We start from the raw sequence: 56,488 nt of genomic DNA on the forward strand, positions 1-56,488 counted from the left end.
ATTATTTCTAATAAGAGAATATTTATTTATAAGTTTCAAAATTAAATGCGATCTAAAAATGAGTCTTTTTCTGGTAATTGTTTTTTCACAAAATAATGCTAAAGAGTTTTTTTTAATATATAATTAGACTGATTGTATTTGCATGAAATTGAGCTTATACTCCTCCTATCCTAAATATAAGACCCTTATACTAGGGTAGTATAAGGGTCTTATATTTAGGACCGGATAAGTATACTATATATGTCCATTGTTAAGACACGCATGCATGCATTTTATATCCGGAGATAATCTATGGTTATGTTGCTATTTTAACTTGCCCCGTGCAAGCCTTTAAAAAAAAAAATTCCCATTTTTCGTGCGAATCTTTAGCGTAGAAAGGGGGGGGGGGGGAGAACCAATAATTTAAGTAACACATTACTACCACTTAACACGGTAATTTTACATTTTAACGCCCTCACGATGGCGGATTCATTGTACGTCTGATTAAATGTCATTTCAACCTGCGAAGATCAGAACATGTCAGGTGTCAATCAATGTAGATTGATCCCTAACAATGGACAATTCCAGCTCACCCTCAATCCTTTCATCATCAACACCCGAGTCACCAACAAACTATAGTCTACAGAAACATCACACTTTACAGTTCTTTTTTTTTTAGTTAAACATCACAACTTTTTACATTACATATGTTAATTACGATAACCATACATTGAAACAGCCAAAATTTCAGGGGGAACCGCAACTCAAATTAATTTTAAACAAATACCTTAAAAAAACAAAAAAAAAACTCATTTAAAATAATTTATAAATAACTTTTTAATCATAATTTACGGAATACGAAACAAATATGTAAAAGTAATTTTATCTTAATTTACACAAAACATGTTTATAAATTATTTTTATCATTCTGCCAAATAGGGCCAACATTGTGCTTTGCTTATATATATACGTGTGCGTATGTATATGTCCAACTATTATTATGTGGTGTAAATACTTGAAGCTGCTAACCAATTGCGCAGAATCGTACGTACGTACTTGCTGCTTCATCTGAATATTAATTCAAAGGACTTGGTCTTGAATCTTGATTGGATCCTTTTAAATGTTTATTTTGAACTGCTTAATACAAGTATTTATAAATACCTTTATATAAGTCAAGGTAAAATTACTCACATACTTACTTATTATTTTATAAATTATAATTAAAAAATTATTTTTAAATACTTCAATTATATTGCCACTTCAAACAAATCCAATCGCTACATGATGATTTTTTTTTTTTTTGGCTGCCAACTTGGGTGGCTAGCTAGCTATCTAAGATGATTGCTGAGACAGTTGCATATAAATGGAGCCTGCTGTTACAGTGCCCCATTGAATATCTTTGCAGTGTGCTTCACCCCTGTTTCAGGGCAAAAGCTCAGTTGAAGTAATTAGCAGGTACGTCCATGAAGCCCCCTTCATTAGAGCTAACTATTATCCGTCTGTCCCTACCAGCACAACTCATATTGGAAAAATTATAGTAAAATCCTATCAGAATTAAATATAAAAAAATCTTTTGAAATCATCAAATTAATTGAAATAAATTTTATTTGTTTAATTATTAAAATATTTTTGTCTTTTTTTAAAAAATATACATTGATAACTAAAAGTGCAGTCGTTAATAATTTAAGGTGCAATGATTAATAATTATCATGACAAGCATTGACAACACATTTTCTGTCAATATTTACCGTGATAATTGTTAATCGTTATACCTTAAGTTCTTAATAAATACATTTTCAGTTGTCAATATATATTTTAGAATACTGGATACGCCTTAACTCATATCTTAAGGATCAATGTTAATATTTTAATGGGATGGGGACAATATTGCTACATTTTGAAATTTTTGAAACCATATTAAATCCATCAAAAAAACTTTTAAAACAACATGACACTACTACAATGAAAACTTTTTACTTCTGTTTTGGATGACTTTTTACGTCTGTTTTGCAGGGGACATGAAAAGAAGGGACATAAAAAGTACCCCCTTTTTACTTCTGTTTGGAACGGACGAGAATTAATGTCTGTTTCCCAACACAAACGTGAATTCACGTCTGTTAATTTTAAAACAGACGTGAATTCACGTCTGTTTTTTAGAGACAGACGTGAATTCACGTCTGTTTTTAAAATTAACAGACGTGAATTCACGTCTGTTTTGGAAACAGACATTAATTCACGTCTGTTTTTCTCTAAACAGACGTGAATGTACTCTGTTTTTTTTAAAAAAGATTCAGTTCGTATATACTGCTTCTCCTACAGCCACAATAGCCATAATAGCCACTTTCCAGCAAGTTGAAATAGTATGAACCAGTCAATATTTTCAGCCAAGACATATCAACATCATAACTTCATCTATATAGACACATTAATTAACTAACTAGTCAAAAAAGAACAAATTACAAAAGTCAATATTGATCCTATTGTCTCTAAACATAAACTTGCTCAATCCCTGGACCACAATTCTTGAAGCAGTTGCTGTGCCAAAAGGTCTCGGATGAAGTTAATGTCATCAATAGTATATGAACAATTCCATAGCCTCTTCCGCTACATACCTTTCAACAATTGATGCTTCAGGTCGATAAGGATTTTTAGAATAATTTTTTAAGACTTTCATGTACCTCTCAAATGGATACATCCATCTTAGAAAAATAGGATCGCAAAGCCTTATCTCCCTCACTAAATGAATGATCAAATGTACCATGATGTCAAAAAATGTTGGGGGAAAGTGCATTTCTAGTTGAGACAAGATAACATAACCCTCATTTTCCAATTCATCCAATTTCTCTATGTCAATGACTTTGCTACAAATAGCATTGAAGAAGATACATAATCTAGTTATAGTGCTCCTCACATCATCTCTCATTGTGCCTCGAATAGCTACGGGTAATAGTTGTTGCATCAGTACATGATAATCATGAGACTTCATTCCCACTAACTTCAAATCATGCATTGAGACAAGCCTTTTCACATTAGAAGAATACCCCTGGGGCACCTTGATGTCATGCAAACACCGACACAAGCTTGTTTTTTCGACTTTAGACAATGTGTGGGCCGCAGGTTCCATATAAGCCCGCTTACACCCTCTCTCAATTGTGGATGTAAGCGCTCTCGAATGCCCATTTCAGCCAGATCAAGTCTTGCATTAATTCCGTCTTTAGTTTTTCCGGGTATGTGCAAAAGAGTACCGATAAGACTATCACACACATTTTTTTCCACATGCATCACATCGATACTGTGTCTTACATCAAGACTGCACCAATATGGAAGATCAAAGAAAATAGACCTCTTCTTCCATATGTTTTTCTCAATTGCAGCTTTTTGAGGCTTACCGAAAATGACATTGATTCTTTCAACTCGCTGGTAAACTTCCTCTCCAGTTAATGCCTTCGGAGCCATGCCATGCTCTGGTGAGCCATTAAAAACCTTTTTCAATCTCCGGTATGGGTGGAACCGATCAAGAAACCTCCTGTGACCGAGGTAAACTGTCTTCCTTCCGTGCTTAAGTTGGTGGAAGTATGTGTCTGCTTCACATATAGGACATGCTTTATGCCCCTTCACACTGTATCCTGATAGATTTCCATATGCAGGAAAGTCATTTATCGTTGTAAAGATCATGGCACGCAACTTAAAGGACTCCTGCTTGTATGCATCAAACACATCCACGCCTTCTTCCCACAACATCTTCAAATCTTCAATTAAAGGTGCCAAGTAGATATCGATATTGTTTCCTGGTTGTTTCGGTCCTGAAATCATCATAGAAAGCATCATGTACTTGCGCTTCATACATAACCAGGGAGGTAGGTTGTAAATCACCAACAGTACTGGCCATGCACTATGTGTGCTATTAAGAGTACCGTAAGGGTTGATTCCATCTGTACAAAGCCCAAGGCGAAGATTTCTTGGTTCAAGACCAAATTTCGGAAACATTTCATCTATTTTCTGCCATTGAGGAGAATCAGCAGGGTGCCGAAGATATCTTCCATCTGATATTCTCTCATCAAAATGCCATCTTAACTTCTTCGCTTCTGTTGCATTAGCAAATAAGCGCTTAAATCGTGGTATTATCGGAAGATACCATAACACCTTCAAAGGTTGCCCTTTACTTGTCTCGTCACCATCATAGTTACCAGCACAGTCCATGTTCTTTTTCACCTTGAATCGTGAAGTTTTACATTTTGGGCACTCACGTAGACCAGCATACTCTTTTCTATATAATACACAGTCATTAGGACAAGCGTGTATCTTTTCATAGCCCATACCCATCCGAGACAAGATTTTCTTTGCTTCATACACACGATTTGGAAGAACGTTATCAATGGGAAGCATATCACTAATCAATTGAAACAACTCTGTGAAACTTTTGTCAGTCCACCCATTATTTGCTTTTAAACTGAACAATTTCAATACAGCTGTCAATCGTGTATACTTAGAACACCCAGGGTACAAAGGCATCTCTGCATCACTCTTCAAGTTATCATTTGCATGTGATTGCACAAAGAACTCTACCCCTACATCACGAATCATATCGCTCATTCTATCATTTACATCATCCATATCTTCCTCTTCTTCGAGTATTGAACTTGTTCCTACTTCACCATGTCATATCCATTTTGTATATCGGAGATTTATACCATCACAAAGCAGGTGATCTCTAATATCATCAACACTTAGTCGCCTCTCATTTAAACAATTGACACAGGGACAAAAATACATTCCGTTATTGCTACGAGCATTCTGTTTAGCAAATTCAATAAATCGTTCTACTCCGTTCTCATATTCATCACTTGTTTCAAAGCATTCATCCAACTATGATCCATTCTGTTACTACCTAAGGAATTATAAACAATTTAATTCCATTCAGCACAGTCCCAATAAACATTAACCAAATTCAAAACTAATGATATCAATTGAATCCGATTCATTCCAATTACAACATAAATCATGCCAATTCCAAGCAAATGATTTCAAACTTCAAATCTATTACCCAATCAATGTAAACAAATTTTAACTTATCTAAATGCAATTTTTTCATTAATCATTTAATGTATACCCAATCCTTAATCTAAATTCAACACATATAGCAAACTATCTAATACAATCCCTCTTAGGCATTTTAACAAACACCTTGTATGCATTATTTTTCTAACAAGATTAACAAGGCTTGAAATCATTAAAATTTCTACCCAATCAATATATACAAATTTAAAACTATCTAAACACAATTCTTCAGCAAAAATTTAAACAGCAACCTCAGAAACCAATTCAAAACTCCTCAACCTACTCAAACCCACCGTACAACACACTAAAATGCAACGGTTGAATGAACTTACCTTCACCGTTCTGGCGTGCCTTCGAATCAACGGCCTACAGAGAGGACGACGACGGTGAGCTGCTGTGCGTGTGAGCTTCACGGCTTCAACGGCGAGCTGCTACAACACGGCTACTGCAGAATGCGCGACGCAATGGAGGGAGTCCGGCTACGGCCTTGAAGAGCTGAAACTAGGGGGAGAGACCGAAACAAGTTGAAATAGCTCACGGCTACTTCACGGACAAGAGGAAAATGAGAGGGAGAGACCGATCGAAACTGAAAGTTGGGTGCGAGATAGCTGCGAGCTGGAGTTCTTCGATCGCGCACGGTACATATGCAAATCTGATAGATAACTACTGATGCGAGCTGCGCTGCGGGCAAATTTTTTTAAAAAATGAAGCCCCTTCATGTCTGTTTACTTAGAAACAGACGTGAATTAAACGGACGTGAATTCACGTCTGTTTTGGGTCAACGGACGTTAATTCACGTCTGTTTTGGGTAAACGGACGTGAATTCACGTCTGTTTTGTTTAAAACAGACATGAAGTCTCTTTTGTTTTGCAAAACAGACATAAAATAGGGAGGTAAATAACACATTTTGTTGTAGTGTGAGTTTTTAATGAAAACTTTCGTAGCAGATTTACACATTCACCCTTCAAGGCTTTAATTATTTGTGAATTACATAGCTTTTGTTTATTTATTTAACCGCGGTGGCATATTTCTTAGCATTTTTCATTAAATTAAAATATAATACATTAATATAATTATTTAATATGTCTATATAAATTTTATAAATAATTATTAGCAGCAACAGCTGGCGTTGAAAAATGTTATGAGAGTACACACGCACCATCAACACAAAAGTCATAGCAAGTTATACTATTATAATCCTTTTGAATAAAACATCACTCATTTCTTAATTTTCATGCTATATAATCACCGTCAAAGGTTGAATAAAATTGACTGTCCTTTCATTTAATAATTCATTTGAAAAACTGGTTTTATTTCATTTCCTGCTTATGAGAATCTCCAAGTCCGTCCCCACCTCATAACTCTTTTTTCCTCCCCACCAACCGTCGCATTTACATTTAAAAATTCAGGTTAATATAATTTTTAATCTTCTAAATTTGTTTTTATTTTTATTTTGGTTTTTTAAATTTTAAACTATACATAGATTTTGATTTCTCAAGGAGTAAAAATGGCTTGAGATTTTATTAAATTAAAGGGACCTATATTTTAAATGAAAGAAAACTTGATGAACTAAAAATTATATTAACCCTAATAATTCATAAAAGAAAATAAATGAAATAAATGCACAACGCCAGGAAGAATATAGATTATCTCTTGTGGGAAGGAAAACGAACACATATTCTCTACTACTTTAATTTGAAGAGATATATATATATATATATATATATGTGTATAGTAGATTCTATTAATCAGCAAGAACATAATAACCATGCCATGTAACAGCAGCAAGCAAGCCAATTAGTGGCTTGATTATAATATCCATTACAGACGTAGGACATTACCAAAGTAAGAAAATAGGAATGAAGACAAAAAAAAAACGCGCACACACACATATATCGCTAATAAATTAATTACCTACTAGCTTCTTATTGTTCAGCGTCTTTTAGTGATCCGAACCTTGAGACCATATCTCATTTGAAGCAGTATTGAAAGTGCGGGAGAAACAGGATGATGTTCCACCACATGGATTTGATAATCACACAATATAGCTGTGGCCATTATCTTCATTTGAATGAAGGATAAGTCCTTACCCAAGCAAGTTCTTGGTCCTGCGGTGAAACTAATAAACTTATACGATGGAATATGAACGATGCCTCCTCTTTCTGAGATCCATCTTTCTGGTTTAAATTCCAAGCAATCTTTTCCCCATATGTCTTCACATCTTCCCATTGCGTACAAAGATATCATTACCACAGTTCTAGGGCCAACCTCATGTCCACTTGGAAGAATGTCGTGTTTGATTGCTTGCCTGCGTACAACAGGTAAAGGAGGATACAATCTCAAAGCTTCACACAAAGCACCATGGAGATATACTTGATCTTTCACTTCCTTTTTGTTCTGGATCTCTTGAAGAATCTTAGCCTCCACGTTAGGGTGCTTAGCAAGAAGCCAGAAGAACCATGTGAGAGTTGAAGTTATGGTATCTCTGCCTGCAACAAAAAGAACAAAAGCCGTGTCCCTCAGAAACTTGTCACCCACAGATTCTTTTCCTTCTTCATCCTTCATCAAAGTCGTTATCAAGTCATCATCCTCGTCCTCTGTGCTTATTACTTCTTTGTTTTGGCTGAGCTTTTCTCTCTTAGATGCTATGCTTTCACGGAGGAAATGGTCGAACGTTTGAAATGCCTCAGCTCTTTTCTTCACTGCTTCAATTCTAAGCCATCTCTGAAGCTTCCAAACGCTTTTAGGTAATATGTGTCTGTAGAATATAAACTCTCCAACTTCATTAAAAGCTCTCATGCATGCAACTTCTTGGAAATCAGGTGTGAGGCTTTTTGGGTCAAACCCTAAGACTATGGAGCAAATAGTGTCAAAGTTGAAGCGATTGAACACGTCTTGCACATCCACTTCAATCCCTTGCCTTTCCACATGGTCAAGAAGGGGAATGAGACAGCTTTCCACTTTCTTCCGAACGATCTTCTCCCGAAACTTCTCGAATCTTCTGGTTTTAAACGATGAATGGAGAATTGTTCTCTGGTATTTCCACATGTCTGAATCTGCTGTCAAAATCCCATCTCCAAAAGCTTTGAAAATCTTTCGGAACTCGGGCCCCTTCACAAAGTTGATGAAATTCTTGCTGAACATATAATGTACGTTCATGGGATCGCAAGTAACCACACAGTTCATTTGCGTAAACCAGGGTCCAATAAAGTTTCCAGTGCCTGCTTGTTTTTGCAGAGCCAAAGCTACATAGTCATGGACCTTCCACAAATTACAGAGAAGTGGTGGTAACATGCCTAGAAGAGGCCACTCTATTAAGAGGGGGTCTCTGCAATATCGTTTACAGTGGCAATAATAAAGGAAGAAGAAGAGTACTGCAAAACCTGCAACTGTTAGTGCAAGATGGAACATTGTTTGCAGGACTGGGCTTTCCATGCATGTGGAAGTATTGTGCGCGCGCGGTAGAATTATATATATAGCCGATAATTGAAACTTAAAAGCTTACATGTACGGTTCTCTTGAAGTTCGTATAGTTTGCTGATATTTAAATACTTGTATTTATTATATTACGTGTCTAGTATTTTTCTCTCTCTATAATATCTAAAATTAATTCGACATGATAATATGTCCGTACTTGTTTTGATTTTGAATTCTATAGTAAACTATGTGTTTGATTGATGCAATTTTGAATTTTAATTTGATTTATATTGATGCTAACATTCCTCTGTTTACTCTCTGTTTATGCATAATTTTTGTTTTTTAAAATAGCAAGAAAAACAACCTCTGCATTAAACTATATATAATAATAAAAGAACATTTAAATACAGTATGGCAGAAAGTCAATATTATAATTTTATAATATCCAAAATCCAGACGCATTCAACCAACTCCAATATTTCAAAATATACACGTATCCATTCAACCAAAATTCGAATATATGTAACTGTAATACATGACTGTGAAGATATTTTGATTTTTCAAAACATTTAGAAACCATGATACAAAAAAAGGGGGGTCTTTAACAACATATTTAGCCAAGAACAAATAGGGTTTTAATTTGGTGAAATTCTTCCCGTGGATGCATTTAAAGATGCAGATAACAGGAAATATGAATCTTAGATTATTTCCTTATTTCCACTCTTCATTTTAGATACACCAGGACTACATGAAAGGAGATTATCATATGCTCTATTTTTTGAGTATTAGATTTCTTTTTTTATAAACTGGCGTGTGTTATAAAATTAAAATAATTATTAATTTATTTAGGGCAGTCACTCGAGTCTTGATTCTAAAATATGAGTGTCCCAACGCAATTAAGAAGCTGTCGTCTCTCATCACTCATTGCCCCTCTTGCTAAAAAGTCCGTCGATACGACGATCTGAGACAACCCAGAAGAAGAAATGAGACGATGGCTTTGGTTCTAGCCTCAATCCTTCACTCATCATCGTTACGCACCAAAACCTTTCTCTCAAAATATTTTCAGTATTAATTATTAAAGTAACGTTAACTAATTATAATTATTTTTTATTTTATTTTTAATTATTTACTTTTTCCTTCTGATTTCGTCCTTAAACACGTACAAGTGCGTGTGGTGGGCGTAACAAGACAAATAATTTTGGATCAATGGGGATTATTAATATAATTAAATGTGCAGATCGAACATAATTTTCATCAAGTTAAACCAGAGAAACGTGCAACAGCCCTTATTCATTTTTCTTTTTGCCCTCGGTTTCCTTATACTCCTCCGGTCCTAATTATAAGACCCAATTGACTTATTTGAGGAGATTAAGGAAGTAAGTTAAGTTGGTTATTTATAATAAATAAGTGTTGTTATTCCTAAAATAACCTTGCTAATTAAGTATATTGGCTAAAACTATCATTATTAGAAGGATTATCTTGGAAAAAAATACATAAATATAAGAGAGAAAATGGATTGGGTCTTATAATTAGGACCAAATAAAAAGTCAAATTGGGTCTTATAATAAGGACCGGAGGAGTATATAATTCAAATCTATTACTCTTCTGGCCTTATTTATAATTCACTTTTAATATATTTCACACAGATCAAGAAAAACTTTAAACTTCATTAACTCTCATTTAAAATTCAATAATTTTTCAACTATTTAATATACATTATGCTTCATGTAAACAAAGTCAACACAATAATAAAGAAAGGGTAAAATTGTATATTCATTAAAAAAATTTCTTAGTGCCTTATAAATATGACCAAAAAATATCTTCTCTCTCTGCTTTATAAATAGGATCAGAGCGTTACTTTGAAATTTAAATTAATTTCTGTCAAGACCAGAGTGTTAGGTTAAAACTTTCTCAATAAGTATGCTTTTCAAAATTTAAACTTGTGTTCTCCTTTTTATATGGTGAAAAAGCTTATCATCTTAACTAATAGTTTGTTGGGTGGTTAAATAAAATTTATTAGTAGACTTTCAAATATTGGCGTTGGGTTAGGGGGATATTGTGAAATGTAAGTTAAATGTGGTTCTTAAAGTAGGACGCACGCAATTAATAAAACGAAAGAAATGTGCATAAGCTTTTTTCTATAAAAACACAAATTCATCCATATAAAAAGACAGATATTTTCTCATTCAATTTAATGAGAATTGCAATAGAGTCTCATAAAAAATAACTATTAAAAAGTCTCAATAACAAGTGAATAGTTGTTATTTTCTATTATAAAATTTGACATTACAAGCTGCTCAATTATTATTATTGAGATTTTATAGTAATTATATTTCTTAATTAGCATTTTATTAAAATTCTCCCTTCAATTTGTGTACATCTGGTCAGTGGGCCATTGTACATAAGGCGATATGCCCTAAAATCCGATCCCTCTTTCCCATTGTCATAATCCTCCCCATATCTTTACGGAACTAACTAAATTTTTATCTGATATATGTAAAAGCACAAAATTATTGTTGCGCGGGCTCATTGTGTGTGTGTGTGTGGGCCGTGGGCTCATTATCACCATGAATATATGCTTTTTGTGGCGACATTAGCGAGGAATTAGAAAATTCTTTCTTGACGTAAATGTAACTCCTAATTAATGTTGAAAAGTACGTACACAAATCAAGGAGTACCAAAATCTATATACTCCTCCGGTCCTTATTATAAGACTCCATTTGACTTTTTATTTGGTCCTAATTATAAGAACCCAATCCATTTTGTCTCTTATATTTATGCATTTTTTTCCAAGATAATCCTTCTAATAATAATAGTTTTAGCTAATATACTTAATTAGCAAGGATATTTTAGGAATGACAACACTTATTTATTATAAATAACCAACTTAACTTACTTCCTTAATCTCCTCAAATAAGTCAATTGGGTCTTATAATTAGGACCGGAGGAGTATTATGTAACAGTTAGTTTTTTCTTTCTTGTTTTACTCTTTATTTAATGTCACAATATTTATTTAAACTTCAACTGCTTAGAAATAAGTATTAGTTATATCTAGAAATCTGTAGTGGGACATATATTTAGAGACAAAAGAAAGGTAAAAACTAGGACGTATATTTTTTGTTGAAGGAGTAATTAAGTGCTTTATTTTAATGTTGGTTATTTTAAATTTTTGTCAGTTTAATTGATAGGAAGGAAATATCATAAATTTCACCGATCGAGGTAGTCTCTGAGAATATATATGGCAGAAATATTGTGCCACTTATCATATATTAGATGGAGCACGAACATGTAGTAAAACTTAAAATTTCGATTTAATTTATAATACAATTACAGCCTTATATTACCTCCATCATCATGCTATTATTTGTGCTGGAAGGTCTTCACAAGAAACAGACAAATAGAAGTAAGAAAAACTAGGTTACAGCAAACCAATCTTAATAAGCTAAGCCAATACCTTACAAAAGCATTCAAATCCCTAAAGGGGGAAAAAATTGGCTAAAGGTAAATTAGGAGAAACCACCATCCTATATAACGAACACAACTTGTAGCATCATCACATTGCAAGCCAGTCAGCAGCTTGAACATTGTGCTTTATTTATTAATCTAATACAGGTACAAACAAAACCAAATTGCTTCGAGGCTTCTGCAACTTCAAACAACACACACACACACTCACACACTTCCGTGCAACCTTCTTCCTGCAGTTAATCAACCTCGTTTTGTGATTCAAACTTTGAGACCATACTTCATCTGAAGCACTATCGAAAGCGTAGGAGAAACAGGATGATCTTCCACCACATGGACATGATAATTTGACAAGATAGCCGTAGCCATTACTTCATTTGAATGAAGGACATGTCGTTACCTAAGCAAGTCCCGGGTCCTGCAACGAAACTAATGAACTTGTACGAGGGTACGTGAATTATGTCTCCTCTTTCAGAGATCCATCCCTCGGGCTTGAAATCCAAGCAGTCTTTTCCCCATATCTCTTCACACCTTCCTATTGCATATAAAGACAATATTATCACAGTGCGAGGATCAACCAGCTCGTGTCGGCTAGGGAGCATGTCGTATTTGATTGCTTGCCTACGCACGTAAGGTATGGGACGATATCGTCTTAAAACTTCGCACAAAGCAGCATGGAGATATACTTGGTCTTTCACTTCCTTTATTTGCTTAATCTCTTGAACAATCTTAGCTTCAACTGAAGGATGTGCAGCAACAAGCCAAAAGAACCATGTTAGGGCTGAAGTTATGGTGCTTCTTGCAGTAAAAAATCCAAAACCAGTGTCCCTCAAAAACTTGTCATTGATGTGTTCTCCTTCCTTCATGCACAAACTCAGCATGTCAAGAAAGATGAATAGCTAACGTAATGTTTTAGGGTTGAAGTCGTTTATTATTCATTGATAATGAGATGAATATATAGCCATGTACATGTTCTGTTGCAATAGCTACCTGATACGATAGAGCAAGTGGAAGGCCAAGTTTAAGTAGGAGAGAAGTAACCCAGTTGATCTCAGCTGCAGTGTTGGCAAGGGCCCTATACTCAGATTCGGTGCTTGAACGAGCTACAACATGTTGTTTCTTTGATGACTATGAGACAAGGGCACCAGCAAGATAGACACAGTAACCCGAGACAGATCTACGATCCATGGGGCATGCAACCCAATTAACATTAGAATAAGCAACAAGACAAAGGGATCAAATTGGTCTGATTAGAATGCCATACATAATTGTGCTTTTAAGATATCGAAGGATTCGTTTGACTCATTGCCGATGAGCAGAAGTTGGCTTGGATAGGAACTGGCTAAGCTAATTAACAAGGTATGAAATGTCAAGCCTCATGTTAGTGAGATATTGGAGAGCTCCAACGGCAGAGCAAAATTTAGTTGGGTCACTCAACATATCTCCCTCATCGGCAGGGAGTAACGTCCTAGATGCCATAGGAGTAGAGCATGGCGCTGCATAAAGCATGTTGAACTTTCTTAGGATATCAGTCATATACTTTGCCTTAGTTGAATGAGGATAGTTCCTTAGGCTTCAACCTTTATTGAACAAGAATAGTATACAATCTCAATTCTCTTGTCCATATACCTCTCTACAAACTAGCAGAGCAAAACAGAAACACTGTCACATAGTTGAGCTGGGTCTCACACTACTAGCTTAAGCACACATGCCGCTACAATGTTGGCGGGAATCTTTTCATACTGTTGTTCACTTAATTAACATATTCCCAACTCCTATTCTTATGGGCAAATCTCCCTTCCAAATCCTATATATATAAAAAGGCTCCTAACTACACAAGACTTAAAGCTTTTGGGTGTGCATGTTATCCTTGTTTCAAGCCTTATAATCAACACAAGCTTCAATTTTACACTTCTCATTGCGTGTTTCTTGGGTACAGTGGCCAACATAAAGGCTTTAAATGCCTTAACTCTAATGGGAGAATTTTTATTTCAAGGCATGTGACATTCAATGAAAAGGGTTTTCCCTTTGCAACCAGCGTCCTTCATATTTCTCAATCATCAAAGATTGTTGAACAGAGCCCAACACCATTTTTGTTTTGCATTGAGCAAAAGCATGTTACTGAAAATCTTAATGGTTCTTCACAATCCAATGGATCACCACCTAATTCTCCTGAACTAGTATTGTGTGCCTATGTTGGTTCTTCTGTCCAGTGTGATAACACTCCAACACAAATGAGACCATCTTTCTTGATTCCAATAATCAACAAGATCATTGTGTAGTGCTGTCACCCTCACCTACACTAGTACCTGAGACTATGATAAAGGTCATGCAATGGTCACTTGTTCAAAGAAGGAAATTTTTAAGCCAAAATACCCCTTTGTTGGTATGCTCACTAGCACTTACTCTGATGATGTGGAGCCTACATGCATCACTGATGCACTATGCTCACCTACATGGAAGGGAGCCATGCAATCTAAATTTGATGCTCTAATTAGAAACCAAACATGGCAGCTCATACCTCTGCCTCAAAATCATAAGCTTATTGACTGTCGTTGCGTTTTTAAAGCTAAGTATAACCTAGACAATACAGTGTCCAACCACAAAGCCCATTTAATCACGAAAGTTTTCCAACAAGAAGCAGGTGTGAACTTTGGAGCAACCTTTAGTCTAGTTGCAAAAATTACAACTATTCAGCTTATTCTCACTATATTAGTGACTCTTAATTGGCCAATACATTAACTTGACATCAATAATTCCTTAATGGTTACATTACAAAGGAAGTATACATGCGGTAGCCATAAGGCTTCATCAACCTCATATGTCCGAATCATGTGTGTAAGCTCCGTAAAGCTCTCTATGGACTATGTCAAGCACCACATGCCTGGCTTGATCGCCTATGTCAAACCTGAGTTGAATGGGGATTTGAAAGTGCAAAAAGTGATAGTTCTCTCTTTGTCCTTCGGAGCTCTAAGTTTGTTCTCTTCATTCTCATATATGTTGATGACATACTTGCAACTGGTAATGACTCCTACCAGCTTCATATCTTCACAAAGCGGCTTCATACTCTGTTTTCCCTCAAAGACCTTAGAGACCTTCATTATTTTCTTGGTCCTAAGATTCATTGTGATTGTACAAGATTACAAGTCAGCCAGGCATTATGTAGCGCTATGCTCTACTTCTATGGCATTTGGGATGTTACTCTCTGCCGATGATGGAGATACGTTGAGTGACCCAACTAAATTTCACTTTGCTGTTGGAGCTTTCCAATATCTCACTAACATGAGACCTAACATTTGGTATGCTGTTAATCAGCTTAGCTAGTTCTTATCCAAGCCAACTTTTACTTATTGGCAAGGAGTCAAACGAATCCTTCATTATCTTTAAGACACAACTATGTATGGCATTCTAATTAGACCAGTTTGATCCCTTCATCTTGTTGCTTATTTTGATGTTAATTGGTTGCATGCCCCATGGATCATAGATCTGTCTTGGGTTACTATGTCTATTTTGCCGGTGCCCTTGTCTCATGGCCATCAAAAAAACATGTTGTAGCTCGTTCAAGCACCGAATTTGTTAATGGAGTTTCAAATACTAGCGTTCGGTTAGGAGATTTTCTGAAATGTAGATGGGGTGTAAAGGATTATGCAATTAATAAAAGAGTTAACAATTTAAGATATAAATTTGTCCTATAAGTTTTTACTCAAGAGTGTTGGGTATTTAGAAAAAAATTTTGTGTAAATTTGTTTCAAAAGTTTAAAGTCATGGTAATGTTGCTCTCTATAAATACTAACAGTTGATAACATTATTTTAATGGTTAATGTTAATTTTTTAACAGTATAAGATAACACTGCTACAATTTCAAACTTTTAAGTCAAATTTGTATCCTAAAAAAATTCCCCGTATCCAGTGCTCTTTAATGAAATTTTTTTAGAACAAATTTACACCTTAATCCAAATAAATAAATTGAAGAAAAACCAAGTTACAGTAAGCCAATCCATTATTACAAGCATTCATATACAAAGCGAAAGAATTGGCTACAAAGTAAGTTGGGAGAAACCAACATACTATAACACACACAACTCTTAGCATGATCACATGCAAGCCAATCAGCAGCTTGAATATTATTGCGCTTTGTTTATTAACCTAATACAGACATAACGACGACATTGCCAATTTTTAGGGGGGGGGGGGAGAGAGAGGCACAAACAAAACCAAATTGCTTGGAGCCTTCTGCCACTTCAAAACATATATACTTCGGCACAACCTCCTGTCCTCCTCCTCCTCCTTTTTTTTTTTTTTGTGGGGGATAAACTCCTCCTCCTTCTTCTTCTTCCGCCTCCAGTTAACTAACCTCTTTTTGTTATTCGAACTTTGAGGCCATACTTCATGTGAAGCACTATCGAAGTGTGGAAGAAACATGACATGATCTTCCACCTCATGGACATGGTAATCCGACAAGATAGCAGTGGCCGTTATTTTCATTTGACTGAAGGACACAAGTCCAAACCCAAACAAGGCGGTGGGGCGTGCGATGAAATTAATGAACTCGTGCAATGAATTTATTAATGATTGGTGTAGGTTGCTAATTGTATTTATTTATTAATATAGTGGACCTTCAGATTACATATTAGCGTTCGGTTAGCGGATTTCTTGAAATGTAGATTCACATGGTCCTTAAAGGAATATGCGCAATTAATAAATCGAAAGAAACGTGCACCAGCTTAAAGTTTAATTAATTTCCTTTGTATAGCTGGTATGAGTAGTAAAACTCTTTCCATTATATGAGCTGAAGGGTCTTCACAACTTTTTTTTCGGTGCTAAAAGTGACGAAATTAACAAACCCAAACTAGGGGAAAAAAACCCCAATTGCTCATAGTACTTTAGGTTCTTAATATAAAACTAGTTAACTAATTTAAAGAGATTAAAAAAATTAGTTAAAATAGTTATTTGTATAAATAGGTCTTTCTTTCCTTAAATATCCTTATTAATAATGTGTATTAGAATTATCCATTCATAAAAATATTCAACATGTGCAACCATTATAATAAGGATTATTTTAGAAAAAAGTGGATAACTATAAAAAGCAAAATAAATTAAAATCTTATTTTCAACACCAAATTAAATACTAAACTAGATTTGTAACAGCATCACATGTGAGACGTAAAATTTGCAAAGACATTTAATGGGGAAAAAATTTGCAAACACAAATATAGTGGGCCATACTTTAAAATTGAAAATTGAATTGCAAATTGCCAAATTGCCTACAACTGGAGATGGGGAGCAGGTATATCATATATGTCCAAGGCAAATGCCAATACACGAGAGCCGCATTGAGGCTCTTCTCTTTCCCACGCATCATTATTTCTTTCCTTGAGAAACGTGCATAATGATGCAAACCAACATCGTCATCATCATCATCATAATAAAAGCATGTATAATTTTCTTCTTTAAAAAACAAAGAAATAATGCCTTCTTTACTCGGTAAAAAAAAATTCTTCAGATCCTATACAATAAAAAATATTTACTAAAATACTATAGTTAAAATCGTTCAGAATAAAAGCAAATTTAAAATTTCAATCAAGTCGTTCTTGTAAGAACAAGCTCACTTTATGATATCAGGAAAAAGTGACATCAAAATTATAATTTTATATCATAATTTGCTTATGAATTTTGTATGTATTTTTGTAATTATAATTATAAATTTGTGTTTATGATTTAACAGGTATGAAGCTAGGATAGTATGGTCTTTTAACATTTATAAAAAATTATATATAACGAAGTCTTATTTGGCACATATGCATGATTTTGGCATGGAGAATCAAGATGCATGTGAAGGGAATGGATCAGGCATTCTAAAGGAACGCACCCCATACACGGTAGGCCCAGCCAGAGTAGGTACTTCGATGTCAAAATTGAAATCGTCTTGTGTGAGTACAAGTTCACTTCCTTTCTGATATCATAAAGTGAACTCGTTATTGTTAACAATGACGAGCTTGAAATTTTAAACTCGTTCCTACTCTCTGAACAATTTTAAATGTAATATTTTAATAAATACCACCTCCGGTCCTAATTATAAGAGCCAATTGACTAATTTGAGGGTATTAAGAAAATAAGTCGAGTTAGTTATTTGTTCTCAATAGATGTTGTCTTTCCTAAAATATCATTGCTAACCAAATGTATTGACTAGAACTATCATTGTTAGAAGGACTACTTTGAAAAAAAAAGTATAAATATGAGAGACAAAGTGGATTAGGGTATTATATTTATGACCAAAATAAAAGTCAAATAAGGTCTTATATTAAGAATCGGAGGTAGTATTTTTTATTATATAGGATTTGAAGTTTTTTTTTTACTGTTTGCGGTATATGAGTAAAAAAGCTAATATGCGTAAACCAAAATTTTCATCACACGCATATCATAACACTGCGAGGCCCAACAGTTAATGCGCCTCTTCTGTGGCTTTAGCAAGCAACGATATATGTGGCATGGGGTTTTTACTTAGGAAGTAACCCTTCTCTCTAATTTCATAATGCCCGTCAAAATTAGCAAGACACCTTATCCTTCTGTAATTACAGTTTAGCGAGCTTAAAATGTAATTAATTAAGAGATAAGGGACTTGTTTCTCGCTTTTGGTTGTGGTCACGTACTAAAAATAAATATACAACTCACTTGAAATTTTAATGGCAACGCATGAAAAAGAAAAAACTATGAGTTACAGCAAACCAATATTAATTAATAAGCTCAGCCAATCCCTTACAAAAATTCATATCCAAAGTGAAAGAATTGGCTACAAAGTACAGGGTCTTAATTAATTAGCATTATCACAATATAAAAGCCAATCAGAAGCTTGAATATTGTGCTTTATTTATTAATCTAATACACACACACAATAACATTACCAGGAAAACAGAAACAGGTACAAACAACATTCCACAACTTTTATTCAACTTAAACACACACACACACACACAAACACACAAATAAAACTTCAGTTTCTTCTCTTCCTCCAACTAATCAGCCTCGTTTTGTGAGTCGAACTTTGAGACCATTCTTCATCAGGAGCACTATCGAAAGCATGGGAGAGACGGGATGACCTTCCACCGCTCGAACATGATAATTCTTTAAGATAGCGGTAGCTATCATCTTCATTTGAATGAAGGCCAGGTCCTTACCCATGCAAGTTCGTGGTCCCGCGTTGAAACTAATGAACTTGTACGATGGCATGTGGACGATGCCTCCTCTTTCAGAGATCCATCTCTCAGGCTTGAATTCCAAGCAATCTTTTCCCCATATCTTTTCACACCTTCCCATCGCATACACAGATAATATTATCGCAGTACGAGGACTAATGTCGTGTCCACTGGGAAGCATGTCGCGTATGACTGCTTGCCTGCGCACATAAGGTACAGGAGGATATAATCTTACAGCTTCGCACAGAGCAGCATGGAGATACACTTGTTTTTTCAGTTCCTTGACTTGCTTAATCTCTTGAATAATCTTGGCTTCAACTGAAGGGTTTGCAGCAACAAGCCAAAAGAACCACGTTAGGGCTGAAGTTATGGTGCCTTTGCCTGCAAGAAAAATACCAAAACCAGCGTCCCTCAAAAACTTGTCATCCACGTGTTCTTCTCCCTTCATGATCAAACTCAGCATGTCATTCTCTTGTTTCTTTGTTTCGTTCTTTTGGCTCATCTCTGCTCTCTTTGTTGCTATTGTTTCACCGAGGAACCGATCAAAAGCCTCAAATGGTTCGGCCATCTTTTTATCCACTCCAATTCTCAGCCATCTTTGAAGCTTCCAAATCCTTCCGGGCACTACGTGTCTGTAGAATATAAACTCCTCTAATCTATTAAAAGCTCTCTTGCATTCAACTTCTGGGAAATCAATGGCAAGGCTTTTAGGGTCAGATCCTGACAGGATGGAGCAAGTGAGGTCGAAGGTTAAGCGATCGAACACGTCTTGCAGATCCACGTCCACAGTTTGCCTTTCTACGTGATCAAGAACTGGAACCAGACAAGTCTCCACCTTCATTTGAACGATCCTCTCCAGCAGCTTCTCCAAACATTTAGTTTTGACAAATAATGAATGGTAAAGCGCTCTTTGGTGTTTCCATGCGTCTGAATCTGCAGTGAAAATGCTATCTCCAAAGAGTTTGAAGATATTACGAAACACAGGCCCCTTACAGTAGTTGCCAAAATTCTTGCTCAGAACATGATGTGCATTCATGGGGTCGCAGGTTATAATTGAATTCATTCTAGCAAACGAAGGTCCGATGAAGTTGCCAGTACCTGCTTGTCTTCGGAGAGCCTCCTTTACATAGTCATGGTACCGCCACATATTACAGACAAGTGGTGGTAGCATACCCAGTACAGGCCATTCTGTGAACAAAGGGTCTCTGCAACAACTTCGTCTCTGACGGTAATAATAAAGAACGAATATAACTGCTGCTGCAAAACCTGCTACTATAGTATTCAACTGCAACATTACTGCTAGGGGAGAGATTATTTGTGGTTCTATGCTTGGCTAAGTATTGTGTGCTATGCTATGTACAGAGAAAAAGAGAGTTAGACGTGGAGCCAATAATATCCAATACTTGGAAAACAATTATTGCGCTCAAGTCAATATCCAAACCGGTTCCGGTTGCAGGTTCTGCTCCCTCTATTTATCACATTTGCTTGTTCGGTGATGCGTCGCGATGATTCTGACGTGATATCCACGTGGGTTGCACTCAAGTCAATATCCAAACCGGTTCCGGTTGCAGGTTCTGCTCCCTCTATTTATCACATTTGCTTGTTCAGTGATGCGTCGCGATGATTCTGACGTGATATCCACGTGGGATAGAAAGAGAGACACTCATATTTACTGTGTTTTTCCAAAAGACGCTGCAGAAGTGGCAGTTTAGTGGGTAAGACTCGAGTTAATTCTATGCGAGACCATTAATAATTAAAATGATATATTATTATACTTAAAAATGGCTCTGAGGCAGGCATTAGAAAACGATAAAAAAAGATGAATAAGGGTACGAACAAGACACCATGTCAGAGTCATAAATGTCACTTTTCTCCTTCTTTCTTTGCAATTTGAAACTCGTGATCCCGTCTGTTCTCTTCTGCCCTCTTCATTTTCTGGGATCTCTCACACGGGTTGAAGCTTTGAGCAACAAACATCAAGCCCTCACTCTTTTTTTCCATACTTTCTACTCTAAAAAGCTTCTTTACTCAATCTTTTATCATATTTTTCAGGAGGGTTTTTTTTTTTCTCTCTGTGAGTTTCATCTCCTTCTCTACTTTTTATCCTGCCTCTTTTTCTGAAAATTTCTTCTTCCTCCTGGAATTTCTGCTTGCATCTTTCAGGTGAGGGAAAAACTGGTCCTGGTAAACCTGGTCAGCCCAAAGGGTTACCCGAGTTACACTGGTTTATAAGTCAAATTCATAACAGGTTTCGCCATCAACGGGACCGGACAAGAGGGCCTGGCTGGTCTGATTTTTTTCTTTTTTGAATGGAAACTAGATACCATTAGAAAGACAAAAGAACAAACAAAACAAAACAGACGAGCCTACTAACTATCCTTCTACAGCGTCCGCCTCTTAGGTAAAAGGTGGAGGCTGATCAAAAGTAAAATAATTCCCACTTACAATGTGAACTCTCTTGGCTAGGTGATCAGTTAAGATTAATTCTTTCCTACTAACATGAACAAAAATAACTTGCCAATCTTTATGGACTAATAACCTAATCTCATCAACTAGATCGCTATAAGGATGTCTGCAGATTTTGCTTATTTAAGCATAAGTATCTGCATCTCTCCGTTTGCATGAGAGCGACCCATCGCTCCGTCTAAGTGATGAGCACGTTCTCTCGCTCCAGTGAGTGAGTGTCGTTGTCGTTGCTGTCGACCTACAGCGTGCTTCCTGTTCTTTCTAATCTTCCTTCTCTCAACTGTGCTTTGTCTTTGTCTCGGTCACCAGGTAGATCATTGCAAAGCACCTTGCTTTAGGGCTTTTCACTATGGCTGCCTCCTCTCCCTCTAACCTCTCTCGGTCTCGTCTCCTTTCATCCTTACAGCGATAAAGCTCTATTTCAACTCTGTTTTAGTGTTGTTTGCAAAACCCAAAGTTAGGGCTCCGTTCGTGTACTTCAGTCTGGTTGTTTGAAGTGGGTTGCGGAAGATTCACTATTCTTCTGCACAATGGAGGTGGTAATAGAGGACAGGAATGAATGTGAACTAGATTAGGAGGATGAAGACTGCAAGAAAGGGGGATTCTCACTAGTAGGGAAGCTGGTTTCCTCCAAGCAAGTGAACATCCCAACGTTTCGGAAAATGATTATGCGCATATGGAGATTGAAAGGTAAGGTGGAAATTAGTGATTCTAAAGACAATGCCTTTGTGTTTCATTTTAGCATAAAAGATTATTATGAAAGAATCTTACGAGATAGTCTTTGGCCTTTTGATGGGTATTTGTTAAATCTTCACCCTTAGGAACTTTTCTTGACGATTAAGGAAGTTTTAATGAATAGATGTATGTATTGGGTTCAAATCCATAACATCCCGAGAGCAGCAATGACTAAGAAGAATATTGTCAAGATGGGTAGTAGAATTGGTGAAGTTATCTGTTTTGCAGATCCAAGGCCGGATGACTACCATATCCGTAGCTTAGTTCGTATTAGAATTGAAGTGGATCTGTTAAAGCCTCTAGTTGCCGAATTTTGGGTACCACGTCCTAACCTGGACAAGGTATGGGCATATACCAAATTTGAAAAACTCTAAAATTTCTGTTATAACTGTGGGAAAGTTAAGCATGAGCACAAGATATGTGAGCACCATAAAGTCATGTCAGAGGAGGATCCATCTTAACTAATGTATACTGTAGAGTTAAGGGTGAATCCGTTAAGGGCAGTGGCGTCGATAATCATGATTCGAGAGGGTGAATGTGACTCGATGCAAATAGGGACAGCACGTGAATCCTCATCTTCAAAAAAGAGTGCGAATGTTGCTGGTGTACATGTGAGCTATGGTGGAGATAATAGTATAGGGGTAATAGGGGAAAAGCAATCTACTTGGCAGGAAGGTGTAGGGAGTGTAAATAGCCCAGTTGGTAAATCTACTGAGGGGAAAATCAATGATGACACTGGGCCGATGTTGGATCTGGACATGGATGAAGTAAATAGCCCACTAAAAGATATGCAAAAGGAAAAGCAAGAATAGAACCCACTCCAAAGGATTGCAGAAGGGCCTTATTCAACAATAGGCCCTTAAAAATACATGAACCAAAGCCTGCAGAGCCCAAAAAAGTTTTGACACTTTCTACAGTTCTATAAAAGATTCTGTTGACAGAAAGGAATGTAATACTGATATGGGAGCACCCATTACGGAAGCTAAATCCCACAGGTCAGCAGCTAGTGTGCCGTATATTGTTGAATTGCCTAAGGAAAGTGAGGAAACGAATATTAATATGCCAAAGCAAGGCCTACTACAAATAACATATGAAGGGACTTTAGTAAAAAGATGGAAAAGGTTAGCCTAAAAAGAGCTTTAGGTGAAACTTAGGAGTTTTCTAAATCAAAAAAAGCAAGGCGTCAACTTGCAAATCAGTTTGAGAAAGCTACAAAATTATTTTAGAACAAAGAAAATGAGAAACCATTTGTTATAGGCAGGAACTCACCTTCAAAGACAAGAAAGAAAAAAGGTAAGAAATTTGTTGAGGTGAGTGAGGGTAATTTGGTAGAATTTCCAGTGCTGGAAGTAGTTTCCATTAATATTTTTGAAGGGATGGAAAAACAAGATTCAGGCTGTGATTCGACTATAGTAGGTCTTAGTGGTTAGTCTCAAATGACCACCAAGTCGCCATGAGTATTTTGAGCTGGAACTATCAAGGATTGGGGCCATCCTTGACAGGTAGGAACCTTCGGTTCTTGTGTTCTAGTTTTTCTTATGGAAACTAGGGTCAAGATGGAAAAATTTGAGCGATGGCGTAGGAGATTAAATTTTCAGAACAAGATTTATGTGGAACCAGTGGGGATAGGGGGTGGTTTAGCAGTGTGGTGGAATGATGATCTGCAGTTGCGGTTTGTCAAGTCAGATAGAAACATGATGCACTTGAAGGTTCTCAAAGGTTTAGAGATGGATTCTGGTTTTCTAACTTTAATTTATGGTCCTCCCAAAGAGCAAGATCGAAGAAAATGGTGGGGAAAATTGAAGAACCTTAACCCTGGGAATGCTGTACCTTGGTTATGTTGTGGAGATTTCAATGACTTGCTGTTTAATTTTGAAAAAGAAGGGGGGAATACCAGAGACTTAAACTCATTGGCTGAATTTTAGAACTTCATGACTCTATGTGACATGGAGGACCTAGGGGCCAAAGGCTTGGCTTTCACATGGTCAAACAAGAGACTTAATGAGGCAAATGTGAAAGAAAGGCTAGATCATGTAGTTTGCAATACCTTTTGGCGAGAGAAGCATCAAAATGCTCAGGTATGTAATCTAGAGCCTTTAGGCTCCAATCACTTGCCAATCCTTCTGCATGTGAATTTTTCTGGTATAAAAGGCCTAAAAGAATTTTGTTTTGAATTGAATTGGATTGAGCATGAAGACTATCAAGGGCTTATTGAGTCAAATTGGAATAGGGACAAGCGGATGACTAATGATGTGGTTCATGCTTTTAATTCAAATCCATATAGAATAAGGAAAATCCTGACTAAGTGGAGTAAGATTGAATTTCCTAACAACCAAAAACTCCTTGCAACCCTTATGGAAGACTTTAGGAATTGTTATGAAGGAGTTTGGAATGAGGATTCTGCAAGTAAAGCTAGTGAGTTAGCTAATCAAATTGAGGCCATTTGGGGAAGGGAAGAAAAATACTGGTTTCGACGCTCAAGAATTAATTGGCTAATATGGGGGGACCAAAATTCTAGATTTTTTCACAATATTACAGCCCAACACAGAAGAAGAAACAAAGTGGTTTGCTTAAAAAATGATGCTAGAAATTGGATTGATGACTAGGTAGAGATTAACTCCTGTTTTTCCAATTTTTATGAGAATCAGTTTGCTAGTTCTGCACCTTGAAATTTGGATCATGTCCTTTCCTATGTGAAAGTTGTGGTTTCTGAAGCTGATAACTTAGGGTTGATGAATCCTATTTTGGATGAGGAAATAAAAAAGGCAGCTTTTGATTTGGGGGGCTTAAGAGCTCCTGGCCCTGACGGTTTTCCTAGTCTCTTTTACCACTATTCTTGGGAAATCATAGGCCCCTAGATTTGTCAGTTGGTTAGAGAGATATTTGAGAATGATACTGATTTGTAAAACCTAAAGTCTACCAATTTGGTGTTAATTCCTAAGATTGACTCTCCTGAATTTGTTGGTCATTTCTGACCTATTCGCTTGTGTAACTTCAATTATAAAGTGTACTCTAAACTGCTTGCTAATAGAGTTAAACCCATTCTAAAAAAAGTCATCTCTGCACAGTAATGTGCTTTTGTTCCTGGTAGAATGATTCAAGACAATATTTTTATAGTGCATGAGGCTTTCCATTTCCTTAAAAATAGAAAAGGTAATGTGCATGAAGTTGCTGTAAAACTTGACATGAATAAAGGCTATGATGGGGTAGAATGGGATTTCTTGGAAGCTGTCCTTTACAAAATGAATTTTCATCCTTTTTGGATCAAACAAGTTATGAAATGTGTCTCTACTGTGAAGTTGATTTCAAAGTAGAAGGAAGAACAATCCACAAACTTGTCCCTAAGTGTGGTTTAAGAGACCCTATCTCTCCTTACCTGTTCATCCTTGTCACTGATGTTCTATCTAGAATGGTTAATGAGCATGTGAGTAGAGGAGATTTGCAAGGCATCTACCTTGCTAAGGCTTGCCCTATGCTATCTCATTACCTCTTCGCAGATGATTCCATCTTTTCTTTAGAGCCACTAAAAAGAATTGTGATGTCTTCACCAGTGTTCTTGATGAGTACTATATGGCCTCAGGACAAAGAATAAATTTAGATAAATCCTATATTTTTGTGTTGCCTAATGCTCCTGAAGAGGTGGGGGATATGATTAGTCAAGCTTTTGGTATACCTAATGCAAACTCCCCTGGTCGTTACCTAGGTCTCCCTATTCTTTGGGGTAGATCCAAAATAGAGGCTTTGGCCTTTGTTAGGGATAAGGTGAGGAAAAAAGTGCTAGGGTAGAATAAAAACTTTCTATCTCAAGCTGGAAGGGAAACACTAATCAAATCTATTGCTAATGCCATCCCTACTTACTTCATGTCTTGCTTTCAATTCCCAAAACAGACTTGTATAGAGCTGGACAGTATCGTTGCAAAATTCTGGTGGGGAGGGGATGACTCTAGGAGAAAAATTCATTGGAGAGCCTGGAAACATTTAGTTAAACAGAAGAAAGATGGGGGAATGGGTTTTAAATACTTTCAAGCCTTTAATCTAGCTCTTTTGGGTAAACAATGTTGGCGAATCATGACAAAACCAAATGAATTCTGGATACGGATCCTTAAAGGCATTTACTTCCCCAACTCCTCTTTTTGGAAGGCTAGGAAAGGGTGCAGGGCCTCTTGGGCTTGGAACAATCTTCTTGAAGGGAGGAATGTGTTAAAAGATAATGTCATGTGGCAGGTTAGTGACGATGAGTTTATTAATGTGTGGGAAGATCCTTGGGTTCCTTCCTTGATAGATTTTTGTCTACCTATCACAAATGTGCCTGATGATTTGAAAAATTTAACTGTTTCTAACCTTATTGTGGATGGTAAATGGTGCTTGGATACCCTTATTCTTCCTAAACAGGTTAAAGATTCTATTTCTGCTATTGACTTACCTCATTTTTGTATGTGGGATAATCTGATTTGGTTTAGAAATGCAAGTGGCAAATATTCTGTTAAGAGTATCATTGCCTGCAACAATTAGAGCTGCAGAAATTGGGAATGGGGCCTGGCACCTCACAACTTCTTGACAAGGATTTTTGGCAAATGATATGGTCCCTAAAGGTGCAACCAAAAGTGAAACATTTTCTTTGGAGAGCTTACTCCAAAGCTCTCCCAACTAAAGCAGCACTTTAGAAAAGGCATTGTGGGGTGACACCATTTTGTGCCCATTGTGATTCTTATCCAGAAACTATAGAACATTGTTTGCTCCTTTGTGATTGGGAATAGAGCTAACGAAGAAGCCTATGGCTCCCCAGCAACGGTGCCAAATTTGATCCTCAATGTTGCCTTAGGTCAAATTATATTTAGAATGCAGCAGGTGATGCAAACCAAAGTTATTCTCTTATTGGAGCCAGAAATTAACTAGGTCCTAAATTAACTAAAAATCAAAATTGTGATTAAAAAGGTTTTTTTTTTAAATTTAAAAACTACTTTGCAAAATAAATTGAAAAAATTCTTTTTTTATTTTTATTAAAAAATTGAAAAGATAATTTGAAATTGAAATTCAAAGAAAATTAATTAAAAAGTAGCAAATGAAAATTTTGGATTTTAAGGAGGTATGAGATAATGCTTCTTAGAAAATGAAAATTGGGTTATCCTTACTCAAAATGAGCTGGGAGTTCTTTTGTTCACTAATTTAAAATCAAAACCTTAATCACTGATTAAGTCAAGTAATCTTAATTAATAGATGTCCTAAAAACTCTAGCTACAACCATCAATTAAAATTACCATTGAAAACTGATTAGTGTGCAATTAGGATTAGATCAATGCAATTCGGTTTTTAATGTAAAGAACACTCAACTTGAGATATTTAATAAGTACTATATAATTATAACATTCATCCAAACTATGAAAGAATAACATAATCATATAGAACTCCAAACTGGATATAAATGTAAATCTCAAATTGCAAAATCCAATCCCAATCACAAAAATTCAATTCTAAACTAAGAATTACAACTAGTAATCTCAGAAAATTTAATTAAATAATATCAATTCTAACTCAGAAAATCCATTACTCAATTAAATTAAAAGAATTAAAACAGAAGCACTCCCTTAATTAACTCTGAAGCTCAAACCCAATCCTCCATCTTCAAGAAGCTTGATGAAATTAGCCACGCATGATGTTGAAGACTGTTAGCACAGATTTCATGCTCACGGCAGCCATGGATGAATGCAGAGGAGGGTGGCGTTGATGATGAAGGTGATCGATGGGGATGATTATATGTAATTCACGGTGATAGGAAGGAGTGGAGATCGACGATGCTTAAGCTCGGCAACTCACTATCTCAATTCTGTCTCCGTCTCAGCGTCTCTGCTTCCAGCTCCTCTTTCCACGTTGAAGACGATGAGGACAGGGGAAGGTGATCACGTGTGCGTATATGGGTTGGGGTAGGTGAATTAGGATGACGATGATTGTGGGTGATGGTGAGTGGAGGTAGCATGTGTGTTGTGAATGGGGGGTGGAATCCATGAGATGATGATAATCGTGGATAGGTGTGGCGTGTTCTTCTCTCCCTGCGGACATATCTATATATACACGAAGGTGTATATTCTCAAGCCTTGCCGCCACTGTTCCGTCCTTTTCTTCCTCCAGAAGGCGATGATGATGCAACCCTAAATTCAAACCTTGCAATATCTCCCAAATTTTCTATAACAAAATCTAAGATAATACAATATCATATGTTTTTCAAAAAAAAAATCAATCAGTTAAACTAAATCATAAAAATATGATATTTTTGCTCTTTTTAGCAATATTTTCATCCAATCACCATTAATCCAAATTAATCATAATAAATGCAATTAAGCCCAATTTACTTGATAAAAATCCCAAATAAGATATGAAAAATCAATATAAAATTAGGATTTATCAGTGTGGTTTGCTTCTCCCCTCTCTTTAATAGTACATGATTTGAATGTGACTTTTTTTGAGCATTGGTTGTTCCAAATGTTAAAAAACCTAAAGCAGGATGAATTAGCTCAATCCCTCGTTGGTTATTTATGCTGGTATATATGGAAAACTAGATGCAATGAAGTATTTGCTTTCAAAGCCCCTAATATTGTTTGGTTCATTAATTCTGCATCTAATAGTGTACATGAGTTTTGGAATGCTAAGAATCTATTTAATTGCAATAATATAAATATTGATCAAGCTGCTCCTGTCAACCATTGGACTCCTCCAAATTTTGAATCTCTGAAAATGAATACTGATGGTGCGTTCAATGCAGATAATGGTAGAGGTGGAACTGGTTACATCCTGCGCAATTCAAATGGGCAAGTGGTGGATATCCACTACAAACCTTGTGTGGTGTCTTCAGCATTCCATGCAGAAGCACAAGCCCTACATGAAGCAGCTTTTAAGGTAAAAGACCGAGACTTGGGACACATGGTTTTGAATCTGATTGCCGGCCATTAGTAAAAGCTGTGATAGGCCAGAACCGTTGTCGTAAATGGTAAGCTACAAGATTAGTTGAAGATTTAAGATTGCTGTTTAGTACTGACCATTCCTTGTCCCTCACTTTTGCTCCTGGATCTTGTAATTTGGCAGCAAATTGGCTGGCCAAAGCAGGCTACAAGGGGATGCACCCTTTAGGTTGGGAATTAAATCTCGCATTCCCTTTTTTGTGCATGTTGTACTCTGATGCTAAACATTGTAAGCAGGGTATTGGTTAACCTTGCTGTGACTTTTGTTGTTATATATATAAGCATAATATTTCAGTCTAAAAAAAAAAAGGAAAAAAGATCGCTATAAGGATGGTCGCTTTCGCAACCTCTGGTGGCTAGAGAAAGGGCTTCAATACAGTCAGTGTAAAGGTAAACATTTCTCAATCCCTTTGACCAGCGAAGATTTAGCCTATGAATGTAACCAATGAGCTTAGCAATAGCGTGGGGAACAACAATAAGGCGACAAGTGAAACTACAAATCCATTTATCATCTTGGTCCCTAATGACTCCGCCGCAACCACTTCTACCATCGACTAGTACTGAGCCATCTACTAGCAGCTTTGTAGAGGTAGATTCATTCTTGTGTCCATCAATAGTGCTAGGGTGTAGTTGGTAGAAATCACACCTTCATATTGTATCTTGGTCCATACAAGCTCGAAAGAAACTTTGATTGGCATTTCGGTGATCATTAGGATCTACCTCATCAAAGATCTTGCTACACCTTGAGGTCTAGATATCCCAACAGATATAGCCAAAATAGATCTGCCATTTAATCTTCTTTGTGTGAGACATGCTTACCTCATGGGTCAAGTTCCAATTAACCCATTCACATCCTTGCAATGACATGAAGGTGTTCCATTTATCCGGTGCCACCATTGACCTCCACCTTTCAATGGTGTTGAAACAGTCTCGTACCAGATGCATTGATTCTTCTTCTTGTTGACATCCAAGAGGATAGTTTGCTGACATTCCAAGTCCCCTATTCACTCTCAATTTTTTTGTATGTGTTCTTTCATGACAAAAGAGCCAAAAGAAAGATTTAATCTTCTCTGGAACATTCCACCTCCAAATAGTCCTCCATATGCTGTCTCTGACCTGCAACTTACCGGTAAAGAGAAAATTATAGGCTGGTTTGATTTTTAATATGATATTTTTTTCAAGAAAGAATTTAAATAAAATAGAATCCTTAATAATTTTATTAAAAATTTAGTTGTTGATATACGAGATAGTGTGATTTCTGTAATTGACCTTAGTTAATGAAATAAGACTTGTTGTTTTACAATTTAATTTTTAAGCATACTAGCTACGCCTGGTTAATTCATGCAACTTTTATTTTATGGACATATCATCTTATTGAATTTTATAATATTTATACATTCGATTGTCTTAAATTTAATTTTTCCTCAAATTATGGACTGTCCCTGAGGGATGCACCACCGTAACAACCAGCAATCTGGACCGGGGTATATGAGTCTTTAAAATTTAGTAGTTTGATCTGCAGCTATTGGGCTTTATCCATAATGCATAAAAGCTTTTCCATTATTGGACTCAGCTTATTGTTGGGCCCAATTTCCCTGGTCTCTTCATATTGTTCAGTGCTTAACAATTTTTTATCAAACTGTTAAAAATATCGTGGGGGGGAGAGAGAGAGAGTATATGGGGGGAAAAGGATATTTTAAGGAAGAAATATAAAAAGAAATTATACAGGTGAGGAGGGGAAACTCTACTTTAATTAGAAATATGTAATGTAATATTGATTTATACAAATCCAATCACGAAAATTACACACAAAATAGAAAGGCTTGGGAAAAAAAGAATAAAAAATTACAGCAGAAATAAAACAATAAAAATCAAAACATAACGCAACACAACAGAGATCACACAAGCTCCAATCTGGTAAGACTCATCTCTCAACATCTGTCGCTTCATCTCCTGGACGCCCCATGAATAGCTGCTATGTAGAAAAGCTGTGTGGCTGACAGTATAATCAAGAATGCTTCCATTGTTCTCTGCAAAATTAAACATCCCAAAGCTCAACTTAGCTCGAACAACAACTGTGAACGATGAAAAGTCACAATCTGTTTATGTCTTACCAGGTTGGCATTTCTGATATGAAGCTCAATCTCTTTCCAGGCAAAGCTGTACAAATCGTTCGCTTGTCAGATCAAATATAATAACGATCATACAAAAAAGACAGAAACTTTGGAATTCAGAGAAATGGTAGGTGGATAATGATGGATTATTACCCCATGGCAAGGAGTGTGAGAGTCCAAGCAATGGCAGCAACAGAGGCAGCAGATGGCAAGCTGTCAGGAGTCCATGAACGGACATGATTGAATCCAGCGATTGCAGAAGCAACTCCAACAACCCCAGCAATCAAAGCAAATGTCACGAAGAACCCAGTGGCTGCGTTCCCCATTGGGAAGTATATGGGTGAAAAATGAGCTGGAAGCGCAAATCCTTGACCTGCAATTCTCACCAGTACGACATAAGAAGATGCTAACATAGGAACATGAAAGTGTCTGAGAGACAATGGTACCTATAATGAAGCCATGATCTATTGCTCTGTTCATGGCCCATCCGCCAATGCCCAAAACGACGACGTACATGCAGAAGTTGAGGGCCAGAAGCAGAGTGGCAATGGGTTTCATTTGCTCGTTGGCCATCTCTGTACTCTGGGGATTGGGAAAGCAGAAAGAGGAAGGAGGTTTCAGAAACCTAGAAAGAAATGAAGGAAAGTTTCTTCTGATCGAGGAGGGTGTAAGGAAGGGTTCTTAAATATGTATAAATACATACGAGAATTGGGTGGAAACTTTGGGTTCTTTTCTTGCTAAGACTGCTAGTTCAAAAGACTAAATGCAGGGTTGTAAAGAAGATGAATGTTCGTGCTTCAGCTTCAAGGCATGACCAAATATGCCTGATTCTTTCTTGCCCCATATTTTATAGATTGTTCTATGTATAATACCTTGTTCAGTTTCGTACTTGTTCCTTCTTCGAGGCAAGCCATATTCTTTGCCCCTTGTGGACTCTTCCACTGTGGTCCCATTTCGTCTTAAAAAGTTTATATGATGCTATGGTGTTATGTATTTAAACTAGACCAAAATTCTCAGGATTAAAATTCTTTTCTTGTTAAATTACAGAATTGAAAGGTTGAAGCTAAAGTATTAATTTTAGTGATCTTGAATCGTCTACGAGACGCAAGTGTTCATATTGCAGAGATTCGTATTCTACATACGGAATAATATTTCCCAGGTACAATAAAAAGCAATTTTGACAAAAAGTTACCATTTTTATAAGAAAGGATGTCTTCCGCACTTGATCCAAGTTATCTTGCGAGTTAGGAGATTCATTCCGCTGCAAAAGGCGGACTCAAAATCTGTTGATGCAGTAATAAAACAATAAAGGGAGAAATTAGCACAAGTGTTTGTGTTCGTATTTTATGTTTCCGTGGGCTAGGCTTTTAATTTTTTAAAAAATATAAGACTGCAATTTTATCAAGAAACGAGATACGAGACAGATATAAATCTATCGGAGACCATTATGCTTAGGAATTCAAATCTAAATCTGCCATGTTATAATTAACCTCTTGTTAAATTCAATCCCATTGATAAAATGCTCATAATGGATTCAAATGCTTGTGCTGAGCAACAAGTGTAGCTGAAAACGAAGGCTTGTATATAAACATTTCAGTTTCACATGTATGATGTATGTCAGCTTAAACCTTTTTAGGACTGGAAAGCTAATCCAGGTCCTCTCAAAATCCTTCCCTCATTTTTTCTCAAAGCCTCGTTTTTATCATTGAATCAAAAAATAGATAACTCAGATTTTTCTTTTGAAAAAAAAAAAGATGTCCATCCTCTCTCCTGTTTATGCAAGATTATAATAATGATTTTATAAAAATATCAAATCTAAACCATCTATATAATAGTAGACAGAAAAAGATATGACATCCGAGGTTGTCAATGATACGACATCCACCATATTCATCGTTACTTGTATAGTGTACAATTTCACGCAGGAAAAAGCTTCAGTTCAATTAGAAAGAAGAAAAATTGATTAAGCATTTGCGGTGCAAAAACACAGATCACTGGAAAGTTGGAAAACTAGGGATCCAGATCAATAGATGAAAAATATTAAAGTTAAAACGGCCATTGAACGAGCCGAATTTCATAATGAAAAACATGCTACAAATATTAGCAAAACTAAATTTTGACCAAAAATCTATCACCACGACAATGAAGTCAACAAAAAAAACTCGGCTACAAAACACAAGTGACTTTGAAAGTCATCCAGATTACTCATCCTCCTGGCTGCGTAGTCTGGCTGTCTTGTTAGTAACAACAACATCAAGCTGGGCAGCTCTCTCGACTATCTCCTTTCTCTTCCTCGTGGAAATATTGTGAGCAATCTCAGCACAGTATGTCCTGAAATAACAGAAAATAGGGGCATCAGTGCACGTTCTGATGGCCATCAATACAGTGGGCTCAGGATCAATAAAGTCAAGATGAATCAGTTCACCTGTTATGCATCATGAGAAGTTCAAGCTCTTTGACATTGTTCACAACAAATTTCTTGAAACCATTTGGGAGATAGTGTCTAGTCTTCTTGTCTGAGCCATAGCCAATATTTGGCATTAAAGTACATCCCTTGAACTTCCTCCTGACACGGGAATCTATACCCTTGGGCCGGCGCCAGTTTTCCTGCAGTGAACATACAAGAATACAATTACCACAAAGACAATCAATTACGAAGTTAAGTCAGAACTTAGAATATTGGCAAAAGGCTTTCCTAAAGCCATTTGTACATGCTTTCCTAAATTCAAACTATTAGTAAGTGCAGCAAAGCAATTTGGATAGAAAGAAACTGCTTTTCCAGATGGAAGATGCACAAAACAGAGTATGAATTGATTTAAAATGTCAACAGGGAGATAGTAACAGAAGGCCTATATGAAAAGCAAGCCAACTGTGTCGCAAGACCTGTATGATATTTCTATATGCCCTTCAAACGAAATGTCCAGCTACAGAAACAGATTCTGGACATCAGATACCACGGGCAAATATACATTAAAGTATTCAACACATGATTACACACACACCACATCAGAAGAAAAAATATAAACAAGATATACAATACAAAGTTCTCATGATTCACTGCAGAAAAGATTAGAAAAGCCAACCAGGGATACATAAAAGCAATCAGATACACAATAACTATAACTTCAACTAACATTTATCAAAGGCACAAGTCAAGCAGAAACCCTAACACCCAACTTCGGCAGAAAGATGGTGATGTTTTGCAAGGTAATCAAATAACCGTCGTAATAATTAAAGAGTTTACATCATCATTCTATTGCATGAAGCTAACACATATAAAGCTATCAAAATATACAACAGAGATCAGATGGTAGTGCATGTCAAAAAATCATCATTCTATTGCAGAATTGATGGATAAACATCATCATCTCTCAGCCGTAGTGAAGTATAGTTAGAAGCTTGTAAATAGATTAAAGAGCATAGATCGCTTCACGAAAGGACGTAGAAAATTACAGATGAGCACATTCCTTATTTATCCATGTGAAAGAAAAAACGACCTTCTCATCGTCTGAACTACAAGATGCTGGGATCAGATACAATGTCAGTCACCATCTTGCATCAAATGATGCAAATTAAGACTGGGGCGACAAAAATTATCATCATATCCTATCTGGGCTCAAATGGGTCCTCCTTCTCCATATGCAACTGATTGTAAAGCATGTAACTCGGTAATTGAAGCAGAGGAAGTTTGGCTCATTGTAATGCATTCTAAACAAAACGAAACACAACCAATTTGCAACAACTGACATGGTGCGATGAAACGACAGACATCCCAAAAGGCAAAAAAAAGAAGAAAAATCCATTAGTTCATAATAAGATATTAAACCGGTCAAAACCCCACACGTTCGAACTGAAACCAGAATAACAACCAACACCTAGCGCAGTAGATCGTCAAATCGGAGAGCCAACCAGGACATTAAAAAATTAAATGTTAAATGTTTATACAAACGTCGTCAGGTTAAATACCTTCACAGAGATCTTGCGGTCGCTCTGTGGCCTCTTAAACTTCTTGACCCGCTTCTTCACGATCTTCTTTGAAAGCAACGGCACGGCCATTTTCGCTTACCTGGTTCTTCAATATGGCACTATAACAAACAAACAAAAAGAAATGCCTTTGAGGCTGGACTGCTCGATATAAAAAAACAGGAAATTTTCTAGTGCAAACTCATTACTCTAAAACTTAGAAAAGATCACAATCAAGGTTGCTATCCAAAAAATATTCAACATTTGAGACAGTGCGATGAATGTGTAGAGTCAGGGACACCAGATACCTGAGACACTTACAGCTAATCCCCCTTGCCGCCAGGTTCGTCCTTTGAGCCTCGTACAGGTTTATAACTTTATAAGAGCCCTGAGTTCTAGGGTTTTATTTTGGTTTTTTTGACTCGCGCAAGCTTTGCAGGCACTTTTGGATCCGGTAGTTCCAGGTTTGGGTTATTCCAGTCCCAGTCTGTTTGCAAATCCAACCCAACTATGCTCGTAACAGATCACCAATAAGGCGCAACAATTTGGGCCAGCAAATTAAGCCCAACATTATGTAATAGGAGCACCTTTTTTCCGCCGCCTAATTAGGGGGAACATGACACTGTATTTTTTTTTTTTTAACCAGCAACATGACACTATTTTGTTACAAGTGCCATCATATTCATTATATCAAATTCTCCAATAACACATGTATATATATTATTTTTTAGGTATTACTTTTTAGGTCCTTAATATAAGACCAATTTAAATAATTTGATTAGATTAAGGAAACTAGGTAAGTTAGTTAATTGTAAGAAAAATGATACTACCTCCGATCCTTAATATAAGACCCTGTTTGACTTTTATTTTGGTTCTAAATATAAGACCCCAATCCATTTTGTCTCTCATATTTATGCATTTTTTCCCAAGGTAGTCCTTCTAATAATTATAGTTCTAGCTAATATAGTTAATTAGTAAGGATATTTTAAGAAAGACAACACTTATTTATTACAAATAACTAACTTAACTTCTTTCCTTGATCTCCTCAAATTAGTCAACTGGGTCTTATAATTAGGACCGGAGGTAGTACATTTTTTCTGAAACACTATAATCATCTTTCTTAATACCCCTTTCCCTCTTCTACTTGATTATGATTGAGGGAGTATCCATAAGGTAATTTAGAAAAAATTGATAAATATAAGAAATGAGTATTGTATTTAGGACCAAAACCAACTCAAAAATTGGATCATATATTAAAGACCGAAGGAGTAATATTTAATGGCATTTAATTATAAACTCACATAAAATTTAAAAAAAAACATATTCATGTGTTATTGAAAAACTTGACGTAATGGATATAAATAAATTAATCCAAATTTTTTCACTGATTTATAATTACCAAAAAGTAACCATACTGTATCCGTAAACACTCTGTTGAGATTATAAATAAGGTTACAATAGAAAAAATCAATAGATTGAGGCCAAAAAAAAAATCAATAGATACTGCATTTACTACCAGAGACATGCATAAAATGATACATTTAAAAAAATTGTATTTTCTAAAATAAGAATCTTATAGGAATAATATCTTTTACCTTGAAGACAGATTTACAAGGATTTCATCCATCTTTACTTAAAACTCTATAGTAGTATTATATTATTTCGTAGTATGGCAAAGAATTTCTCCGGTGTCGAAAATTAAGGTTCACAGAAGAAACAACTATTCTTTTTTTCCCCTTACAATTGGCAAACGTCGCAAACCATGGTTCACATTTAATGTTTAAAGGGGGGACGTGGATGCTAAGTATTGATTAAATAATTAGTAACAGTGAATTTTTTGTAGTAGTAATTGATAACGTCACGTAATTAAACAGAAATTAATTAAATGATGTGCTTTGTTCACGTAAATTCATATGCTTCAGCACTACGGAGCCAAGGTCAAAAAAGTAGTACGGATCGATCTAATATTAGACTATTCGGAGGTAGATATTAGGGAAAGATTAGCTCATTTGTCTATATAAATTTTATGCCATATATATGTATGTAACATATCTTTTTGTAACATACTACCTCCGGTCTTTAATATAAAACCTTGTTTCACTTTTATTTTGGCTCTAAATATAATACCACAATCTACTTTGTCTCTTATATTTATGCATTTTTTTCCAAGGTAATCTTTCTAACAATAGTAGCTCTAACCAATGTATTTGATTGGTAAAGATATTTTAAGAAAGACAATACTTATTTATTACAAATAACTAACTTAACTTATTTCTTTAATCTCCTCAAACTAGTCAATTAGCTCTTATAATTAGTACCGGAGGTAATATTTTTTACTCGTATGATTACATACTAACTTTAAAAAAAAAAAAATCAGCAACCAGGTGAGGGGACATTTCTGTGTCACCTTTGGATTCATCGACAATTTAGTATATGTCATTATTAGTATATTATTAATGTCTAAATTAAATGATTTTCAAGATAGTTAAGTTTAAATCCCATGTTGCCATAAATGCTTTCATGTTTTGGTTAGCATATCAATTAGAGAACACCACAACAACGGAAACATTTGATTCTTCAATAGCATAAAAGATTTGAGTAGATTCATCTTCCGACGAATATAAGTTATTGTTGTTAAGGCTTTCCTTTTTAATTAAACTCAACTATAATTTAACCTCCGAATTTGCCAAATCTAACATATTGCTCTTCTATTTTCAAGATCAATACAAATCTCTCAAAATTATATAAATATATGTTAGATTTTATAGAAATCATAGAAATTATTTTCAAAATATATTTTTCTAAAAAAACCAAAGGGAAAATTGTACAATTATATAATTTTTTTAAAAATGAACTTTACGTTTTATTTCTATGAAAATTTACCCAATCTTGATTTTGACCAAAAAAAAAATAATGAGATTTCGTAGACTTCACTCTAAAAATAAATCACAGAACGATGCATAAAAGACAATGTCCTGAGAAAGCGGCAAAGGCAGCATGCATGCATATGAATTACAACCCTGAAAGACTAGACAATATACAAGAGAATTAAGCAACTTACTCATTAACTTCACATATAATTAACTTCTTTTGAACATAAAACCATGTGATAGCCAATAAATACGCCCCAAAAACTTGTCTCCCCAAGCCACTCGCAAGTTCCAAAGCAAATGAAATTAATTTCCATCGCTTTTCCTACTCAACCTTTTCACAATAATGGCCATAACTACTAACCCAAACCACTTTATCTTCTTCTTCTTCCTCCTCCTCTTCCTCTTTCAAAGCTCATCTTCTTCATATATCAATGTAGAGAGCTTCGGGGCCAAATCGGACGGCAAGTCGGACTCCACGAGTCCGTTTCTAAAGGCATGGTCATCGGCATGCGAATCAGCAGAGGAAGCAACAATTTACGTGCCACAGGGGAGGTTTCTGGTGAAACAAGTGACGTTCCATGGTCCATGCAAGAAGAAGGTCAAGTTGAGAATTGACGGGACTATTGTTGCTCCAAGTGATTATTGGTCATTAGGGAATTCTGGGTATTGGATATTGTTCAGAAAGCTTGATGGTGTTTCTGTCTATGGAGAAGGCGCTCTCGATGCAAGAGGCTCTTCTTACTGGGCTTGCAGAAAAGCTCAGAACAATTGTCCTACCGGAGCAAGGGTAAGCCTACTAACATTGCATGCAAGTACATATATGGTGTAGGCACCCGAGCTTATATTTGTAACAACTGATATATAATTAACTTGTGTTGTTGCCAGCCAAAAAAAAAAAAAAGTTTGTATTGTCATAGTCAATCGATGATATGCATGTTTGTGACAAAAATGCAGTCAATATCGTTTAGTTGGGCGAGAAATGTGGTGGTGAGTGGAATAAGTTCATTGAATAGCCAAACAATGCACATGGCCATTGATCACTGCGAGAATGTAAAAATAGAGAAGGTAAATATAAGAGCACCAAGCAGAAGCCCCAACACTGATGGAATCAACGTTCAGTTTTCAACAGGAGTCACCATCAGCGATGCCATTATCGAAACAGGGGATGATTGTATTTCCATCAACCAGGGCTCTACCCATCTCTGGATTGACCACATTGCTTGTGGCCCTGGTCATGGCATTAGGTATAATCACAATCTATTTATTTGGAATACATTAATCGATCACCCAAAGTCATATAAGATTCTAACTAATTCAAATTGAATTGAGTTGAATTAAGAATAAAGGTTAACTTGTCACAACCTACGACCTAGGTGATGCAAGCTGACAAAACTAGCGTGCATACGAGTTGACAAAACACCAATCCAAACACATTATTACTAGTTGTAGAGTTGAGTCATATCACATGCATGTAAGATCCTCAATGATAGTTTTCTTTTTTTATTTTTCTATACTTAGAGACTTCATCTCAACTTTGCTTAAGAAAAACAAGCATCGAGTCACTTGGCATCTTCATACTTGTTAAAGTGATGTAAAATACGATCTTCTTTCTCATCTTAAAGGGGCGTTGAGCATGAATGAGTTTTATGGATCATTTGTGTGTCTGTGACAGCATAGGGAGTTTGGGGAACTATGAGAAGGAGGAAGGGGTTGAGAACGTGACAGTGACGAGTTCTACATTCACAAAAACAGATAATGGGGTTAGAATAAAGTCAAGGGCACAACCAAGCAATGGATTCACAAGAGACATAGTTTTTAGAAACCTCATCATGCACAATGTCTTCAATCCCATCATTATTGATCAGAGATACTGCCCTGGAGCCCCTTCTTGCCATCATCATCAGGTCAACCTTTCTTCTTCTTCTTCTTCTCAACAAAAGGGGATTTAAAAAACCATTTCGTATTTATTGTTAGGCTTATATTTGATTTACATGAACAGTGAATGCACATGCTTAACGTTTTAATAACGTTCCAATCGTAGATGTCATCAAATTTTGGCCAACTTGAATACTTTTTTTTGGTAAGTCCTAGGAAAGAGCTCGACAACAATGCTTCCCACATCTGTACCTGAATCTTTAGTTTTTCTTGGCATTTCTTGGGTTTAACGTGTAAAAAATGCTTTTGGCCACAAATGATCCTATTTTCTCGACATCTTCTGTGCTTTCGATAACCCATCCATGGATGCAACTACTCTTCGTAACTCTCCAGGGTACAAAGCCATTACAAAAGATTCTGAATTTTCATTTAACTGGGAAATAATTGCAACAACAGAATTCAGGAGTGAAGATAAGCAGCGTGAGGTACGAAGATATAAAGGGGACATCAAGGAGTAAAATGGCAATCAACTTGGATTGCAGCGCAAGCACTCCATGTGAAGGAATCACACTGCGAGACATAAAGCTCACTTATGCTCATGGATTAGAGACCTCATTGTGTAGAAATGCTGCCGGAACTGCCAGCGGTTATGTCATCCCAAAAAGTTGCTTTTGAAAGTCATATCTGAAAAAAAAAAAAAAATCTTCTGGAATCTTGTTTGTTAAAAATATTGTGTTGCTGTATTTTATTCATCAGTGTTATATTAAATATATCTAGTCAAGGATGGCTAGAGCTTTATCATTAAACCTTGGAATCTACTTGTGTGCTTTTTACATAAATAAAGGAAGCTGTGAAATCATTTGTAATCATCAAAACTCCACCGTTGGACAATCTGAATCATTTACATTGACAGAAGGGACTAATATGGAACATCAAGACAGATAAAGACGAAAAAAAGACAGTTGGAAAAATGAAATATAGGCATCACACAATTCATGAACCTAGAAGATCCATAGCAGACAAATAAAATAATATATCGCTGAACAAACAATAAAGAAAAAGGGAGGACCATAAGATGAAAAAATCTAACGTTTTAGATTCTATCTTTACAAGGCTCTCCCACCAACATTTCAGATTCTAATTTACAAAGGCTCCCCCGCCACCTGGGCAATGAAAAGGAGAAAACTCCGGAAAATTTTCTTACATGTTTGTTTAGATTCTCTAATAAAACTTTCAAATATTAACAAACCTCCAAACACATCAATCATACAACACTGAACTGAAAAAATATCAGTACTAATAAATTGCACTTAAAATCTCCCCGAAGACAAATAAGGCCTATACCTACGAAGCTTCTAACCAGTAAGATGTGAACAAAATTTACTTACCTAAAAGATTGCCATTAAGGTTAATATTATATTAATTTTCCTTCAGAGACCTGCAGAGAATGGATGCAAAATTATGAAAGTACATGCGGATTGCCAATAGCAGACATCATCAAAGAAGTGATAGTCAGATACTGAATCTAAAGAAAAAAGAGAGCTTGAGTAGTTTAAATGATCCCCTACTCAACTTTCGCAGCCGCATTTCTCAGTCGCATCCCAGAAGGAACTGCATCATCAAGACACTACATGGCTAGAGCATATAGTGTTGAAGCACAGCTAATTAGCTACTTACCAGTCAATTTACTTCTTGCGTGTTAATTTAATCCTCCTGATTCACCCAAAAACAAAAAACAAGAGATGTAGAGATTCTGATGAAGGGGATATCATCTTTTGGAAAAATTCTGAGGCCTATGCTTTCTCAGGGTAATTGTGTTTTACCTCAACCTCCAACGGTCAGCCCAACCCTTACAGCACATATGAGAATAGATTTAATCAATTTCAAACCATTGAACCAAACCTGTTTCTAACCAGGAAATTCACTCAAATTTTGATATCTCTTATAGACACCACCAAATGGCTGTCCTGATGAATAATATAAATTGCTGTCACCTAATCACTATCTTCAAGGACTATTAAGGTCACTACGGGCCACTTTAGCATATCAGCACAGCCAAATGTATAATATTTTAAGATATTTATGAGAACATTATTTCTACCTATATGAACCATCCTTTTGCCCTCTTACATTAAGGTCTTGATTCATATAAACCCCAGTCGCAGGCATGTATCAGGGGAAAAAGCAGACAAGATAGCCCTAGTTAACAAGCCGTTGATCTATTTGACATTCAGCGGCATGTTTGAGCTTTACAGATGTAAATTTCAAGATGACCTTTTTCATTTTTCACATGTTTTTATGCCAGTATTGCAGTGTTAGATAGCATTCTTAGAATTATGGAAACATAAACAAAGCTAATTAACAAAGTTCAAATAACCCATAGAAGAAGAAGAAAACCGGTGTAAGAATGATACAAAACATCTCATAAATGCTGTCACAGTTTCCTTGGATATCAATACAGAATAGGAGACTGGCATTATTTCACCAAGCCAAACTTCAGCAATGACTCGCGTGCCATTCTGCTAGCTGACATAGGACGCATTCCCTGACCAAAGTGAAAAGGAAAGGCCTCTTGGATGCATGACTGACCTTATTAGTTGATGAACTCAAATCTTAGCACATAAAGAAATTATAAATTTCATGTCACTACATTCACCACATGTCATGATAAGAAATATCCCGTCTGATTCTTACAGAAATTATTGACATTGTAGAGAGCATAATCATGCGTGACTACTAAATGGCGAATATATATCCTTCAAAATATAAACCTCTACCATTTGAACATGTCATCCCATCTACAAAAAACGATGACAGATATTATAACCACTCTCCCACGAAGGTTTATCAATCATTCCTCTCAACTATATGTTGCAACCTTTCTCAAAATGTACTCTTTCCTAGAATCATTTTGCTTTGGTAAGTTAATGCTTCTTGGAAGTCGATTCAGAAAATCATTATAGCAAGTAAACAAGTTGTTGTCCAGCTTTATGTCTAATTACCAACTATATCAAGTAAACACATTTTGTTGATACAATGGTATTCCAGAAAAGATGAACCAATGTCGGGTATGTCTCTAATATGACACGTATGCCACATTCCCCAATACACACAACATACTTTTAACACCTATATCACAGTCTTTCTTGTGGGATATGTTTTAGGACGTTATCAAAATGCATTGGACAATTTTGAAATGCTCTAAAACTGCACAAGAGCTTACAAAGAACCTTAATGATGTAAATGGAAATGAACCTTATTTAAGTTGAATTGAAGCCTATAATTTCATTTGTTTTGTTTTTCATTAGCATCTTGTTTTGGACACATTTATTTTAGATCTGAAATGCTTGTCCGGAACTCAATTTTCTATGATGTTGCTTAGTATTTCATGTGTTACATTGTTGAATAATATTTCTCGTACCTATATCTTCAAATTTTAAAGATTATTATATCTATCATATCCAATCGCGTCACATCCAATAAACATATCCATACTGGTACTACTTTTCTAGGTATATCTAATATATTTTCTGATGATCAAAATAACCATTCAACAACTGAATTTGGTTCTGAAGCTCTGGATTTTCAAGAAAGCATGTGATATGAAAGCTTGGGAGTGGATTTTACAGTTGTAACACGTCCTCTCATGTAAATACTAATGCTCGCTTTGTAAATCATTAATTCCGCATCATTCTTGAATAATTTGTATGATTGCAAAACTCTCACCAGTCACCAGTGGCATGCTGAATGTAAGAACAGAGACATCTACGGGACTAACTCCAGAGAGGACTCAAATTCCAAACAAACAGAGACCACAGCTTGAACATGTATTGTAAATAACCATATTCATAGGAAAGTTAAGAAGGAGAACACAGATGTTCTTTGATAACAAGTCGTTCACATTTCTCATACTATATTGGAATGTAGATGATAGTTTGAAGCTAAATCTTTCTTGCATAGTTAGCACAAGGAAGATAAGCTATATACTTTGTAATGTAAACACACTTTGGTGGACACATTTGGGTAGAACGAATGTTTTGCAGCTAATATGATAGCATTTACCATCAATTTTTTTACAAATGTAACTTAAACTTCAGTTATTTGATATTATTCTCATCATAATTAGTCTCACTATTATATTATTTGTCATTCACTTACTCTCACAAGCATATCGAAGTTTCATATCAATGTCCATAAATTTCTGTGCACTGTTTTAGCAGACACATGATGACTAATTATCATCTAATAGACTAATGCAGAGCCTCCTTTCAATAATTACTACGCAATTTGTCAATTCTAGTAATTAAAATTTCAGACTTCAGCTTATTCTGGGCTCTTTGATTTTGCTAAGCGTCTTTTAGTCCAGGAGCAACATGTCCTGGAAGTTTTTATGAACTAAATTCCAGCCTTGCTTTGCTTCACATGCCACCTAAAATCCACAAGACAGTGTTTTAACCACAATCCTAGCAGCGCATGTACAGGGGGGAAAAAAACGGAAAACTGAAGCAGTTTACTAGCAACAATGATCCAAAGACAGAAATCAATTATATATTTCCGTTTCTAGCCAGCATTCATGAAATTTAATAGGCCTATCTCATGAAATCATAAATGAAACTATGTAATTTTACCAGCTATATACTCCTTAATCTAAAAATGTTTCATGTACACCCTCAGAGAATAATAAACACTTCAACTGTACAAGAACTAGGGATTAAGAGAGAAATGAGAGACAGATGCTGCGACTACCTCGTAAGAGAAACAAAGCACTCCATGGAGCCGTCAACTGAGAGGAAAACGGAACCATACTTGGACTCAACAATAAGATAACTGATAGTTTATTATATAGTTAATTCACCTCAAGAGCTAAAGCAGAAGGATACCTTATATTCTAATTAGAGGACAAATTTTCATTGAAATATTATTAGAAAAAGGAGAAGCCGCAAATTGTGCTCTAGTGAGAAACCTTATTCTTTGTTACCAAATTTCTCCGCAATAATTGGACGGACATCATCTGCATCAGCCAGTGTCTCTAGAAAGGGAAGTAATGACATCAGTGCACAATCAGATGGATCATCAAACCAACTCTTTATAGGAATTCCATTATTCACTTGCAAGCGGAAAACCTGTAGTTTATGACAGGAGAGCAATAATTAATAACCAGAAATATAATTTCTCCACTTCCTACTCCTAGGCTAGACAATGACATTCAGGGTTAAAATGTTATGATTGACTAAATCGAAGGAATCACATACATGTTTTTGGTTCTATTAGTCTTTAGGCCAAGTTAAATGCTAGTTCTCATCTAGGCTTACTTATGGATTACTCACGATAAATCTCTCATGCTAGTTTGAGCTAAGCATGAAATTTTAGAATCGATTAAGCGCATGCAACATTGGCACAAAAAAGAAACAAATCAGTGAAGGTCATAATAGATTTGATGTAACTCAGCCATGAGTTTTTTGTTCCATTTTAATCAATTGAACACCCCCCAGCAAGCATATCCTTAGTCACTTAACAAAATGATTGACATGGCCCAAGCTTTGAAAAAATTTATCAACTCTTAAAAGAGCACGAAGTATTCAAAAAGGGAAAAAAGAAAGAAAGAAAATACAATGGATAAAATTCAATGACTTTATCAGAAATTAAAGCACTTAGAAGTATAGAACAAAACTAATAAAAGAAAGACGGTTAAGCAAACCATCAAAATAGAGGAGGAGGTTCTGTCTGTACCTGAGGGGAATTATCAATTATGGCAACTTTTGCGAGATCAACACCTAAAATTGTCAGATCCTTGGTGTAATTACCATCTGAAAAAATGCAAGACTCACGGTATACCCGGTGAGAAATAAGTTTCCCATCAGGATCCAATACGTCAAGCAGTTGTTTTGCATAAATGCTTTGACTGGCAGTAAAAATAACTACTTCAAACATCTCTGCTACCCTCTCCAAGAATGTGTGGAGGTATGGCCTCTTCCTTACATATACTGTGTAATCTTTCATATTGAAGAAGACGGTAAAGGTGAAATCCGCATTATCACAATGTTCTAATGTAGAATGAACAAGAGTCTCTGCATATATAAAAGTATGATGGCTAGGGTGAATAGGTGCTACCAATGTAAATATTTCATAGAAAGAAAAATGATTATCAAGAAAGAGAGAAAGAATTGGAGTGTGACAAATGAATGTTAACCTCAGAGAGATCATCTAAAAAGCCACTTCAATTACCAGACTGAACTCTCAGTCCAATATACATCCATGCACATTTTTATAGGGTTTACCGGGGGGAAAAAATAGTGAGCCCAGCCAACTGGCTGATTTAAATGCATATGCTGAGCTATCTGAAGCCCCCCCCCCCCAAAAAAAAAAAAAAACTATGCTGAACTATCACCTAACTCAGTTGTCTTGTGACTTTAAATTTCGTATGCACAAGAAAACCAATAGCGGCCATATGCACTTTCCTTGTATCTTTACTCATTGTTGAAAAATGTATAATGGCAGTAGAGAGGATAAAACTGAGGAGAGGAAGAGTAAAAAAATATATTAGGCAGAAGTGTACTTTCTGCATCAGCCGGCACCTTTTCTTATATCAGAAGATTTGAAGAAGTATGCACATTCCCAAAATTTTCTCCCATGATGACTTGCCAAAATCACTCGAAGGATGCATCAATGATAAATATTCTTTGTTAAACCAACACACACTTGATTCTCTCTTTAATACTGACCAAATCTCCCTAATTGTGGCCAGATTTTATTTTATTTTTCTTCTCTCCTAAGCAGCTCCCTGGACCATAGGGGAGCATTGATGATGATGATTCTTTTACTTTTCCAACCCTCATTGATGTCAAACTCAGATGAACTCTATATTTAAAAAGTATAATATTATCAATAATCACAAGAAACATACACAGTTTCTTACCATCTAGATCAAGCACAAGAGTTACTGATTTTCTTCTCTGAGATGCCTTTGATGTTACAGCATGTTGATTATCCGATTCTATGTCAGAGAGTTCTGGTAGATTCTTGATAAATGACTGTGGATCAAAGCATTCAGCCTTATCAGAGTCAATTATAAGATCAGAACCCTGGTTGCAGGATCTTATCTGCCCTATTGCTGAATAGAGGCTAACATTTTCTTGAACCATTATGGCTTCTTCACATGATGTGATATTGGAAGTACTCTCAATTTTAGCATCATCTTCTAGAGCAGGGAGGACCATGTACCGGTCAGCTGCATCAAACATGGTTGATTCTGCAGATTTATAATCAGATATGCAGCTGGTATCACCAGCAAAAGCATCTCCATCCATGGGTAAGCTTGTCATGATCATGTCAGAAATGTAGAAGTCAGACACATCACATGTTTCATAGCCACATCTGATTCTTCCATCTTCATCCTCATCAGCTTCTAGTCCTCTCATGTCACCATAAGTAATGCTCTCAACTAGAGAATGGGAGTTTTCAGGCAATGAATAAAAACACTCAGACAGTTAAAAAATAATAAAAAAGACTCCATATTAAGCATGTAATAAGTTAACACGTAGCTAAAAAAAGTAGGCTTTGCCAAAGAAAAAAATAAGAGAGCTACAACTTAAAAATTTGACGTATAAATATTTCTAAATTGGGAATAACTAACTGGGAAGTGGTTAATTAAATCAATACATAGTTAATTGATTATCCACTCTCTGAACTTTGTCAACCATTCACATGGTTTACTGATTTATGATCTACATTTCATACAGATCAATGCCCAGATTTTCGGGGACTATGGCTTTCAAATGTTTCACAGTAGTTGAAGAAAGTTTAATTTGCCACGAGTCCCATGCTTATTAAATATGGTCTATATACATTCTCCTTAAAGTAAATAAGCAGAATAAGTGTGGTACATGGAAAAGCAGCAAAAGTTACACCTCTTGATCATTGATCCCACTTCCTAGTAGTAAAAAAAACAAGACAGGGCCCTGCCACTAAGACAAACTTAAATCTCACGAAAAATAGTCCTAATTCATAACAGTAAATGAGAAAGAACGCAAGCAACTAGCAATATGTGATGCAGGACATGGCTACAGATATATCTCCACAAGAAATACATTTTTATGGGATGGATCCTATATGACAAAGATGCTATTCAGCGGAAATAAGCAGAAGAGTGAAAGTGCCAAATATGCGTCTTCATAATTTATTCAATTTTTTATAAATGAAAAATCACAAAATATGAAAGTATTCTCTTCCAGCTGAAAATATATATATATATAGGCAAAAAAAAAAAAAAAAAGCCTCACAAAGCCACCATCAAATGAAAGAATTTAACTCTTGCAGAGCTTAAAAATATGTAGAAAGACAAGTGAAGATAATCACGGATATTTTTTGAAACAATTATCTCTGCTGAGTAATAAAGCTTATCATCAATCAAGCTCTTTAGGACTTTGTGTAGAAAAGCATAAGAGCAGTTCACTCCTGGTGCATTGAGTCTAGGACGGGAAATTTTGTGTTCTGTGTACAGTAACATCAGTTATACCTGCATCACTGTCAGCATAGCGCTCAGAGTGAGCCTCAATGGGCTCAAAAGCAGGAGAAAAAATCGTTTCCAAGTTTGCTGTACATAAGTCATTTGATTCCTGGGAAAAGACGAAGAATTCTGTCAGTAATCCACTAAAAAGCATTTAATCCTAATCCTTAAGAGTCTACGCAGCACCAGCATGACTGCCAGCACGGCATCTGAAACAATAAAACACATATGCAACAGTTTCCTAATAACCCCGTGTTAAAATATGGTGAGGCATCTTATCCATAAAAGTAGGAAATCATGCATTGAGAGATACTATTAAGAATTAAAATTAATGCGCATTCATACCAAAAATCAGAATGAGAGACAAAACATATTCATTGCAAAACTTTATTTTACCAGAGAATGTTGCTGGTACAAACCCAACACTGAGTTGGCAAAAAATTAAAGGGTTAAGGTGCCATTTTAACAACAAAGTTTACCCTAAAGGGCACTGGACAACATAAAGTTTATTTAGGTGCAAAAATATACATCAAGTTATCAAAAGGGGGCATCTGGCACCACACCGTTAATGTCCGTTAATTTACTGTTAGCAGGGCCCACGAAGTTAGTTTTAAGATGCATTTTTAACATCAAAGTTTACATCAAAGGGTATTAGGTACCATAAAGTTTATTTAGGTGCAAAAATATATATGACCTTTCTAAAAGGAAAAACAAAAACAAAATTCTCCAACTCCCATAAACATCCATTAATTTTATTTTATTGGGTTCCACTAAATATCACTTTTTCTCTCTACTCATTCCTACTTCCTCTTCTCCTTAGTATAATGGACAAATTAAAAAAAAAAATTAAATAAGTAAAACAATTGCAAAAATAGTTTATAAGCCAAGCAAATTAATTTGGAGAAAAACGATAAATATAATACTTTAAAGTAATTTATTTAATTTTTTTAATTTCCTCAAATTAGTCTATTGTATCCTATATTAAGGACTAGAGGTAGTACCTAGGTGTAAGTAATGAACCTCATATCCTAAAAAGAAAGGCTTTGTTTTGTGTAAATACATATAAAAGGCTTGAAGACAGAAAAAACAACATAAAAAAGAGAGTGTGCATGTTAACTATGATGAGAGAAAGATGGATCGACTTAGAAGTAGAAATTGATGGAGAGAAAATATAACATTTGGTGGGATCCAAAAGAATAAAATTAATGGATGCTTATGGGAGTTGAAGAATTTTGTTATTTTTTTCCTCTTAGAAAGTTCATGTATATTTTTGCACCCAAGTAAACTTCATGGTACCTAATGCCCCTTGATGTAAACTTTATTGTTAAAAATACACATTAAAACTGATTTCGTGGGCCCCTTTGATGGTAAACTAACGAACGTTAACGGCTTGGTGCTAAATGTCCCCTTTTGACAACTTCATGTATATTTTTGCACCTAAATGAATATTATGGTGCCCAGTGTCCCTTAGTGTAAACTTCGTTGTTAAAATTGCACTTTAACCGAAAATTAAAAAGCCAACACAGATGTCAGCAGAGTAGCCAAGCTGACCACATAAAACATAACCATCAGATATCGTCACCATAAATACAGAAGTGCGTCTCAAAGTGGCATCTTATCACAGGATATAACAGACTTTAATAGCAAAAACCAAGGCAGGAAAAGGAGAGAATGAACACAAAAAATAAAGCATCACAAGATCCATCTGCCTCCCAAAAACACCAGTAAAGTACAGATTTAGTAAACAGTAATGATGTGTAGAAATATAGTGTAAGAAACACTAAAATCTTTGATTTATTTTAGAAAATTTTCATACCGGAATCCCCCAAAACAATGTTTATCTAGATGCACTAACTTCAGCACAATGTTTATCAAGGGTCACCATAAAGTAGAGACACCCTTATATATGGCAGATTTAAATTACCATGAGCACAACAGTAACTAGTATGAAGGTATCAATAACAAAAAAGGGAGGAAAAAAAAAAACTCGCAACAGACAAATGTTATCTAGAGTCAATACAAACTCTACCATTCTTCCCAGAGGAGGGGAACCAGCAGAAAATGATTGCTGGTGGATGTCAGAATCTTCTTTATGCATATGCTCCTTGTTGTCAACGGATACAGTGCCTTCAATGTCTTTTGGGGACACCTGTGTCTTTAAGGTAACTAAAAGAACAAAAACTGTCAATGGTAAGAATCTATAGGAATTGCGCTATAAATTTTTAATACAATGCTTCAGAATAAGGCAGATCATGACATGTACAGAAAGTAACACCAGCATGCAACACAAATAAATTATGTCAAGCAGGAAATCAACTGCAAATGATATGGATTTCTAAAAGTCCACTTTAAAACATAGTTGACTATTGTTGAGACCTATCACATACTGAGATAAGTGTTACAAAGTAATAGGAAAAATAAGTTATAATCAAGGAGCCTTGGAATTTATTATTTTCTCGAATAGTGAACCTCTATCATCATAATATAAATAAAGTAAGGTACAAAGTGCTGAAGCACACAAGATTTTTTTTCTTCAACCCCCAAGTTCTTTTTTTTTTTTTTTGGGGCCAACTTCAACCCCCAAGTTCTGTTAAATGTACTTGCTCCAACCCTAAATTTCTACATGGTACCAATAAGGTTTAAAATCTTTGTTCTCTGCTATCAGAACAATCCTACATTGCTCTAGTTTTTTTATTCAATATTTTTTTTATTTGTGGTCATTGTCATCTGAACAATACATGAATCACAAATCCATAGATGTTTTTATGATACATTATTCTTCTGTTTTAGTTTATTGGAGATAAAGAGCATCAGCAAGGTAAATCAGCAATGCAGATTCTATGACTTTTTATCAGTTGGAGCATCAGTTATTCTTGATTTTTCACAAAGCATAAACTACAAAAGCCACCGATTGTTTACAGTAATGAAAAATCTAAAATCATCACAAACTTTCAAGTGAATTTGCATATCAAACTTAAAAGCAAAATGAAAAGGGAATAAGCTGATGCAGAAGCACTAATCTCTAAAAGCGACTGAAAGAAATCCTTTCACAAGTTAGGCTGCTTACCATCCTGGCAATCATGAAAGGCAGTGTCTGTTTCAGCCACTTGAGCAGAAATTGTGATCTTAGAGCACGACTTTTTGGAAATCACATTTGATTTTGGAGAGACATGAAGATCCTTTCTTTCTGTTAAACAGATTGTGCTCACTTTGCTCTTCATTTTTAGGGATGGCATTAGTTCTATGTTTATGACGGGTAACACAACCTTGCCTTGGGCACATCAGTGGGGAAACAAGACCCCCGTAGACAATTCTAGCAGCAGAGGCTGCAGCACAATAAGTAGACTACAAAAAAAAAAAATCATATACTATGTAGAAAGAAATTATGCATGAAGAAATCGTCACATCAAACGAAAGCCAAATTTTTGAATCAGCATTAAAAGATGTTGTGAGCATATATTGATGTGTAACTGAAGTAAATATGGTCATCAAAATCACAGATAGATCTACTCCTATTAAAGGTAACATAACAAAAACAAGACAAAGCATGGAAAGAAAATAGCAAACTAATAATTTTCTGAATCAATTAAAGAAACTTTCAAATAAGCTCCAATAAATGAAAGATAAAGAGACCTAGGGGACTATCTATTCCCGCATTAAGTGAATAAAAGAAGATTATATTCAATAATTAAGCATTACTCTACAAAGGATGCACTATATTACTTAAACATGTTGCAGTTTTAAAGGGACAAAAAAGAAAGAAAGTTTGTATATAAACTAAAACAACTTACTGGCACTCATGGTTTTACCAAGAAACAAGGAAATCAATAGTTAAAGTAAGCAATTATAGAAAACATGTCAAGTTGAAACTAGTTAAAGGATATGGTACCACAAACAAAGTTGCTCAGACAGAATCACAAAAATTTTATGAATTGGAATTGATTGATATACTCCTGAACAAATCGAATGATTTAACAGTGCATCATAGAGGCCAGCATCCTTAACAAATCCAAGTACTCATTTAGACAAGGCATCTGCATTTCTTTTCTTTTAAGGTTCATTTTGCTTTGACCAAAGGGAAAGCAGAACCGTAAGCAAGTACAAGATATTTACAATTTGAAGTTAGAACCTTTGCAACTATAAAGAATTTTATAAAGGATCCTGAATTGCAACCAGCTTCATACAAAGAAAGAAAAAATCACAAGTGCCTCATAAAACATCCAAGCTACTTCCGTACGAAGGCTTAGTTCACTAAGACAATTGCTCCGGCTGAGTTCCCAATATGCAGTCACAATACCAATATCGAATTGCTTTACCTTTGGCTGACTTTTCCAGCAATAGCTATTCTTTTGAGCTTTTTAGGATGTTTTTTGCAAGGGGATTTTTTATATATCTTGTAGTTTGGCATGTTAAAAGTGTATTGAAAAATACTGAAACGAAGTTAAAAGTAAGAAAGATTTTTTTTTTTTTGGCTTATGAAAAAAGTATGAGAATTTAAGACCACATAATAATTGGAAACGGATCGGCCCAGATTCTGGAATAACTGGTTAAGAAGGGACGTAATATTCCTAGGAAGCTTATTAGAGAGACATATATGAAACATACGGATTTTACCTTCGCTATTATTATTCCGCAAGAAACCAAGAGGAATCCCCATTCCCATACGCCCTTAAGGTTCATTATCAAGAGAGCGAGCAAAAACTATCTGTTCAAAACAACCCAGAACGTATTAAAAGGGACAGGCTACTCAGTATTCAGCGTCCATCCAAAACAGTTGATCCTTCCAGAACAGAACTACTTAAAGTCCGCAGAAGAAACCTATCTACGTCATGACGTGGTAAGCGACCTAAAACGCATATTCTTTAACCAGCACAATTTTCAAGTTAGTAGGCGAATTTCGAAGTCAACCATGAAAATTATCACGGCAAAGCAACACAAAACCCAGAAGTCACGGCTGAGGCAGAGATGAACGGAGAGAGGAAAAGTTATCAAAAGCAAAAGTTAAAACGACCAATGAATTAAAATTTAAAACCCTTAACGAAGGACAAGAACAAGAATAAACGCAACTTACGGCTATGCAGCAGTATAACTAACACATACAGTGCGAAGCGCACAGGAGGGGGAAAATGGAAGGAGACCAAAATAACATTGAAACAGCAGCTCATGATATCAGCAAAGAGCTAAACAAAACCCAAAATTATCATAATTTACAGTGAAAATTCCCGGGGAAAATTAGCTTACCTGTGTGGCAGTAGAACCCCCTCTGTCCTCTGTCCTCTCTCCTCTCTCCCCCCTCCCTCTCTTTCTGTATACGTTTTCTCTCTCTTAACTTCCACGAGTCAGACAGAAATAATGTTCGGGGGTCTATCGGATGTTTTGACGGCTGGGATGGGATCTGTGGCAATTGGTTCCACCGGTAAGAATGAGCCACGTGGTATGTGGGACCAGCCCAGCATGACGCGCTGACACGTGCTGCTTCGCGGAAAGAGAGGAGGGAAGTAGAAGCTTTTTGAGCTCCTGGCGGGGCGATGAATTACATGCTACTGTCAACCTGCTTGTATAGCGCGTGTTCTCCACTTTCTCCCGGTGCCAAGAGGCGACTTTTGACTCTACACTTCCTCAAAAAAAACAATACTCTATACTTCCTACTCCCTGTCCTATCTATAGGGTAGAATGGGAAGATTTTTTTATCCTATTTACAAGTGGTTTTATTAAATTTTTATCATGAATATACTATATCGTCTTTTATTAATTATAGTATAGATAGTTTTTTTTAAAAGATGTACTACCTCCAGTCCTAATTATAAGAACTAGTTGACTAATTTGAGGAAATTAAGAAAAGAAGTTAAATTAGTTATTTGTAATAAATAGGTGTTGCTTTTTCTAAAATATCCTTACTAATCAAGTATGTTGGTTAAAATTATAATTATTAGAAGTACTATCTTGGAAAAAATTGAGTAAATATGATTAGGACCGACATAAAAATCAAACGGGGTCTTATGTTAAGGACCGGAGGTAGTATATACTCCTCCGGTCTTAATGTAAGACCCATTTAACTAATTTGATTAGATTAAGGAAGTTAGGTAAGTTAGTTAATTATAAGAAAAGTGACACATTTTTCCTAAAACACCATAATCATCTTTTTTAATACCTCATCTCCATCTTCTATTTGATTATGGTTGAGGGAATGTCTATAGGGGTAATTTAGAGAAAATTGATAAATATGATAAATTGGTCTTATATTTAGGACCAAAACCAATTCAAGAATTGGGTCCTATATTAAGGACCGGAGGAGTATTAAATAGGGATAAAGTTGAAAAGTTGTTATATTTTAATGAAGAGTTAATATAGTTTAAAATTTTTATTAGTCTGTGTAAAACATGTTAAAAATGTCTTATAAATAGGATTAAATAAATACTTGTTTAAGTGAACAGTGATGGAAGAGGTCGCTTCCCAGATCTCAGGGGCGTTTGGCAATTCTCAAAAATACTTCTAAAAAGCACTTTTTCGCAAAACGAGGTAAATTCCTCTATATATTTATTTCGTAAATTATAAAAATATTTTTGAAACCATGATTTAGTTTTCATCTAAAGACCACTCTAAACTTCATCCGCATTCAATTTTAGACCATGTTATTACAATACGCCCGTGTAAGTCGTAACTCTTATTTAGGAAATTTCTGAATATTTATATAATGTGTTTTTTTTAATTGATCATATTTTTCTCTCTTTTTATTTTTTTTAATCTGAGTATTTCTGTTATTTGCGTCTTATTAAAAAATCCAAGAGAATAATAATATTTAACCGTTTTTATTTTTATCATTTTCAAAATGAAATATAATAAAAAGATAAACAAAAAAATAATTAGATAAAATGAACAGGTGTACTGATATTAATTAGATATTGTCATAATTGATTTTACAGCTTTTAAAGATTATAACCAGAAAAATAAACAAGTTCATTGAATTGGTATACTGATGATATTATCACATTAACTTGAGAGTTTTACTTAAGGGAAAACTCCAGGAAAAGCCCTTATAATATAGAAAATTTCAGACTGGGTCCTGGAATTTCAAAAATGACAGAAAGGGTCATTAACCTAATCTGTCATTTGTGAAATTAAGACGAATTGACAATTTTGCCCCTGGCTAAGCAAAAGTGAGTAGTTATTCTCTAAACAAATCTAGGTAACGCTTACACTGTTCTAGTGATTATAAGATTAGTTGTAGTTAATAATAAGGTACCTGACTATGAAAAAGTGAATAATTATTCTCTACACGAATCTAGGTAATGCTTACATTGTTTTAGTGATTACAAAATTAGTTGTAGTTAATAACAAGACACCTGACTATGAAAAAGTGAGTAGTTATTCACTACACGAATCTAGGTAACACCTAAACCATTATAGTGATTCCTTGAATCATTGTAGTGAATAAATACAAATGAGGGCAAAGTTATCAATTCCTCTTAATTTTACAAATGACACATTGGGTCACTGACCGTTTCTGTTATTTCTGAAATTTCAGGACCTAATCTGAAATTTCTTATATTCCAAGGACTTTTTTGGAATTTTCCCTTTTACTTAAAGTAGGATGACAAATTGGACTTTTCGAGTAAACAGAATCTGGACTTAATTAGCACTAGTATGGATACTCGATTAGAGTTTGCACTTTAGAAGTTAGTTGAATTTGTTGAAATGTTTTGGATCAGTTTTTGCAGCAAACTTGTCCTAAAATTTTTCAATCAGGCATTGAATATGCAGAAGTTTTTTTTTTCAGTTCAATATTATTATAGAAGTTTTAAATCGTGATAATTTTATTCTATATCTTTATAAATATTAATAATCAATATCCCTATATTAATTATCAACGTTAAATTTTTTTAATAACAGT

At 35.6% G+C, this 56,488-nt stretch overlaps 7 protein-coding genes, 2 non-coding genes and 1 pseudogene across 11 annotated transcripts; 1 reads left to right on the forward strand and 9 right to left on the reverse strand.

Annotated features, from left to right (window-relative positions):
* LOC114722887 (alkane hydroxylase MAH1-like) overlaps positions 1-4,615 on the reverse strand; it is a 9,638-nt pseudogene extending 5,023 nt beyond the window's left edge.
* Positions 4,616-6,969: 2,354 nt separating this feature from the next.
* On the reverse strand, positions 6,970-8,331 carry LOC114722913 (alkane hydroxylase MAH1-like). Its single transcript, XM_028909034.1, has one exon. The coding sequence runs from the start codon at positions 8,329-8,331 to the stop codon at positions 6,970-6,972; it is 1,362 nt and encodes a 453-aa protein (XP_028764867.1).
* Positions 8,332-12,287: 3,956 nt separating this feature from the next.
* On the reverse strand, positions 12,288-15,044 carry LOC114722914 (alkane hydroxylase MAH1-like). The gene is made up of 4 exons (XM_028909035.1): positions 14,932-15,044; positions 14,511-14,589; positions 12,910-13,047; positions 12,288-12,779 (listed from the first exon to the last, which is right to left on the reverse strand). The coding sequence occupies exons 1-4, from the start codon at positions 15,042-15,044 to the stop codon at positions 12,288-12,290; spliced, it is 822 nt and encodes a 273-aa protein (XP_028764868.1).
* A 3,892-nt stretch (positions 15,045-18,936) lies between these two features.
* LOC114722915 (alkane hydroxylase MAH1-like) lies at positions 18,937-20,406 on the reverse strand. The gene has a single exon (XM_028909036.1). The coding sequence runs from the start codon at positions 20,404-20,406 to the stop codon at positions 18,937-18,939; it is 1,470 nt and encodes a 489-aa protein (XP_028764869.1).
* Positions 20,407-30,999: 10,593 nt separating this feature from the next.
* Positions 31,000-33,119, reverse strand: LOC114722990 (membrane protein PM19L-like). 2 transcript variants are annotated; one of them, XM_028909137.1, is made up of 5 exons: positions 32,573-33,119; positions 31,827-31,962; positions 31,534-31,753; positions 31,381-31,426; positions 31,000-31,296 (listed from the first exon to the last, which is right to left on the reverse strand). In XM_028909137.1, the coding sequence occupies exons 1-5, from the start codon at positions 32,573-32,575 to the stop codon at positions 31,213-31,215; spliced, it is 489 nt and encodes a 162-aa protein (XP_028764970.1). In that variant the 5' UTR covers positions 32,576-33,119; the 3' UTR covers positions 31,000-31,212. The 2 variants fall into 2 exon arrangements, with proteins under 2 accessions (XP_028764970.1, XP_028764971.1); XM_028909138.1 differs by lacking the exon at positions 32,573-33,119 and having other exon boundaries at positions 31,827-32,208.
* A 204-nt stretch (positions 33,120-33,323) lies between these two features.
* On the reverse strand, positions 33,324-35,683 carry LOC114722991 (60S ribosomal protein L32-1). Of its 2 annotated transcripts, none has more exons than XM_028909140.1 (4): positions 35,665-35,683; positions 35,347-35,465; positions 33,806-33,987; positions 33,324-33,711 (listed from the first exon to the last, which is right to left on the reverse strand). In XM_028909140.1, the coding sequence occupies exons 2-4, from the start codon at positions 35,434-35,436 to the stop codon at positions 33,582-33,584; spliced, it is 402 nt and encodes a 133-aa protein (XP_028764973.1). In that variant the 5' UTR covers positions 35,437-35,465; positions 35,665-35,683; the 3' UTR covers positions 33,324-33,581. The 2 variants fall into 2 exon arrangements, with proteins under 2 accessions (XP_028764973.1, XP_028764972.1); XM_028909139.1 differs by having other exon boundaries at positions 35,652-35,670.
* On the reverse strand, positions 34,678-34,755 carry LOC114722999 (small nucleolar RNA Z195/SNORD33/SNORD32 family). Its single transcript, XR_003738196.1, has one exon. It is a non-coding gene; the product is annotated as a small nucleolar RNA Z195/SNORD33/SNORD32 family (small nucleolar RNA).
* On the reverse strand, positions 34,907-34,987 carry LOC114723000 (small nucleolar RNA U31b). The gene has a single exon (XR_003738197.1). It is a non-coding gene; the product is annotated as a small nucleolar RNA U31b (small nucleolar RNA).
* Positions 35,684-38,559: 2,876 nt separating the features above from the next.
* On the forward strand, positions 38,560-40,775 carry LOC114722918 (polygalacturonase). Its single transcript, XM_028909039.1, has 4 exons — positions 38,560-39,003; positions 39,171-39,460; positions 39,889-40,115; positions 40,546-40,775. Exons 1-4 carry the CDS (start codon positions 38,560-38,562, stop codon positions 40,764-40,766), a joined length of 1,182 nt encoding a protein of 393 aa, XP_028764872.1. The 3' UTR covers positions 40,767-40,775.
* A 308-nt stretch (positions 40,776-41,083) lies between these two features.
* Positions 41,084-53,879, reverse strand: LOC114722859 (CTD small phosphatase-like protein 2). Its single transcript, XM_028908979.1, has 7 exons — positions 53,839-53,879; positions 51,665-51,923; positions 50,627-50,763; positions 48,607-48,706; positions 47,008-47,532; positions 45,822-46,159; positions 41,084-45,214 (listed from the first exon to the last, which is right to left on the reverse strand). Exons 2-7 carry the CDS (start codon positions 51,831-51,833, stop codon positions 45,056-45,058), a joined length of 1,428 nt encoding a protein of 475 aa, XP_028764812.1. The 5' UTR covers positions 51,834-51,923; positions 53,839-53,879; the 3' UTR covers positions 41,084-45,055.
* Between the last annotated feature and the right edge of the window lie 2,609 nt (positions 53,880-56,488).

This window comes from Neltuma alba, unplaced genomic scaffold (assembly GCF_004799145.2).
Source record: "Neltuma alba isolate B1F8T4 unplaced genomic scaffold, ASM479914v2 tig00012116_pilon, whole genome shotgun sequence".
Lineage (NCBI taxonomy): Eukaryota > Viridiplantae > Streptophyta > Magnoliopsida > Fabales > Fabaceae > Neltuma > Neltuma alba.

What these genes read in the sequence shown, in the direction of transcription:
- LOC114722913 (XM_028909034.1), bottom strand. Translation starts at nt 8,331, where the DNA reads ATGTTACCACCACTTCTCTGTAATTTGTGGAAGGTCCATGACTATGTA.
- LOC114722914 (XM_028909035.1), bottom strand. Translation starts at nt 15,044, where the DNA reads ATGAATCTTAGGACCAAGAAAATAATGAAGGTCTCTAAGGTCTTTGAG. An exon ending in GGAGTCATTACCAGTTGCAA is followed by an intron (nt 14,590 to 14,931) that starts GTATGTCATCAA and finishes TTTTGCAACTAG; the next exon opens with ACTAAAGGTTGCTCCAAAGT. An exon ending in GGGCTTTGTGGTTGGACACT is followed by an intron (nt 13,048 to 14,510) that starts GTATTGTCTAGG and finishes CTTGTCTCATAG; the next exon opens with TCATCAAAGAAACAACATGT.
- LOC114722915 (XM_028909036.1), bottom strand. Translation starts at nt 20,406, where the DNA reads ATGTTGCAGTTGAATACTATAGTAGCAGGTTTTGCAGCAGCAGTTATA.
- LOC114722990 (XM_028909137.1), bottom strand. An exon ending in CTCACACTCCTTGCCATGGG is followed by an intron (nt 31,427 to 31,533) that starts GTAATAATCCAT and finishes CGATTTGTACAG; the next exon opens with CTTTGCCTGGAAAGAGATTG. An exon ending in ATATCAGAAATGCCAACCTG is followed by an intron (nt 31,297 to 31,380) that starts GTAAGACATAAA and finishes TTAATTTTGCAG; the next exon opens with AGAACAATGGAAGCATTCTT.
- LOC114722991 (XM_028909140.1), bottom strand. Translation starts at nt 35,436, where the DNA reads ATGGCCGTGCCGTTGCTTTCAAAGAAGATCGTGAAGAAGCGGGTCAAG. An exon ending in ACCGCAAGATCTCTGTGAAG is followed by an intron (nt 33,988 to 35,346) that starts GTATTTAACCTG and finishes TGTTCACTGCAG; the next exon opens with GAAAACTGGCGCCGGCCCAA. An exon ending in CTTCTCATGATGCATAACAG is followed by an intron (nt 33,712 to 33,805) that starts GTGAACTGATTC and finishes CTGTTATTTCAG; the next exon opens with GACATACTGTGCTGAGATTG.
- LOC114722918 (XM_028909039.1), top strand. Translation starts at nt 38,560, where the DNA reads ATGGCCATAACTACTAACCCAAACCACTTTATCTTCTTCTTCTTCCTC. An exon ending in GGCCCTGGTCATGGCATTAG is followed by an intron (nt 39,461 to 39,888) that starts GTATAATCACAA and finishes TGTCTGTGACAG; the next exon opens with CATAGGGAGTTTGGGGAACT. An exon ending in AGCCCCTTCTTGCCATCATC is followed by an intron (nt 40,116 to 40,545) that starts ATCAGGTCAACC and finishes AATTGCAACAAC; the next exon opens with AGAATTCAGGAGTGAAGATA.
- LOC114722859 (XM_028908979.1), bottom strand. Translation starts at nt 51,833, where the DNA reads ATGCCATCCCTAAAAATGAAGAGCAAAGTGAGCACAATCTGTTTAACA. An exon ending in CTTTCATGATTGCCAGGATG is followed by an intron (nt 50,764 to 51,664) that starts GTAAGCAGCCTA and finishes TTGTTCTTTTAG; the next exon opens with TTACCTTAAAGACACAGGTG. An exon ending in CCCCTCCTCTGGGAAGAATG is followed by an intron (nt 48,707 to 50,626) that starts GTAGAGTTTGTA and finishes GTCTTTTCCCAG; the next exon opens with GAATCAAATGACTTATGTAC.